We start from the raw sequence: 69,572 nt of genomic DNA, 5'->3' as shown, positions 1-69,572 counted from the left end.
ACAGGAACCCAGAGGAATGGCACACGAGCGAGCCGCTGGGTGGCGAATCGAAGATGTCTTCCGAGAGGACATAAGCTGAGTATTAGAAGACAAGTAGATGTGAATCCAAAAAAGGAAGGGAAATCCAGACAGAGGAAACGGAACGAGGAAAGGCATAGAGGGTTGAAAGGAGAACCAATGAGAGGTGGGTGCCGAGAGATGAAACTGGAGAGGTATTTGGCATCAGTTGGACAGGATTTGTTTGTTTTGGGATTAGAAGGTTGGACTGATCTTTCCTTTCATGAGGGGTAGATATCAAGATTCTGATTTTATAGGCCAGGAAACATCCTCAGAGAGGGTCACTCAGCCTTAGAAAGGAACAGGGATCTTCACCTGCTTGTTTGAGTTACAGAAGAGGAAGCTGAGGCTCAGAGATGGCACGGACTCCCCCAAAGTGCCCAGCAAGGAGAGGTCAGAGCTGGGATTTGAGCCTTGGTCCCCTGCCCCCCTCCTTGTTATTTCCATGCCATCTCATCGACCTCCCCCAACACAATGCCTTCCACCCATTGGGACCCCCAGCCTCCATCTCCCTGTGCTTTCTGCAGAGTCTTCTCTGATTAGTAGATGAGTAGGTTTGCAGAGAACTCCAGCTTTCATGTCCCTGGATGTTGAGATGAAACACATACGCAGAACAAGGTTTAATCGATAGCCTCAGCTCCACCTCTCCCCGACCTGGATCTCTGCCATATTCTAGCAGAAACAAGAAAACTCCTTTCCTGCCAGCATTGGTAGAGGCTGCAGGCCCTCTTCCATCACCTTCACACCTACCCTATTTCTCTGATCTGTAGAGAGAATCCTGGGGAAGCAGAAAGAGGGGTACAGAGAGAGAGTTGGAGGCTGTTACGGGGGCAGCAATAGGGACTTCTTTACTAGAGGCGTTGGAGGAAACATCTGCCTCTGAGCATTTTGAAATAATACCAGCAGTAAGAAGCGTGGAATAATCCAGCAATGGAAATGACATATGTTCTGTTCCTGCCCTGCAGAGTTCAGGAAAACTCCCCCACCGCTCTCTCCTCCCCCTTCAGTGTCTCAGCCACAGGAGCCCAGGCTCACACCAGCAGGACGCTGGGGTCACTTTTGCAAGTGTATTCATTTAAATTCTGGTTTTGTGGTGGAAGGACCTTTGAAGAGGGTGATGAGGATGGAACCAGGTGGGGAGAAAAAGGGAAAAGTCACACAGGCAGCCTCAGGGGTAAAGGGAACATTTTCTACTTCGTTAGTGCTGTGGGAACAGGAAGAGAACAGCCTCTTTCAGGTGTGTGTGTGTGTGTGTGTGTGTGTGTGTGTGTGTATGTATTTCTTTTTCTCTTATTATCCAGATAATAACTACACAATATAGAATATTTGGGAAGAAGCAGAGCAAAAATGTCATGAATAACCTTATCTCCCAGAGGCATCCATTTTATAATTTGACATATTTTTATGAAAAACAATTTTTAAAGAAAATTATCACCCACCCCAACTAAATCCATCAGTTGAATTTTTCCATCTTCCCTTTCAGTCTTTATCTACATGCAAAACACTACCGACAGTGAACAACTTAAGAGTCCTGCCTTTTAACCTTCACGTTTCAGTGTAAACACAAGTCCGTGTTAACTCACAGCCTTCACAGCTGTCATTTTGTGGTTCCACAATGTATACCCAGTGTTAAAATACACAATTAGGGGTGGCTGGTTAGCTCAGTTGATTAGAGCATGGTGCCAATAACACCAACATTGCTGGTTCAATCCCTGCATGGGCCACTGTGAGCTGTGCTCTCCCTAAAAAAAAAAAAAATAAAATAAAAAAAAAAATAAAATTAAACTGAGTAAATTTGAAGATTTAATTGGCTTTATTAAGAGATTCATGAGTCAGGCATTTTTTTTTTTTTAAATTTCCATTCCCTACTCCCTCCCCTTGGCAACCATCAGCTTGTTCTCTATATCTATGGGTCTGTTTCTGTTTTGTTTTGTTTACTCAGTTATTTTGGTTTTTTTAGATTCCACATATAAGTGAGATTATATGGTATTTGACTTTCTCAGTCTGATTTATTTCACTTAGCATAATACTCTCTAGGTCCATCCATGTTGTCGCAAATGGCAAGATTTCATTCTTTTTTATTGCTAAATAATATTCCATTATAGATATCTATATAGGTATATATCACATCTTCTTTGTCCATGCCTCTATTAATGAACATATGGGTTGCTTCCATATCTTGGCTATTACTAGCAATGAACATAGGGGTGTATATGAGGTCTGACACTCACATTCGCGAGCTTGTTGCAACGATGCTGCTAACCATTTTGGATATCAGAGGGATTATTCATTATGAATTTGTACCAACTGTACAAACAGTTAACCAAGTTGACTATTTGGAAGTGCTGAAAAGCCTGCATGAAAAAGTTAGACGACCTGAACTTTTCGCCAACAAATCATGGCTCTTGCATCACAACAATACACAAATTCACATGGCACTGTCTGTAAGGGAGTTTTTAGTCAGTAAATAAATAACTGGAACACCCTCCCTATTCACCTGAACTGACCCCCAGTGACTTCTTTCTTTACCCGAAGATAAAGGAAATATGGAAAGGAAGACATTCTGATGACATTCAGGACATCAAAGTTAATACGATGACAGCTCTGATGGCCATTCCAGAAAAAGAGTTCCAAAATTGCTTTGAAGGATGGACTAGGAGCTGGCATTGATACATAGCTTCCCAAGGGGAGTATTTTGAAGGTACTTTTTCTAGGATGAGTTCACGAACTTCATTGTCTGACCTCATATATCTTTTCAAATTAGTGTTTTTGTTTTCTTCAGATAAAAACCCAAAAGGTGAATTACTTGGTCCTATGGCAGCTCTATGTTTAATGTTTTGAGGAATCTCAATATTGTTTCTATAGTGGCTACACTAATTTACAATCCCACCAGCAGCGCACGGAAGGTTCACTTTTCCCCACATCCTCGCCAGCACTTGTTATTTACTGACTTATGATAGCCATTCTGACAGGAGAGAGATGATACCTCACTGTAGTTTTAATTTGCATTTCCCTGATGGTTAGTGACATTGAGCCTCTTTTCATAAGTCCATTGGCCATCTGTATGTCTTCTTGGGAGAAATGTCTGTTCAGGTTCTCTGCCCATTTTATAATTGGATTTTTTTTTTTCGTGTTCTGTGAGTTCTTTTTATATTTTACATATTAACCCCTTACCAGATGTATTATTTGTGAATATCTTCTCTGAATCAGTAGGATATCTTTTTGTTTTGTTGATATTTTCCTTTGCTGTGCAAAAGTTTTTAGATTGATATAGTCCCATTTGTTTATTTTTTTCTTTTGTTTCCCTTGCCCAAGGAGATATATCCAAAAAGCTATTGCTAAGGGTGATGTCAAAGAGTTTATTGGCATGTTTTAAGAGTTTTGTAATTTAAGTTTTTAATACATTTTGAGTTTAATTTTGTATTAGGCGTAAGAAAGTGGTCCAATTTCATTTTTTGCATGCATCTGTCCAGTTTTGCCAACAGCACTTATTGAAAAGATTCTCTTTACCCCACTGTATGTTCTTGCCTCCTTTGTTGTAGATTAATTGACCATACAAATGAGGATTTATTTCTTTGCTCTCTATTCTATTCTACTGATATATAGAATAGATCAGTATTCTATCTGTATATATATATATACAAAAAGTATGCACATTTTAAGAAAGGAAAAAACTGTATTAAAATTGTAATACTAGGGCTGGCCCGGTGGCTCAGGCCGTTAGAGCTCCATGCTCCTTACTCCGAAGGCTGCCGGTTAGATTCCCACATGGGCCAGTGGGCTCTCAACCACAAGGTTGCCAGTTCAATTCCTCGAGTCCCGCAAGGGATGGTGGGCTCCACCCCCTGCAACTAAAGATTGAACATGGCACCTTGAGCTGAGCTGCTGCTGAGATCCCAGATGGCTCAGTTGGTTGGAACACGTCCTCTCAACCACAAGGTTGCCGGTTTCGACTCCCACAAGGGATGGTGGGCTGCACCCCTGCCACTAGCAACGGCAACTGGACCTGGAGCTGAGCTGCGCCCTCCACAACTAAGACTGAAAGGACAACAACTTGACTTGAAAAAAAGGCCTGGAAGTACACACTGTTCCCCAATAAAGTCCTGTTCCCCTTCCCCAATAAACTCTTTTAAAAAAATCATAATACTATGTACCGATAACAAAAGATGAATACAAGTCATGTTTGAATTCTGAAATTACAAGAGGTGCTCAAAGTGGTTACCATCAGCGTAATTTTTTTTTTTTTGGAAGATTTTATTGGGGAAGGGGAACAGGACTTTATTGGGGAACAGTGTGTACTTCCAGGATTTTTTCTAAGTCAAGTTGTTGTCCTTTCAGTCTAAGTTGTGGAGGGCGCAGCTCAGCTCCTGGTTCAGTTGCCGTTGCTAGTTGCAGGGGGTGCAGCCCACCATCCCTTGCGGGACTCGAGGAATTGAAATGGCAACCCTGTGGTTGAGAGGACAAGCTCCAACCTACTGAGCCATCCGGGAGCTCAGCGGCAGCTCAGCTCAAGGTGCCGTTTTCAATCTTAGTTGCAGGGGGCGGAGCCCACCATTCCTTGTGGGAGTCAAGGAGTCCAACGGGCAATGTTGTGGTTGAGAGCCCACTGGCCCATGTGGGAATCAAACCGGTAGCCTTCGGCATTAGGAGCACAGAGCTCCAACCGCCTGAGCCACTGGGCCGGCCCCCAACTGCGTAATTTTAATAGTTTTCTTTTTCGTTTCTTAAAATGTGCATACATTTTTAGCACCCTATGTGTGTGTGTGTGTGTCTCTGTACACACACATATATACCAGGGATGCCAAAAAACAATGTATACAAGTGGACACTTTGGTCAACGTTGCTCAAGCAGTAGTTTGCCGTAATCAGAAGTGTCTGGACTCCGATAGTAACCACTTTGAGCGCCTCTTCCCATGGTTGTGTTTGCACAATGGTGCCCTCTGCTGTCCCTGCTTTTCAGCTTGGCCTTTTACAGTTTGGAAGTTCTTTTCCCTGTCTGTCCTTCCCCAGAGTTTCTTTTTCAGTTGTGGGGAGAGCACTCATTGACAATAAAATAACATTCAGAGAGTTGAAAAACAATCTTTAGGTCCACCCCATACCCGAAACCCAAAACTTTAGCCCCCTTCCGGAGACTTTCCAATGCTACTGCCACATGCTAACTCATTTAACATCTGAACTACTCTGTCTTAGATATCAGATGGGAAACTGAGAGAGAATGTGTCAGCAAGTTCTCTAAAGACCCTGCCCTAGTTAGTTCCTTCAGGTGTGGCCCTGACTCCCCGATACCCTAGGGAGGGATGCAGGCGTCAAAGCTGCCCATAGAAGCTGAGATTTCACAAGGCTGCATAGATAGCTCACTTCCCATCTCTGATAACAGTCCTGTGGGATGGTTAGCTCAATCTGCCCTTCCTCCTCCCTTATTCTGACAATCGAGAAGGTGGGGGCCAGTGACTCTGCCATAGTAAGTAACCCCAAAGTTAACCCTGATGTGTCGTTAAAGTTTAATGAGAACTCTGTGGATGGCAGCGGCAGGGATGGCTTTGGGATGCAGGACTTGTGTAGTCTCAAGGGGCCGCACTTGGCTTAATGTTCTGCTGGCACTGTCTTGAAATGCAAGGGTCTCTGCATTTTAATTTTGTAGCAGATACAGGGTGGAGGTGGATAGGTGATACGCAGTCTTCTGGCTGGCTGTCTACCCTCCTAGGGCTGCCCCGGAACCAGCTGGGCGATGGTATCCCGGGGAACAACCCATGGACCAGCAGCCCCTTGTGGAGTCCTGGGCTGGCACAGGTTCTGCTTTCTCACAGGAAATGATCCGTACTCACTTGCTTGACAGCCATGACGAGGCACTCCTGTGTCCCTCCTCCCTGTCCTTGGGCTGCTGATGCCCTGTGTACGGTGCACCTAGTCCAGCCCAAGCGCTGTTGCCACCTGGGTCAGCCTGGGCCTGAAGCCTTGTCTAGCAGTGCTGGGCGCTGGCCACTGGATGCTTGCTGCAAGCTTGGCTGGCCTGGAACGTGCTGGGTGGCACCTGCTGGCCCTGCTCTGCAGACTTCTGCCTCTACTATCTGGTGTCCCTCTGGGTCTCACGCTGTGCCCTGGGCTGATGATAAGAAGCAGGAGGCAGCCCTGGGATGAGGCCCTGGAAGACTGCAAGGGCAGAGCAGGAGTCTACGTGCCGCAGGCCCTCCCAGGGCTCGGTGGAGAGCACGAGCGCGGCCTTCCCGCTGTTCAATGGCCGTCTTTTCTGCACTAGTCTCTGCTGCAAGGAGCTCTGTCTGGCTTCTTCATGCTTCCAGGCGTCACCCTCATTATGACCACACTCAGTTCATTGGACGACCTCTTCATCTACCCCCTCGGGGGCAAAAATCTGGACCCAGCGTTGCACTACTCTACATTGGGAATAGCTGGCACCTTACTCCTCGCCAAGACTTGGGAGGCATGGGATGGGGACATCCATGAGCTGGGGGTCACCCAGAGCTGAAGGAGAGCATATTCACTGTGTGAGAGGTGCATGGGAAGAATTCTAGGGATTTTTCTCTCCTGCTTCGTAGGTAGAGTAGGTAGCACTGTCTGCCCAGCTTGGGTGTCACAAGGAGAATCTGAGGGAAACCTTCCCAGTCTCCCTGTACAATTCATAGGACAGGTCTGGAGTGGGCAGGAAGTATGTCCATAATGTATGAGTTCTTACAAGAGCCAGGACAGAGCATGGGATCTGAATTTTGCTCACCTTTCCTGCCCCTGGGTCTGTTCAGGTCACAGACATTCTCTGAGCCTGCTCAGGTAAGCGTAGACCTCCTGAGTGCTTCCAGTTCAAATCAGCAATGGCCTGAAATATTGAGGCCGACCATGATCTATGCGAATTATTGGACCAGTGTGAACACGTCCTGGAGCTCGGCTCAGATCCTGAGTGGAGGCTGTAAGGGGCTTGGGGGGACGCGACTGTTTATTCTCCGAGGACGGAGGTCGAGGGTTAGCTTCAGCACCACGAGATGAACAGCACCTGAGGTGCCTGGGTTGTCCAGAAGGGGCGACGACAGCCCCACTCCCCCACCTCGAGCTTTAACTTGGGGGGCAAGGCGGAGGGGCAGGCGGGGCGGGACTCAAACCCCAGAGGTTGTGTGGGGCTTGGGGGTGGTGTTCAGGGGATCGGGCCCAAGTTTGAGGTCGGGGATGGGGGCGGGGAAGGGAGAGAGCTGTAGCTGAGCTAGTCTGGGGATGCTGGCGTTCCAGCGCAGTGCAGTCGGGGACTGAAGACGGAATCCTGGTCACGCCCCTTGAGCAACCTTCCGGTTCTCTGCGAATTCCTTTATAGACGCCCACTCCAGTGCTCCTTGCGACAAATACTCGGGCACCTGCAAGCCCAGGCTGCAGTCTCCACCTCCCGCCCCAGGTTAAAAGGAGAGATAGGGGCACCTTTGAGGGGAGACTGAGGTGTGGAAGGGCGATTTCAGGGGAGGGAGCAGAGCCGGTGACCTGGTGACAGCGAGGAAAGTTATGGAGTGTGTTTTAGAAACCGCGTAAATGGCCCTATAGGGTTCAGATTACCCACCTCGCAGGAGCGGAGCCACCTCCCAGCCAGGGCCTTCCTGCAACCGCACCAACCCGGGCGCCTCTGGGGGTTGGTCGCGGGGCGTCTCTGTCAGAGTGTAAGGGGGGGGGTGAGTTATGAGGGGCTGAGCGGACAAAGGAGAGGGGGAGCACTTGAGGTAGGCGGCAAATTTGGTCCTTGGGAGGTGGTGTGGGAACCCTGGACAAGTCCCCCCTCCCCGCCCCAGGGCCGGGATGAGGCCCAGGGCTTCCATTAATCATGACTCCATCTGTGCACCACGCCTCACGTCCTGAGCTCATATTCAAGGCCCATCACACCCTCACCTGTCCAGCCCATCTATGGCGTGTCCACTCTAAAGCAGTCCCTGTTGGTTCCACCTCTTGGCTATTTCAGTCTCCTTGAATTTCTGACTCTATCTACCTGGAACTCCCTGCCCAGTCAAACTTACACATCCCCTTGGGCCTGAAATGTCCGTGTCCCACACCTCCAATCAGGCAGTGTCTTCCCTGCTCTGCGCCCTTGTCCTAGGATACCTGCTCTTGGTGGGTCTCTCATCTCAGCCCTAGTCAGTCTCTCCCAACCCTGAGGCTCTGAGCTTCCTCAGGTCAGGACCCGGTTGGCTTCTCCCCCAGTGATACTACACAGTAGGAGCTCCACAAATATTTGTCAGTGAATGAGCCTTGTCTTGCTTTTCTCAGCATGGGTGGTCTGAAGTGAGGAACGGTGAGTTCCTATGGGACAGTGGCTCAGGATAACCCAGGAAGGTTTCTGTGAAATGACTCTCCCAGGACCCAGCCAATCTAGATTTATCCAGTGGAGGATGTATAGGCAGTGTTATGAAATTTACATGATGGGAGAACCTTGGGGCATTCTGAATTTATTTTATAGGTAGGGCTACAGGCCCAGAGATGGGGCTGTAATTGTCCCATGTCACATCACGAGGTAGGGAAGGCTAATGTCGGAGTTCTTCAAAGATGTGAACAGATAAGGAAAATCACGTCCCATCCCCAGAAAACTCTATCTTCTAGAGACCCAGGAGACAGCCAGAAAACGTAGCTTCCAATCTTAGCTCTGGTCTTCCAGTCCTCTGCCAGGTGTTGATCAAGTGCAGACACACTCTACTTCTGAGGTCTTGAGAAGAGCATGATCAATCTATTGGTTATTCCTGTGGGGCAGTGTTGAATTCAGATTGCTCCTGGTATTCCCCATGCTGGGGCCAGCTGCAGGTGAAGGACTCACACCTGCAGAACCTGAACCCGGGAGGACCAGATATGTGTAGCACACTGTCAGCATGATCTATGGGGAAGCACAAATACCACGGGCAGGTCCTCAAAATGTTAATCACTGAGTTACTGTGTGACACAACAATTCCATTCCTAGGTATATACCTGAAGAGATAAACACATGTTCAGGGGGCGGCCAGATGGCTCAGTTGGTTAGAGTGCGACCTCTGAACAACAGTGTTGCTGGGTCGATTCCCATATGAGCCAGTGAGCTGCACCCTTCACAACTAGGTTGAAGGACAATGACTTGGAGCTGATAGGCCCTGGAGAATCATACAGTTCCCCAACATTCCCCAATAAAATTAAAAACAAAAACAAAAAACAAACATGTTCAGGTGAAAACTTGTATGTGAATGTTCATAGCAGAATTTTTCATAATAGCCAGAAAACAGAAACAATCCAAAAGTCCATTAAGTGAAGGATAAGTAAAATAATGCGCTATGTCCATATAATGGAATATTAGTTATAAAAACTTGGGAAATTCTGATACATGCTACAACAAGGATAAAACTTGAAAAGATTTAGCTAAAAAGCAGTCACAAAAGGGCACATATAATTCCATTTATATGTATAAAATATTCAAAATTGCCAAATCCACTGATGCAGAGAGTTGATTAGTGATTGCCCAGGGCCGGTGGTGTTGAGGGGAAATGGAACTGCTAATGGGTATGTAGGAGGACTCACACTCCCTCCCCAAGTTTGATAAGAGAAAGTGCCTCTTCCTGTGGGAGGTGTGGTTGACACCCACATCGGTTCGCTGGCTAGGCCCTTGTGCATAGACTGTACACATACATAGGTTTATTACTTAGCCCCCTTTTCATTCACAATGGCTTGCCCCAAGCCACACCGCGAGGTATGGGTTGGACCAGTGATAGGACCTGAACTGTTCGAGGCCAACCTCCTTCCACGCCAAGGAATCTCAACTTCCCAGCGACCCAAGAGGCAACCACAGAGGAACATCCTCCAACATAGTACGTATGGGTCCCTCTATCCCACCTAGGACCCGCCACCAATCGAGTGCACGACGATCTACTTCTTGGTCTCGGGTGCAAAGCAGGACCAATCGATTGGTTTCCCTGCCATGCGTTGCTGGGCGCTGATTGGCTCTGGGTTAGGAAGTGTGGGAAGAAGGGAAACCCCGGCTGCGGAAAGCGCTTGAAGGGGACGGACTGGGGCCGGAGCGGGAGGTGGTCTACACCAGGTACTAGACGCCGAAAGGCGCTGTCCCGCCTCGGGGTGCTCAGTGAGAGCCGGTGGCCGGGCGGGGCCCGGGGGCGGGAGGGTGTCCTCACTGCCATAGGTTTTAAGTCTTGTCAAGTCCGCCTTTTAAGTCACCCTCCAACCAGGCGTCCTCCCGCCTTCTCTATTGATTCCGTCGTTAAAACTCATTCGTTTTTTTACCGCTCTTTCCGTCTCCGGTTTGAAGCGATCGTTTTCAAACAAATTATTTGCAAGCGGCCCTGCTGTGCTGAAAGCAGGGGTAGAGGGTCTAGGTTCCTGAACACCTCTCTATACCAGGGAACTCTGGGTTCTGCCTCCAAGCACATTCCTGCTTTATCTAGGTTGCCCATAATATACAAACACGGTGGCCTTGGAACCTTTACTCACCTGGTCGCCAATAATTCAGCTAGTAAGGAAGATAAATTAGAGTTCATAAGATTCGGAAAAAAACGAAAACAAATCTCAGCAACAACAAAAATGCGTTACTTAATGCCATGCCATTTGAGAAAACAAGCTGTCAACAAAAATAATACTCAGTTCTCTGGAAGTGAAATTAATTAAAAATGCAGAGGAGATGCCAGAACACTTAGGTAGCAGGTTTAAGGAAGTAGAGGGGCTCTGGAAAATTCCTAGCTGTACTGATATAAATAATCCAAACGTCAAGTGGTGAAGTGCAGGCTTCTGCTGTCCCCAGCAGGGTTAGGACTGCTCTAGTCCCAGCTCCCATCCCCCTCCCCCGTGGGCTCCTAGGCTTTGCTGCCTGCCCTCTAAATGGGGTAAGCGCGCCTGGAGCTGTGATGGGAAACGATGCCATCCTCACAGTCACACACAACCTCCCTGAGGTCATGTCGCACTTGTAGATAATTTAAAATAAAAAAGTTAAAAACCACCTGTAATCTCAGCACCCTGATGCTTTTGCTGTATTTTCCTTCAGAATTTTTTCTTTATATACACAACTACACACCAAATGTAGGATGTACTATAATTTAGTGGTTAACTCTGATATTAGATGTTTGGATTGTTTTTGATTTTTTAGTTTTCATAATAATGCTATGAGGATGATGCTAAATAAATTCTTTGAGAATTTGATTATTTCAGTAGTAGTGGAGTTAGTTCATTCTTAGAAGTAGAATTACTGGAGTCAAAAATATGAAGGTTGGGCCAGCCCGGTGGCTCAGGCGGTTAGAGCTCCGTGCTCCTAACTCTGAAGGCTGCCGGTTTGATTCCTCGAGTCCCACAAGGGATGGTGGACTCCACGCCCTGCAACTAAAATTGAACACGGCACCTTGAGCTGAGCTGCTGCTGAGCTCCCAGATGGCTCAGTTGGTTGGAACACGTCCTCTCAACCACAAGGTTGCCTGTTTGACTCCCGCAAGGGATGGTGGGCTGCGCCCCCTGCAACTAACAATGGCAACTGGACCTGGAGCTGAGCTGCGCCCTCCACAACTAAGACTGAAAGGACAACAACTTGACTTGGAAAAAAGGCCTGGAAGTACACACTGTTCCCCAATAAAGTCCTGTTCCCCTTCCCCAATAAAATAAATAAATAAATAAATAAAAATATGAAGGTTAAGTTTCTTGGTACATACTGCACATAGGACCAATAAGATATATATATCATATATATGTGCATATACATAATACACATATATATGATATATATAGTGCCAAAAAATGTATATACATTTTAAGAAAAGAAAAACTATTAAAATTATAATACTCAATATATACCGATAACAAAAGATGAATACAAGTCACGTTGACTTCTGCAATGACAAGAGGTGCTCAAAGTGGTTACCATCAACGTCCAGACACTTCTGATTACAGCGAACTACTGCTTGAGCAACGTTGACCAAAGTGTCCACTTGTATACATTTTTTTGGCACCCCCGGTCTATATCTCCCAGTCAAGTTGACATATAAAATTAGCCATCATGGGAGTGAATTACTGATACATGCTGTAACACATAGGAAGCTTGAAAACATTATGCTAAGTGAAAGAAGACAATCAGAAAGGACCACATATTGTATGAGTCCATTTATGTGAAATGTCCAGAAGAGGCAAATCTATAGAGACAGAAAGTAGATTAGTGGTTGCCTCGGGTAGGAGGCTGGGAAGACTTGGAGGTGATTGAGGGATGCAGGGTTTCTTTTTGGGGCAATGGAAATGTTATAAATTTGCCCTGGTGGTGGTTGCACAACTCTGTGAATATAATCAAAGCCATTGAATTGTACACTTCAAATGGATGAATTGTATGGTAAATGAATTATATCTTGATAGAGCTACTAAAAAAAATAGCAGTCACTCATTTTAGCCAAAGAGGGGATGTGTTTGGTATTTTATGGGGTAGCAGCACAGTGACCCTGTTTTTGTCTGTGCTTAGACGTAACTATGAAGTGCCTATTTTGTCTCATTTTGTCACGGCCTCAACAACTTCATCTGTGGTCGGTATTCTGTGATTGTCAATGTACATCAGGAGAAGAAAATGACGGGCAGTCAGGGTCAGACCAGTTTGTAGCAACACTGAGGTCTGTGAACCTCAAATCAGTTCTGGATGTCGGGGTCTGCTTCTCTTCTTCTTCCTCCGCGGACCCTGGGAACCTCAGCAGCCTCCTTGGGGGGCCCATACCTGGAGAGTCCACAGAAGCTCCTGCTGATGTGATACTGGGCTCCTGTGCCTGGCATACCCACCCCAAGCACCAAGTCTTTAGTGCCCTTTTTAAAAACTGGCCCCTGAGCAGGTGTAGAAGCCAGTGCATGGAAAGCATTTGTTGCCAGGCCTGTGCTCAGGGCACCCCAGGAGTTAAATGGGTGACTTGTGAGAAAGGGTTTACTGGGGTAACCTGCCTGCCCCTCATTGGCATCCAGTCATATCTGTCCCCACAGGGGCAGGGCCAGTGCTCAAGACTGGCAGGGGGACGACAGAGGCCACCCAGGATGGGGCCTCTGGGGGGCAGTACCGTAGCTGGGACAAGGTACAGGTTACGCAAGCCGTGTGGCGAGTGGCGAACTGGTCAGAGGGGACCCGCGACCAGGGCCTCACTCATGACCTACCACTTTGATTTTTATAAGCCCTCTGCCCATGAACCCAGGCTGCCAACACACATGCAGAAGAGAGTTGAGCTTGCAGCGTGCTGGCCCTGGGCCAGGCACTGGGGGTGGGAGGGCGGGGTGGTGGCGATGAACAGTGCACCTTCAGGCTTTCGGGGGCTGTTGGTTCTCTGAAAGAGACAGTCAAGGACACAGATGAGGACAGCGTGGGGAGAAGTGCCGTGACTGAGGGCAGTGCTAGCGGTGGTGGGGACAGTGAGGTGGGGGGTGCCACACACCGGTAAGAGGAGAGGGCACCAGCTTCTGCGCCAAGCCTGGCTGCCCAGAATGCAGAGCAGCTGGGCAGTGCCCACTGGGATTACCTCCCAGGATTGCTCACCACACCCGTGCTGGACGTGGCCTGCAGCCCACACAGCTCATCTCAGTGGCCCTCTGGTGTGGTTTGAAACTTACGGTGCAATTTATTTGTGTCTATGTAATACAGGTAGGTGACGGAAAAGAAAAAGAATGCTGGAAGACTTAGGACAAAAACAGCGTCCTTGTCCCATGTGTCCCACGCCCTCCTTCCAGGGTCAGCTGCTTTCAAATTGTGCTGCAGTTTGGGGAGTATTTATGTCCATATCTTTCAGTCATATGCTACTATTATTACGTATCAAGTTTTTAATTTTAGACATTGTTCATTTCCTATTTTAATGAGGATTTCACCTTTACTTCCCCTACACTCTCCATATTATTTTATTACGATTCCTAATTAAGTTAATATGCAATGTCTCCATTATTATGACCATGTAAATATTGTTCACAGCAGAACCTATTTTGTGAAATACTTTGTTTTTCCTGTAGTTAATAGTTCATACATTTGATGTCATATGTAAGACTCTTTCCCAAACCCTTTGTCACTCCCATGTTTTTCTTCTAGAATTTTATAGTTTTACCTCTTTACATTTAGGTCCATGATCCATTTTGAATTAATGTTTCTACATAGTGTAAAGTTATGGTTGAAGTTCTTTTGGGGGGCACAATTGTTGAAAATCAATTGACCATAGAGTGTAGATCTCTCTTCTGTTTCTGGGTACCTACTCTTAATTCTTTCCTGACCTGACCACCAGAGCTGGAAAACACCCTGTGGTCATGCCTGCAATCACCTCTGGCCCCTTTTCTCCTACAGACATCCTGGGGTTCTCTGACCTCCTGTTTGTACTGGCAGCTGCCTAGTGCTGCTGCCATGTAACTCACCCAAGAGCATCTCTGCCCCCTCATTTGGGGATCCCCCCAACTCTCTCCTATGACAGATCCCCTTTTTCTGTGACCCACAACTTCCTCAGTCTAAGCTCATTTTCTTGTGTCTGTTGTGGAGCACGTTTGCTGGCAGTTTCCTGGAAGGTGAATTTCTGAGGCCTCAAACATCTCATGATATCTTCTTTCTACCCTCATAATTGATTTTTTCCATGGATATGTAATTCTGTTGGAGATCATATTCCCTCCAAAGTTTGGAGTTGTCCTCTTTTGTATTCTTCCAGTGTGCTGTAGCAATTCCTAGTCCCTAGTGTGTGACTATTTTTTTTTTTTTTTTGCAGAAAGTTTTAGGTGTTGTTAAAATTGCCAGTGCTGTGCCTTCTGTGGAATTTCTCATCCATTGTGTGGATATGTGGTATGAGTTCCTTCAACCTGTCAATTAAAACTCTTTCATTATGGGGGTTAAAAAAATAGTTCTAATAATTTCCTCCCCATCCTTTTCTCTTCCTAGAACTACTAACATGAAGTTAATCATCTAAGTTTCTTATATTTAAAAAAAAAATCTGTTTTGTAACTCTCCTTTCTTTCACCTTCTAAGAGAGTTTTTGCAGCCTTAGCCGCCAATTCTGCCCGTTCTAGGCTCCCAGGGGGCAGAAGTGGGGACAGAGATCACCCTGGGTGAGTGTATGGGGTGGGGGTTGTTATTGCTTTGTACAGGGCTCAGTGCGATGTTCCCAACCTCACCCCAGTTAATCCAGGTTGTGGAATTCTTCCAGTTCATGTGGATGGCTAATCATTCAATGTAGCAGGAGCCTTGCCAAACTGGGCTTTAGGGAAAATCTCTCCTGGTGGCCCCCGCAGTGGCCCCTCAGATGCCCTCATTCTGCCAGGTCTGCTGGACGTGTTTGGCTTCACATTCTTCCCAACGACAGCTTGGCACAGCTACTGCTCATCTACTGCAATGAGAAGCTAAAGCACTTCTGGCTCACTGCCCGAGGGGCCTGCCGCGTTTCCTTGAGGCCCCCCACATTTCCCCAGGATCTGCCCAGCAGCTTCCTTTCTTCTTTGGATGCTGTTCATGTCCTACCTGTCACTGTGGTGCCAGCCAGGGGGTATCATGTTGACCCTTAGGCCACAAGATTTCTCCTCCTGTCCCCCTAGTATTATGTTGTTGAGAACCTGAAGGGGGAGTTTGTTAATTACTAATAATAGTAACAATTGTAATTGTTAATTGCTAATAATCGTAAACAGAACTCTTTGGATCTGACAGAAGGGACCTCCATTAGCACCAGCTCCTTTATGGATGAAGTGGAGCACAGGGAACAGGAAGGAGGTTGTTGGAGTGAGCTGAACACTGGAAGTTGGTCTTTGAACTTTCTCTGGGGCTTCAGTGACTGTCCTAAGCTTTCTCTGCCCCTCTGTCTTCCTATCTGTCTGTTTACTAATATTCAGTTTGTCTGCCTCTTGGGATCACTACCGTGGTTCCCCTGAAATAAAACCAGGTTTGATATTAATTTTTGCTCCAAAAGACGCGTTAGGGCTTATGTTCAGGCATGTCATCCTGAAAAATCATGCTAGGGCTTGTTTTCTGGTTAGGTCAGGGAAACACGGCATGACACTAGTCGTTAATCTATTGCCATGGCGGCTACAGCATGGGGCTCGTGCGTGGGGGTGGGGTGGGTTTAACCTTGTCATCTCGTGGAGAACTGCCCATTCCTGTCCCACAACGCTGTGTCCCTTCAAGGGGCCGAGCAGCATTGCCTATGTTCAGACATTCATCCAGGGTGCACCAGCAGCCACCCTGGATAAGGACAAGGGGCAGGCTTCGAGAGTCCAGCCGCGTGATTCACTGTGCACCCCTTTGGCTCGGCTGGTACCTCATCTCTCTGCCCCCCGAACTGAGGCTTGGCTGATGTTAAGGAGGCATGACTGGGTCCTGTGCTGCCATGATGGTCATCTGTGAGATTCTGGGACGAGGCAGAGCATGGTGGGTCCAGGGTGGGCTTGGTGCTGGGCACCAGTGCAGCCCCCTGGCTCCTCTTTCTGGTGCCCTCCCAGCCCCTCTTCACTGGACAAGTTTGTGCCCCAGGAGCTACACCCAGCTTCTTCATGCTGCCCATCATGATTATGCTCAACTTGCTGTTCAGATAGCAGGGACTGCTGGGTTTGGATGCAGGTGAGAAGTTACATTCCTGGAAAGTAAGTGGACCCTCCCCAGTTCCCCACACAACTCATAGGACAGGTCAGAAGGGGGCAGTGGAGATGCCCATAGTGTGTGAATGGTGACTGGTCCCAGAATGAAGCACAGGAATTCCTGTGTGCTGTTCACTGTCCTGGGCCACGTGGACCCTGGACAAACATTGGCCCACCTTGGGCCTCCTCAGGGAAGCTCAGATATCCGAGGCAATTCCAGTTTAAACCTGCTGAGGCAGACAAGCACCCTTGAGAATTATTAGGCCAGTCTGGACTATTCCCAGGTTGGGAATGGCAGCCGCAAGGTGGGACTGCGCTGTGTTCTCCGGCGGCAGGGCCCAGGACGCTTCAGCACCACGGGCTGGACAGCGCCTTGGGGTTGGCGGGAGGTGCCATATAGGGATAACTGTCCTCACCTCACAGCCAGAACTTCTCAAGGGGGTGTGGGTTCCGGGGTGGGCCTTGAGCCTGCGGGGGTCCTGGTACCCTTGTCCTAGTGCGGCCAGGAGGTTGACCCGACAAAGGAGGGGAGGCATTTAGAGACTGCAATTTGTGGCTCTGGGAGGGCGAGCGCGTGAGCGCACGTAGGAGGAAGAATACTTCACAGATTGGGATCCCTTCTGGGGGCCGGGATGAGGCTATAGGTAACGCCCCATCTCCTGAGTCTGACTGCTCAAGGCCGGTCACAACCCGCCTGTCGGGACTTATCTCTGACCAGTCCACGTCCCAAGACTCCAGGACTCAGAACCTCCTGGGTTGGGTCTGCCCAGCTCGGGGGAGCGGGGACGCTCATTGTGGGCCCCACTTCCTTGGTGTGGAGGTCACTGGGCAGGTCACTGCACTGGTCTGTGCCCTGCTCGGTTTCCCTACCTCCACCCCAAGGAAAGGCACCAGATGGGCTTCCCCCCACGGCCCCAGCACCCACTCAAGTGCCGGGAACCCAGTAAAAGCAGCTCCATAATTATATGTGGGGATCAGTTTCTTCTTTCTTTCCTCAGCGAGGGTAGCCTGGGCTGGAAAGCAGGGCGGGAGCGCAGGTCCCTGAGCTGGGCAAGGCCGGTGGCGCTGCGAGGCATGTGTCACATGACCCAGCCGCCCGCGCCAATCTGCATTAGGCTGACATTGGCTGGGTGCCGGCCACGGAAGCCGCGCTTTCTTGCCTCGCGTACACTATAGCGATGGGCTGCAGGCCCAGAGGGGGACTGCGAATCGCCCTAAGCCACACAGCAAGGCAGGGGCTCGGGGAAGTGTGGGGATGTGGTCGTCTGTGGTGCTTCTCTGCTCCCAGCTGGAGCTGTGAGAAGGGATGGACACCGTCAACTAAGGGCTCTGAAAGTAAAGTGAAATAAAGGAGAAATGAGTGGGGGAGGAGGGAGAGACAGAGACAGAAATAATCTCAAAAGGTGCAGGCAAACCAGACTTCCTTCAGTTGCCTGAGCCGGTGTCCTGGACTGAAAAGGAAGGCCCATCTGCTGGGCGCTGATCAAACAGCGTAGGTGTTTCTCCAGGCCATAGGTTGTTTGAGGGATGTTTTTTAAAGTAATTTCTGACTTTTGTGCTGGCTTTAGAACTTAACCTTGATGAGGAAGAATAAAGTGTATTCAAACCTTTACAGTAATGCTGACACCACTGCAGGGGCAGGTTGCTAATAGCACTAGTAATAACACCTTTATTTTTCTCCTTTTTCTGTTTGAAGCTGAAATGATTAACAGCTGGTTCCTGGTCAACTCGGAAGCACACCCTGAGGCTGCACACGGCTGCCCTCGCCACCAAGCATGGCAGAGTGGAGAGTATCTGACTGTCTGGCAAGGAGGGTAAAGGAGGGTGACTTGGCTGAATTTTCTTTCTTTATAGAAATAAAAGTTCTCTGGGCTGAGGACCGTATACCTGAAATGTACAAATGCCATAAAAAGGCAGGACTGGTAGCGGTAAAATAATAGTAGTATTTGTGCAGTGCTTAATAGTTTACAACAATGTCCGTACTCCTCACTGTATTTCTCAAACTGAAGCACTGCCGCGCAGCTCCAGCCTCAGTCTATGAGGAATCACTGCAGGTGCTTTCATCCTGTTTCCATGTGGAATGAAAATAATGCTCACCTTTATACGAGCTACCTCAGAACTGTCATGAAGATGAAATGAGCTACACAACGGTTGAACACTGTTACTATCTATTTTCCCCCTGAAAAATCAAATCCACTGACCACAAATGTCAGTTAGTGACATGACTGAGGTGAGCACTGGAGACCCACTCAGTCCTCCAAGTCACCAGCCCTGTGGAGGGCCAGTAGGCGAGGTGCTCTGTAAACACCTGCTCACGTGAATCCCCAGTGCTTTCAGCGTGGGCAGGAATTGCCAGCACTGCCGGAACCCGCATGGAAGTTTCTGAAGGGCAGAAGTGGGCCATGCCCTTGCTATGAATGTTCAAGACCTCTTTCGTGTCACTGTGAGGGGCTGGTTTCAGAGCCTGGTGGGAAAAGAGTGAGGATAGAAAATACACCACGGAAACACTTTTAACAAAGCTGCTAAATTATTGACATTATGAAGGCTGAGGCATGAGGAAAACATTCCTTTTCTTAACTAGCCTGGGAACTAAACTTTTGAACTTTCCAGTCCTATGTCAATGCCTGGGCATTTATTTACCTGTGGATAACTCTCTGATTACCCCCAAAGGACTCGGGACATGCCCGTCCTTCAAACCACCTGGCATCTATCATCCAGATCACCTAATATCTGACTAATGACCATCCTGGACCAATCTGAGGGCTCAGAATGCAGGACTGATTATTCTCAAGGATGTGATTTTTACTATAAGAACTCACCTTTTTTTTTTTCTTTTTGGGAACACTTCTGGGTTTTTGCTTAACTGTGTTTCCAGTTTGCCAACTCCAAGACCCTTCATCATTTATTTCTAGCAAAGTCTCCAGACTCTTTAAATTCATTTGACACTGGCAAGGTGCATGACACCCAGCAGATATTAAAGAGAGCCTGGCTGGGTGGCTGGGGTGACAGCCCATTACTAACGTGAGCTGGGAGGAGCCCCCAGCAGCAGCAAGGTGACCCAGGCCAAAGGCAGCCTCTCACCGAGGCCCAGCTCAGGGGAACGGACAGCTCTGGCCAGGCCCAGGGAGAGACCCAGAGCCATGACTGGAGAAGGCTCCTGCCAGCAGGGTGCACCCCTCACCCCCTAAACCACCCTCTGCCTCCCACCCCTATTTTTCTTGTCCTGAATGACGCCTTCAGGCTGCTCTATACTATCACGCCTGAGGACATGTGATCCCACGTCTGGTGCTCAGGCCTAAGGAAGCTGCTGCTCCCTCATGAAGCCTTGGTTCTTGACTCCCTGTCCCAGCCCAAGTCCCCTCTCCTCTTTCCTTTCAACTTATTCTATTTGAAACCCGTTTCTAGGTTGGTTTGTTTGAAGTCAATCAACCCACCTTTGTTTTCCATCGGCTTTTTAGTTTTTGCAGTAACAGCTGATCTTATTTTTTTCTCCACAGGATGGGTTTCGGGATTGCACTGCTCTGAAAGAAACACAAAGTTCAGGAGCACATCACCTCCATTTTAGTGACAAGGCTGCACCTCCCCTCTGAGCCCGCATCTAGGTGGGAGCACATGCAGGAGTAAAGGGATGTGGAGATGGATGTGGAAGAATATCAACGATCAAAATCCAGGCCACTATAAGGGAAAGCATAAGATCAAACTGAGACCGGCAGAAGACAGGTCAAAGGAGGCAGAGCTGCGGTCTTCCCAAAGGGAAAGGAAGGGTCACAGGTCCCAACTCCAAAGCCTACTAGGGTAGACGACGTTAACACTTAAGGCTTGAGAAGAATCCTCTTTGGCTTAAACCCTGCCCTTTAGACCCACTGTCCGCAGTGTTATCTCCTTCATGGCTCTTCTGGGCGGATTCTCTGCTTTCCAGGCCCACGTGGGTGGTAATATCATCCCTATGGTTCACTTGAGAGTGGCTCTCTGCTTGGGCCCTGTGACTGTGCTGGGTCTGTGGCTGTGTGTGTGTGTGTGTGTGAGGTGGGGGCACCCCTGAGGCATGAGTGGGGGAATTCTGGCCCACTGAACCGGAGAGGCAGCCATGCCCTTTGAAACTGTTGTGTCCTGAGGGCCCTTGTACTCGGGGCTGTGGTGGGAGTGGCAGCCCTAAGGACCTCTGAATAGCTGTCAGGGTCACTCTTCCATCATCTAGAAGAATAGTGCCTGGCTTCTGCTGAGACGGCTGACCCACACTAAGCTGATCAAGCTGATCAAGCTGACTAAGCTGACCCACACTAAGCTTGGCCACACCGTTAGTGTTCTCAGTTTTTGCAGTGTGGTTAGGCTGAGAGTCCTTTACGTCCTGCTTCCTTTTTGCTTAGCAGTTTTAGTTTCTGCTTCCCTTTTAACAATTCTGTCTTTAAGTCATTTCTCTGTTCTTGCATTTCAGTATAAGCCGTCACAAGGAGCCAAGCCACACCTTCAACACTTTGCTTAGCAATCTCTTCAGCTGAACGGCCAGTTTCATCACTTGCAAGATCTGCCTTCCACAAAACACTGGAGCACAAACACAAGTCAGCTAAGATCTTTGCCACTATACAACAAGGATCGCCTTTGTGGACATGAGAACATCCAAACCTGAATTGTTATAAGAGTTTATCTGAGCTAAACTGACAACATGCCGGGAAGCAAGATCTCAATGCTCAGGAGAAAGACAGTTTTGCAGTTCCTTTTGTATATTTAGAATTAAGGAGGGAACATAAGAAAGACGACGTGGAGGTGGGAGAAAGCAAGGTAAGGATAGTTAACAAGATTATGTGCTCCCTTGAGGGTGGTTACCCCTCTGTGGAGTCTGAAAAAAGAGAATTTCTTCTGGCATTACAAAGGTATGTTAACCTAGATGCACAAAAACAACGGACAGGGCTGGCTAAAGGCAAAGAGAAACCTTTTTATAGGGGTGTCACTGCCCAGCATGACCTGCCCAGTTAGGAATTTTATGATCAGATCACCCTGTGAGGTTACTTTCAGTCACTGAGCTTGTACATACCCCCTTTCTCCAGTTTCCAGTAATGTGTTCCTCATTTCCATTTGAGACCTCATCAGAATGGCCTTTACCATCCATATTTCTACCTACTTTCTGTTCAGGATTACCCATGTATTCTCTAAGACAATCGAGGCTTTCTCCATAGCTCTCCTCTCCTGAGCTCTCCCCAGAATCACTTTGTAAGGTCTATTTTTCTAGCATGTATCTCAAAATTCTTCTGGCCTCTCCCCATTACCCAGTTCCAAAGCCTCTTTCACATTTTTAGCCATTTCTTACAGCAGCGCCTCACTGCTGGTATCAGTTTCTTTCTTAGTCCACTTGGGCTACTATAACAAAAATCCATCGAATGGGTGGCTTACACAACAAACATTTATGTCTCACAGCCCTGGAGGGTGGGAAGTCCAAGATCAAGGAGCTGGCAGATTCAGTGTCTGGTCAGAGTCTGCCCCCACTGCATAGCTGGCTGCTTTCTCACTGTGTCCTCACAGGGAAGGCGGGTAGGGGAGTGCCCTTGGGGGTCTCTTTAATAAGGGCTCCACCCTTCTGACCTAATCACTTCCCAAAGGCTCCTCCTCTTAATACAGTCACATTGGGAATTAGGATTTCCACAGATGAATTTGGGGGCAGGGGCACAAACATCCAGTCCATAGCAGCACCCCCCCAGCACTTGGTATTGCCAGTGTTTTTAATTTTAGCCATTCTAGTATATGTGTGTTAGGTAGAAGTTATACAATGGAGGAGGAGAAGGGGTGAGAGGGGGTCCCATAGTGCCTACAGAAACAGCCCATAACTAGCTTTGATTAACTGCCTCCAGTTACGTATCTGTTTTTACAACAACAGATGCCAAGAGGTGATCTGGAGCAAGATAAGGATCTGAGTCAATAGACCTCCACCCATCTTAGGAGGTCCTGCCCTCCCGTGGAAGAGCATGCATCACTTTTCCCACCAAATCAGTAAGTAACTCCCTCACCCCACCCAGCAAATTATAAATCCTCAGGGACACGGGCTCTCTCTCTCTCTGGCCCTCGAGCTCTCTGGCCTTCCAGCACTCTTGCCCTCACTCTCTCCTTTCTCTCTCCTTCTCCCTCTGCCCCTCTGCCCCACTCTCATGCCTCAGCTAGGCCTGTTCTCTTCCCTGGGAATGTATCACTAATACCGGGGACCTAGGCTTCTCTTTCTCTCTCTCTCTTCCCCCCTCTCCCCAACCTTGGCTAGGCCCATTCTTTTCCCTGAGAATGTTATCACTAATACTGGGAGTCTGTGCCTCTTTCTCTCACCTTGGCTAGGCCTGTTCTCTTCCCTAAGAATGTATCACTAATAAACTGTGCTTGCATATTAGTCAGCTTGCTGACCTTTGATTCTTCACTGTGTTGGCAAAAAGACCCGAGACTCCCGTAACATGTGTAGTGGTATCATATTGTGATTTTAATTTCCATCTGGAATCATTTTCCTTTTGCCTGAATAACTTTCTTGGGAAGATCTGCTGGTGAAGAATTCTTATGGTTTCTGTTTGTCTCAAAGGTCTTTATTTTGTCTTTAGTTTTAAAAGACGGGGAAGGAAACTTGGGGTCCCTGAGCAGAGTTCCTATGCATCTCTGCCATGTGGGAGCTGGAGATGAGTTAAGAGGTTTGTCCAAAGCCTTGGCTCCACTCCTACTCCACGTGGGACCCTTAGAGGCCTCTTGGAGAATCTGGTTCCTGATTCCTTTGATCTCTGTCCTATGTGGATTTGCAAGTGGGAGAAGGTATGAGAAAAGAAAAGTGTGGGGTTGTGGGTGGTAGGGTGAATCTATTCATGAAACAATGGTGACCTTTACTGTCTACTCTCCCAATAGTTGTGGGATGGTGGATAATGCAATTATTCTCTGTCCCTTTTGTTTGGAAGTTCTCTTTGAAGTCTAACTGTAGGTCAAACTGTGATTGTCTAGAGCTGGAGAAAATGTCATTTCACGACTATAAAATAGCATGTGGAGAGTTGGAAACCAATTACTTGAGTCCACTCCACCAGAACCTCAGGCCTCCTTTATTTGACTCCCACCAGCAACCTCATGCATCTGAACATCTGAACTACCAGAGGAGAAATGGAAGAGAGCAGATGAGAACATAGCAATAGGTCCCCTAAACCCCATCGTAGACACTAGTGCTGCTGGCCCTGGGTCCCCCGTGGCCTGGGGACGGATGGAGGTGTTAGAGTTGTAGCTATAAGGTGAGATTTGGCAAGGCAGCACTGAGAGCCCAATGTCGTCAACCCCCAGCCTCTGACAGCTCAACATGTAACCTATGTGGGTTGATTAGATTGATTGTCTGCGCCGTTGTTGCATCGGGGGAAGGTGCAGGGCAGCGGTGCATGCCCTGGTTAGTAACCCAAAAGCTCCCAAAGTGTGGTTAAACTTTCATCAGGCTAATGTGGGTGGCCAGCTTCTAGCTGGATCTCCACTCCTTGGGGCTGCCAGGAAGAGTGGGGCAATGGGCACTAGGGAACTGCCCCTAGCCAGCCAATTGCATTTGGAGCACTTGCTGTGTGGGCCTTGCTTTCGAGGAGGCCTATGGTCACCTGCTTCTGCACAGCGCTCTTTCCCACTGCTTGGCCATGTTCACAGGGAGGGCCAGCGCCTGGACTTACTCATGCCTGCGCGGGGAGACAGCCTTGTCTCCCAAGCCAGGTCTGTAGGAGTGTGGCTACACTAAGGCCAAGCTCAACCTGAAGCGCCCTCTGGCGGTGCTGGGCACCGGGCCCGGGCGTCCCCGCGCATCTCCAGGCTTTGGAGTTGGCCCCAGGCTCCGCTCACCGGAATGCGCTGGACAGCGCCTGCCAGGTGTCAGAGCTCTGATAACCATTCCGCCTCTATCATTGTCTCGCCTCTCTCCAGGTCTGGCTCTGTGCCTCAGGCTGACGCTAAGGAGACATGAGGCAACCTTAGACAACTGCTAGGACGGGCACAGTGGGGGTCCAGGGAGAGCCAGGGGGCCGCCATGAGCGGCTGCATCAGTGTGGACCTCTAGTTGCAAAGCCCATCACAGTTCACCTATCTAGTTGCTGGGCCTGGAGTCATACCTGTCTTCCTTCTCGGAACTAGCCACTGACCAGAGGAGTCGGACTGGGCTTGCCTAGCTTCTTAGAGTTCCCCAACCTCATCGTCATCACAGCTGAGCCACCTCCTTTCCTGGAAATTGGAGCAGCAGGGGTGTGGCTATCCATGGAAGCTGGGGGTCTCCCAGAGCAGAGGGAGGGCTATGTTTACTGCATGGAATATGTATGGGGGAGAAATTCCAAGAATTTTTTCTTTTTTCTGGAGTCACCATCTCTGGACCTGAAGGTAGGGGTGTCAGCGTGGTTTGGATGTGGTTGAGCCCAGAAAATTGTGGAGACTCTCCGTGGCCTCAGCCTCCAAACACAAGTCACAAGAAAAGTCTGCAGCAGGCACTGGTGATATCCATAGTGGGCAATTTCTACTGGTGCCAGACAGGGCATGGGATTCAAGAATGGCCCGACAAGTCACTGACCTTCTCTGGCCTATCCACATAAGCATGGACCTTCTGGGATGCTTCTGGTTCAAACCAGCATTGTCACAACTGTTGAGGAAAACAAGGAACGCTGTAGATTATTGGGTCAGTGTGGATGCATCTTGGATTTCGGCCTGGGTCCCGGTTGGAGGTTGGAGGCAGGGGCAGCTGCATGCCAGGGCAGGTAGGCAGCCAAAGGAGCCAATGCTGCTTCAGCACGGAGGACTAGAGAGTGTCCTCTGGACAGTCTGGTAAAGCTAGAGGAGGGATGGCTAGTTGCCTGATGCCCAACCCCACCCAGCACAGCTCACAGAGGCTGACAGCAGAATCCTTTCAGAGAATCCTGAGCTCCCCCGTACCCTGGCTTTGAGGGACTTGAAGCCTATGACCTGTGCTCATGGGATTGGGACCAGAGCTCCAGGAGAGTTACAGAAATGTTGAGATATCATGTAAATAACTTTTCGTAGCACTTTATACATGGTCTCCTCTCTGCCTCATAACAGCTCAGGAAAGTAGGCCTAAATGTCCACTCTAATAGATGAGGGAACTCAGAGAGGGTAACCAATCTCTCCAAGTCACACAGCCAGGGAGAGGTTTGAGCTAAGACTCAAATGGCAGCCTTGGTTGTAGCAGATTCCTCCCACAGATGACAGTCTGGAGGCCCCTTAGAGTGGTGGGATCCTGAGGGTTGATCCAAAGGGAGAGGCGCTTAGTGTGAGGGACTGATAGCCCAAAGAGGGCACTGCTCATGTAGGGTGGGAGCCCTGATTAGGCTGGCCCATGCTCAGGGATTCAAGGAAGAGCAGAGCTCCCAATAAAACGTGACTTTGTCTATTCCTAAAGCCTGAGTTGGCATTCAAGGCCCATCACAGTTCACCTATCTGGATTCATTAGGCCAGGATCCCCACCTTTGGACCAGAAGTCTCTTCCATGGGTAATCTATCCCACTCAGGGCTGGGATTAGGGTGAGGCAAGTGAGGAACCTAGGGTGCAAAATGTAAGAAGGCAGCTCACTCTCGGGGTCGTGCAAGTGCAGGCTAGCACCACACTACCTTAAGACTGAGTCTCTTCCCTCTTACCTCTCCCTCTGCCTTCACTCTAAGCCTTAAGCTTCCAGGGGGGCAGAGACAGCCTCTGCTAATCTCCAGGTGTCCCCAACCCAGTATCTGGGCACTGGAGGGCTCACAGTTGGAGCTAAATGAACGTTTGTCAGTGGCCAAAACTCATCTTTCTCTTCTGTGAGAAAAATGGCCTAAGCTGGGAAGGGCACGTGTGTTTCACGTGATCTAACCCATTCTACTTCGGCCAGTGTTTGGACTTCTCATTTGCTAGAGGTAAACAAACGAGATGTGTGGGGAGAACCCAATGTGGGTCCAAGATTCATAAAGTCCAAGCCAGAAGGTAAATGACATTTACATGCGGGACAACAGAACTGAAAAGCAATGATGACTTGCTTGAAGTCACATGGCCACGTAGGGACAGGGACAGGGATAGGGCTCCACGACAAGTTCTGGTGACCTAATTTGATGCAGCTACTGGATGCACATCGAGTGTATCGACTTTCTCCTTATCAGGCCTGGAACAATGAGCAGGATCAATCAATTGCTTTTGACTGCAAGTTAGTGCTGCGCGCTGATTGGTCCTGGTTAAGGAAGCGGAAGAAAAAGCGCGCAATGAGGGGAGTGGAAGGAAGGCCGGTGAGAGATCATGGCGTCTCTCAATTGTAGCACCGTGGTCTGCGTGATATGCTTGGAAAAGCCCAATTACCGCTGCCCCACCTGCCGCGTGCCCTAGTGAGTGCCAGGATCATGGGAGGCGAGGGCAACAGGAGGGCAGGGGTTGAGGGAGGGTCCTCGCGGCTTTCGGGACTGACGCAGCCTGTGGGTTCTGTTGTTACAGCTGCTCCGTGACCTGTTTCCGGAACCACAAAGGTAAGGTCCCCGCGTCCCAGCCTCCGCCCCGGGCCCTCTCCTCGTGCGGCGCAGCCCACATGTCCCGCGGCGATCTCGGGGACGTGGATCCCTCAGGCCGCGCTCCCTCCCGGCCTTGCGCCCGAACCTGTCAGATCCCCTGGGGAGACCTCTGACTGTGAATGCTTCTTCGGATTTTGAACGATCAAAAACCTTTCTTCTGCTCTGCCTTCTACGTACCGTCCCTTTTGTCTTCTTTAAAAATAGTCGACCGATATTCCCAGAAAAGTCTACCCCAGCTGTTTCTTCATCTTAGTGTTTCGACGCAGCCCCTCACCATTTGGCAGAAGGTTAACAAAACCATTTTTTTTAAAAAAATGTCCTGTTAGAAACAATGAGGTAGATCTGTTTACAATAAGGAGCAATGCGCTTGGCTGTTAATGTTGTCAAGTGTACATTTTATTTTATTTTATTTTATTTTATTTTATTTTATTTTATTAGGGAACGGTGTTTCTCCAGGGCCCATCAGCTCCAAGTCGTTGTCTTTCAATCTAGTTGGGGAGGGCGCAGCTCAGCTCCAAGTCCAGTCGCCGTTTTCAATCTTAGTTGCAGGGGGCGCAGCCCACCATCCCATGCAAGGAATTGAACCCACAACCTTGTTCAGAGCTCACACTCTATAACCAACTGAGCCATCCGGCTGCCCCTCAAGTGTACATTTTATTAATAACTCTCCAATCTGGTGCCTCTTCTCAACCCTCAGAGCCCTTTCCCACAACCTCTTGATTGGTTGACTCTTAAAGTTCCTTGCTTGTTGTTTGCCTCTTGTTCCATCCCCTCCAGTCTCTGGTTCACAGCACCTCCAACCCCACGCGCTTTTTTTCTAACATCTCTGGAGCATTTCAGAAAGAAACCTTTCAACTAAAGATAGGAAAGAGCTAGAACTGGGAATCGGGTTGAGGAGCTGGGTACGAAACACTTCCTCTTATCCTGCAGCCCAATGAGGGCCCTCTCCGCACCCCTAGGGTAATCGCACCCCTAGGGTAATCGCCAGTGAGCTCTTGGCTGTATGGCCCTGCTTCTGCCACGGTGAATTGTCTGAAATGTAAATTTGAGCAATTCACTCCCTTGTTGAAAACTCCAGTCTCCCTGGCAAAGGAGGTCAGTGGTTCTTAACTGGGATATTGCTCTCCCTAGGGAGATAGGCTTTCACAATGTTTTTGTTACAGTAGCTGAGGAGGGGTCCGTGGTACTTCTGGTTATTGGTATTTTAATATCCTGCGGTGTGAGACTGTCTTACACCATTCAAGACTTTTCCACCCTGAACATAGTAGTACCCTTGCTGAGAGATACCTGTCTTGGGAGGAAAGGTGAACCTGCTATGTATGGATGGCATTGTTTTGTTCCTGCTTTCTCCACTTGGGCCCCAGCCGCCTGCCAGCCCTGCCCTGCCAATCAGCCGGCAGTTGCTCATCCCCATCTCCTTGCACCCAACCCTGTTTCAAGGGTCCTGTCCAGCCATAGACCTTTCTCTCTGCCAGGGATGCTCTTTCTGCTTGGCAATGCTTCCCCCTCCAGGACTCTTCTTGGGCGTGTCTCCAGGCCCTCTCGGGTGACTTAGATCAGCAAATCCTTCACATCCATCTCTCTCGCTGTCATCCATACGACTAAACCCCTTTGAAGTGGGACTGATGACTTTCATCTGTGTATTCCCAGGGAGCATGGGGTACATGCACGTTTGGTATCTGAAACTGCTGAGAAAATAGTTTGGTGCTAATTGAAGTCATTGTGCCACTTAATCGTTAATGAAAGCCCTGTGAGATAAGGCAGAGCAAGGAAGGATAGGGACAGGTCCTAGGGGCCCATGAGGCCTTTTGCCAGGTTCAACGTTGCTTTTGTTTGTTATACTGCCCCTTGATTTGATCTCTCACTTCCTCTACAGCCAGTTCCACCCCCACCCACATCCCTTACTCCTGCGTATGCTCCCACCTAGATGCGGGCTCAGAGGGGAGGTGCAGCCTTGTCACTAAGACGGAGGTGATGTGCTCCTGAACTTTGTGTTTCTTTCAGAGCAGTGCAATCCCGAAACTCATCCTGTGGAGAAAAAAATGAGATCAGCTGTTACTGCAAAAACTAAAAAGCCGATGGAAAACAAAGGTGGGTTGGTTGACTTCAAACAAACCAAACTAGAAACGGGTTTCAAATAGAATAAGTTGAAAGGAAAGAGGAGAGGGGACTTGGGCTGGGGCAGGGAGTCAAGAACCAAGGCTTCATGAGGGAGCAGCAGCTTCCTTAGGCCTGAGCACCAGACGTGGGATCACATGTCCTCAGGGGTGACAGTATAGAGCAGCCTGAAGGCATCATTCAGGACAAGAAAAATAGGGGCGGGAGGCAGAGGGTGGTTTAGGGGGTGAGGGGTGCACCCTGCTGGCAGGAGCCTTCTCCAGTCATGGCTCTGGGTCTCTCCCTGGGCCTGGCCAGAGCTGTCCGTTCCCCTGAGCTGGGCCTCGGTGGGAGGCTGCCTTTGGCCTGGGTCACCTTGCTGCTGCTGGGGGCTCCTCCCAGCTCATGTTAGTAGTGGGCTGTCACCCCAGCCACCCAGCCAGCCTTTAATACCTCCTGGGGGTCATGCACCTTGCCAGGCTCTGAAAGCAGCTCCTCCTGGTGCCACCAAACAGGTCTTACACACTCCTAGTAAGGGGATAGCCCCTTTCTGCTCTTTGAGAAACTTTGTTGGGTTCAGACACTGCCAGCAATTTCTGTCTGTACTGAAAGCATAAGGAGTTCATGTTAGCAGGTTTTTGTAGAGCACACCTAGTGTATTGGCCCATCAAAGAGCTGGAGCCATGGTGAGGGAGGTGGGGCGATAAGAATTGGCAAAATCAGCCTCCAAGCCCAAAAACCACAGGGCAACATACAGAGTAAGCGTGTGAACACTAGGGTGCATGTGTTAATGTAATCTGTGTTGTTCTTTCACTTCCCTTTCCTGAAAGAGGAATGTTGGTATAGTCACAAATTCCAGAGAAGAGGTTATTTTTGTTTATTTTATCTATACCTACTTGCATACCTGTTGCTGTCACCTGTGTGCATTTTATCTGTTGGAGTAGTTAATCTGGCACCTGGGCTCGCTTTATAGTCATAAGCAGTTGATTGCATTATATACTCCTCAGATGATGACGACGACTCGATAGCTGATTTTCTCAATAGTGATGAGGAAGAGGACAGAGTTTCTTTGCAGAATTTGAAGAATTTAGGTAAGTCCGTGCTGTGCTTATTCTTTGTCAGCCATTGAGAGACATTTAATCTTTTGTATAGAATGTGATTTTTTTTTTAAGTTTATTGGGGTGACAGTTGTTAGTAAAGTTACATAGCTTTCAGGTGTACAATTCTGTATCACATCATCTATAAACCCCATTGTGTGTTCACCACCCAGAGTCAGTTTTCCTTCCATCACCATATATTTGATCCCCTTTACCCTCATCTCCCACCCCTCACCCCCCTTACCCTCTGGTAACCACTAAACTATTGTCTGTGTCTATGAGATTTTGTTTCTCATTTGTTTGTCTTGTTCTTTTGTTGTTTTTGGTTTATATACCACATATCAGTGAAATCATATGGTTCCCTGCTTTTCCTGTCTGACTTATTTCGCTTAGCATTATACTCTCAAGATCCAGCCATGTTGTCACAAATGTTCCTATATCATCTTTTCTTACCGCCGAATAGTATTCCATTGTGTATATATACCACAACTTCTTTATCCATTCATCTGTCGAAGGACATTGTGGTTGTTTCCATGTCTTGGCCACCGTAAACAAAGCTGCAATGAACATTGGAGCACACGTGTCTTTATGGATAAATGTTTTCAGATTGTTTGGGTGGATACCCAGGAGAGGGATTGCCGGGTCATACGGTAATTCTGTTCGTCATTGTTTGAGGAGCCTCCACACGGCCTTCTATAGCGGTTGCGCCAGTCTGCACTCCTACCAGCAGTGGATGAGGGAGAATGTGATTTTTAAAGTCATCCAGTACTTGAATACGGCGTGTGGAGCCCTTCCTCTGGCCACGTGGTTTCATAAACACCTCAGCCCGCCTACAGGGCCGTTCTCTTGGCCTGGAATCATACTGGCTTTGTGGGTTGGCAAAATTCTCCTTTGAGGCTTGGTTTGAGTTTCCGTTCCTCATTTAAACTTTTGACCTTTTGACTCTGTAAGTACACCCTTTTCCAGCTTCCCGTGGTGCCTTGTAATATACCACTCACCAGATTTTATGGTAATTTGTATCCCTCACCAATTTGTAGGGGAGGGAGCTGCATTTATTCCCACGTTTCTAGTGCTCAGTTCATGGTCCAGCCATGAATACAGACTGGGTAATCCCTGGATATAGTTTTGGAGGGATTCAGGTGTTAATAATACCTAGCATTTTTGTAGGACTGCTCAGTCAGGCCCAATAGCAGTTCTGTTACCTATATAATTAATGGGCCAGGGTAGTTCCTAAAGGGGGGCATTATTTTCATTCTCATTTCACAGTCAGCATGACAGGTGGTGCTTTGCATCCAGTCCCATGGCAATGATTAGATAGAGGTTGGAGCTGAGCTGGGACTGGTGTGAACAATTCTGTAAACTGGAAAGTATCACATGGATGTGAGTGTCAGGTGACTGCCGCCTGTCCTGCTCTGTGCTGGAGCATCATTTAGAGTATGTGGTATAACTGTCCTCACTACTGAGAACCTACACATCTGTAAAGAAAGAAAACATGCCAACAGGCTAATGCTGTTCTCTGTATTTGTGCTAGTAAAATACTTTTTCTTAGCTGAAATGGCATAAAGTTAAAATATTTACAAAGACACCAAGAACAGGAGTGTGATAGCATTTAACTTGGAAATCATTGGATATGCTGATCTCACCCTGCTTATGTGAAGCATTGGGGTTAATTTGTGGGTTTAAAGGTTAAGTGGATGCAGCATCCTTCATACTGGTTGTATTTGAAATATTTAGCTTTCAACCATCTCCATGTCTTCGCATTTGAACTCAGATTGCCTTTCTTTCTTTGTTAATGTTTAAGGGGAGTCTGCAGCTTTAAGAAGCTTACTGCTTAATCCACACCTCAGACAGCTGATGGTCAGCCTGGATCAGGGGGACAACAAGGCCAAGCTCATGAGAGCCTGCATGCAGGAGCCCCTGTTTGTGGAGTTTGCTGACTGCTGTTTAAAGATCGTGGAACCACCCCAGAATGAGGAGTTTTAAGATGGATTATGTTGCTACTTGATCAGGCATGTGTTTGACTCTCAGAACCTGCCTGCCCTTCTCCAGGAGACCAGCTGGTTGGGGCCCTAAGCAAGGGCGGTGATTTCCAGGACGCAGACCAGCTGCTGGAGGGTAGGTCACGCAAGGCTTCACCTCCATCGCCGGGGGGCTCAGTGTTAGGCAGACGGGGGTACTCAAAGTAGCAAATGTTTTATGGAGAGAAACTTGACATTCAAATGGTTGTTTTTAAGTTATTTATTTTTGGTAGTTAAGGTAGATAGCATAAATGATAACTTATCAAGTTTCACACCCATTGGAGTTAAAACTTGTGCAGTGTTACTAGTTACTAAATAAAACCAAGATACGGTGGTTCTGTGGTACGTTGTATTGTTCATCATCCTTTGTTCAATATCTAATTGTTTGAAATTAAATAAATCAACATATTAAATAGTAAAGTTTTGTTCCTTTTTAAGGAACTAAATGCAAAATTTCCCCCAGCCAAAATCTTAGAGCTGATTTCAGGTTGACTTCCCATTCCCTTTGTGGGGAAATGGTGGGGGTCGCCCCACTGTAGTCCTTAATCCTGTTTGATTAGAGTTGGATCAGTGAAGGTAGTTAAAATGTGCACTTCTTGGTGGCCCTGATGTTTCTTAACCCTGGTTTGATAACAACTAACCCTGACACCTGTGAGTGCTTGAGATGAGATTGGAGCCCCGGGCCCACTGGTGGATTCGCGGCTGCAGCCCTGGTTTTCAGGCAGGCGGGAGCCATTGCTCTCTCACACCGACCTGGAGTCTTGGAGTCGCTGTGGGAATAGTTTGGCAGCTGTGTGTTGATTAAATGTCATTGGCAAGGTAGCTGGCAGGAAAAGGCCTTGTAGAAACAAAGGCGCCATGGATCACCCAGCCAGGGTAAGGATGGAAGGTGAGAAGAGATCACACGTGGCCCAGTCTGTGTCTTTCCAGCAGAATCTGATTAAAGCCAGTAACACTGTAGGACGAAGGTTCAGGGCAGATGTCAGCATAGCGCAGTGGAGACTTTCTGCAGTGAAATTTTATCGAGCCCTAGGGAGAGAGAGAGGCAGTTAAGCCGAGTTCCCAGGAGAGCCACGGCCTAAGGTTACCTCCCAGAGCGAATGCTGGGAATATAGGGAGGTGGGGCCAGGTGAGGACTGGCAGGAGCGTCACGGCAGTAGCAGGATTGAATTAATCAACATTTTTTTCTCCTTATTCTAAAACATTGGCAAAGTCCAAAGTAGTATTAAAATATAAAAGTTCACATCCATTCTGTGTGAGACAGACGAGGAAATACCCCACTTCGGAGTGTCACCTATCACAGTCTTGTGACTGCTGAAAGCTGGCAGGTCAAACTTTTACATTTCTGTTTATACTCGGGCTGGCCTGCCTGTGGTCAGGGCAGATTTTACCCAGATCATGGCCTATATAGTAATCCCTCTGGTATGGAAATTCATATTTACTTCTACCTTGTCCAGTCACTCAATCCTTGAGTATTAGCCTGTTTTATATGTGGGCCGACTTTCTCCCTGGCGCCCATAACATTAAAACAGAGCACCAGGACTACTGACTCCCCTGCTTGTCATTTCCACAGCTGGAAAGGAGATAAACCAAGTGACACAATTTGAGGAAAACATGGTGTCAAATCCAGTGCCATTGGAGGGGATAAGCGATCACCATAACCCAAATTGTTTTAAAGTAGGACTAATTAAAAGGAGATGCTAGAACATTTAGAAGCAGTTTTTAAAAAGTGAGAAAGGGCTCTGGAAAATTCTTATTTGTAATCATGGCACTAATCCAAGCCTGCAGCCAGGTGGGAAGCTCAGGCTTCTGGTTTCCCCAGCAGGGAGGGTTAGGACTGCTCTTCTCCTCCTGCTGTGGACTCGGGCTTTGCCTCCTGCCTTCCACAGTGGGATATGGGGGACCCAGCGCTGTTGTGGGTGGGACCGCCATCCATCCCATCACACAGCTTACCTGAGGCAGCGCCCGGATGGACGTGACTCCAGCTTGTTCTTGTGCTGTCTGGACGGGGTAACTACTGGGGCCGCTGCTGGGGAGCTGGAGGCAGGCCCAGACCACCAGTTTCCTCTGAAAGCCACGTACCCCCACGGCCGCGTTGGCCAGGACCAGTCCCAGGGGCCAGAGGCGGATGATTGCCCCCAGCAGCTGGGTGTATGCCTGTGGCAGTGGGAGGGCACTTGGGGAATGGGGAGCTTGAGACAAGTGTTTTTCTTCCACACCATCCAGTTCATTAGAAGCAAGAAAGGCCATTCTGATCTTAAAAAGAAAACACCACTTTATAGCTTTCGATTTACTAGCTTTCTCAATGGAAACCAAAACTCTAAATTTAAAGTCAGCTTGACAAGGTGAACCGCCGGGCACCTGGCCGCGAACAGCCGGATGCCTTAGCTAGACTGGCTGTGCGGTAGCACCCAAGGCAGCTGTGCTTAGGCCGTCCGTGTGCTACGTTACAGAGGTAGTAGCCTTCCTGAGACCTAACTGACACAGTGTCAAGTTCACTCCTTTAACATGTACAGTTCCACGGTTTTTACTGTGTTCCCAGAGTTGCTTGGGTCACTGCAGTGTGGTGTCATGCCCTTTCCATACATGAGGAACACGAGGCCACCCATTTTGCAGAGGCAGGGCCAGCATCCCAACCTGGTCCGTCTGGTACCAAAACCTCCCCTGCCAACCCTGACATAAGTCAGATACTCACTCTCCACTTGTGCCACGCGCGCTTGATGACGGTGGCAGCTGTGTGCAGCCTCTGGATGTGTTTCCGAGTTAACCAGGAACGAATGGCTAAGGGGTTTGCCCCAAACAGCAGAGAGAGTAAAATGTCGTTAGAGCTCTTGGTGCCCTGGCGCCGCAGCAACAGCAGAGCTGCTGTAAAAGTTTGAAACAGTCCTTTTTCCGTGAATGGCGACCTTGTGCCCCTCCGTACTAAAGTCAACACACAAAGCAGAACTGGCTCTGAAAACCCCCCCGACGGTCCACAGACTTGGAGGTACCTAGACATTGAAGGACAGCTGGGAGCAGGGTCACCTCCCACCTCAGGCTCAGTCTGGGACAACACCCAGGGAACGAGAGGGGTCCGAATTGTCTGCATCTTCTTAAATTACTTCTAGTTTTTGGGCAATCCTTGCTTATGAATCCCTGAATGACACCACCATACACCGCCATGCTGCTAAAGGTAATAACTCCTCGATGGTGGACTGATCATGTGACAGTTTGAAATTTCAGCATTTTCTGATTCTTTTTAGTACAATCATACTCAGAAAAAGGGCTGTTCCATTAAATACGAATCTATTTGTGTGGGGACAGAGTCCCAGAGAGCAGTTTCCAGGCTCTCGGCCTCATGTGGACACGTGCTGCCTCGGGTAGTAGATGGCCATCAGCTGTGCCTAGTTGGCCGTCAGCTGTTGCCGGTCAGCCATTAGCCACGGGTAGCACTGCCGTGGCTGCGCCGGCAAGCGCGGACGCGGACTGCAGTCAGTAAGGGGTGGGTTGGCAGAGAAGCGGGCGGCGGATTGCGCATCGTGTGGCTCCTGCTTCCTGTGTCTCGCCCGGGCGCCAGCGAGAATATAGTGGTATGACTCCCTGTCTATAGCTGTGTGGGTGTTCCCTTTTGGCCTCACCATGTCCTGTGTTCTTATGTGGGGAGCGGGAGCAGAAACCCCGCCTGACACCCTGCACGACAATTTGGATTCTAGAAAACGCAAAAGTGTAAAAACATATAAAAGTCACCTATTACCTCACCAACTCAGATAGTTCTACGGTATTTCCTTACACAATTTTTTCATGCTTACAAACAAGCACGCCTTATGCAGGTGGCATCACCCTCGATGTGTAGTTTAAAATACTCTTTTGAAGAGTGTTAAGATACTCTTCAAAAAGACTTGCTAGCTACGTCGTAAGGATGGTCCACACTACAGCCATGACTCCACCACTGTTAGATATTTGGGTGGTTTGTAGTATTTGTATTTTTAAAAATGAGACCGCTGTGGACATGGTTCATATATCTCTTCCTTTGATGAATCAAATCTTCTCGGTTTTTACCTTAAACTCATTACAAGCCCTTGAGCCCAGCAGGTAATGATTTGAGTTGTTATAAAGGGCAGGAAAGGTGGTACAAACAGCTATCAAGGTCTGGGAAAGGGGAATTAAAGGCAAATGTTGACCCTCCACTACCTACAGAGCGCCCTTATTAGTGGTGTGACCTGGTTTCCACTGGACTGGAGAGAACTCGGGGTGAGGTGGACAGGGGGTTTGAATCCCAGCCCACCATAGGGACATGCCACCAATGTCTTGAGGCTGGGACACTGTCAGCTTTGGTATACCGGGACTCAAGGAACAGTGTTTCAGAGGAAACAGGTATTACGTGGGGTCTGTAGTCGTTGACAGTCAGCCTGGAATGAGGGCTGTGTAGCTCAGAGACCCGCTCCTACCTGCCTGGATGAGCACAGCAGCCTGCCTCTGCCTCTCCTGCTTGCGCTGCCGGTGTCGCCTCCAGCCGCCCTGGATGCAGCGGGCACACTGGTCCAGCACCTGGGCGCGCCCGTGTTCCAGAAGCTCCAGCTGGGAGAAGGGGTGTCCACTGAGGTCCTCAGCCTCTCCTCCCCCTGCCCTGAGCACAGCTGGCTTCTGTCATCTCTGCTTTCATCCCAGCCCAGCTTACCGTGGAGTCAGTCATGAACACCTTGGTCCTGCCGCAGTGCACCGAGGCTGGCGTGGCCTCAGCTGGGCCACCAGGTGTGGCTGCTGCCCGAGTTAGAGCTGGCAGAGAGTGGAAGATGTCCTGGAGTAGAGGTTGCAGTGTGGGCGCCTCGGCACGTGGAGACCATTCTAGGGGATGGGAGACAGGTCCCGTCAGTGCTTCGTCATCTACACACTTCTGTGGCCTTAAGAAACTAGTTCTGGGCTCCCCAACATTCCACAGGCTTCTTTCCTATTCTTGCCTCTAACCATTCTGACCTTGCATTTTTTGCGGGAGGAGACCAGAGGCAGCCCCCCTATTGTCCATCAGGCGCCTGACTATTCTGAGGAGTCTTGGCAGTGTCACTGTGGCTGTACCCTGGACTGGCCTGCAGCCTCCATTCTGTGGGTCCCTTGGGCAGGGTGAGGGTGGCAAAGGGCACCTCGTGCCCGGACTCCAACCTGGACTCCCACACTGCTCAGCCAGCATTTGTTTCCAAGGCCCCAAACAGGGCGGCCGGATCACCCCCTCCACCCGACCCTTTACTCCCCAACACAGATGGGAAGAGGGAAAACAAATGCCAGGTCCATGGGGGCCCCGTGGGTCCCCCTGCTGGCCCTCCTGCATCTCACAGGGCTGATTGCTGTAGAAGGAGCATTTACCTGAGGGCTCTGAGCACCTTTAGCTGCCCAGGGCCCCTCTGGAGACAGGCTGCCAAAGACGCCGCAGACGAGAAACAGCAGCAGAATCAACCAGGGCCCGGGGACTTGGGCAAGAGACACAGAGCAGGAGAGCAGACCATGGAGGGAGCAGGAGAAAGAAGTGGGGAGAGAGGATGAACGGAAAGTGACAGAAGTGCCCAAGAGAGGAGAAAAACAAAGCAGAATTGTCCCAGCTGGGTCTGGTGGGCCCCCAGGGTAAGGATACGTGGATGGGGCGGGGAGCAGCTGCAGCTGGGCTGGGGGGTGCTTGGCACCCCATCCTTGGCTGCTTTTCCCTCCATCTGTACTGGGGGCTTGTCACTCACTGCCACACCCTCGGTAATAGACACATGCCCACAACCCCCAAATCAGGGCTGTAGGCCAGACCTTTCCTTTGAGATCAAAGCTTGCCAAGTGCCCTGGCAGAGTTCAGCAGCTTCCCAGACCTCTTTTTCCCACTGGCCAAGCACATTATTTATTTAAATAATTGTTTAAATTAATTTCCTCCTTTCCTCTACCTCTACATCTAATCAGATGCTTGCCTGACCTAACCAATTTGTTCCCAGTATTTCCTATGCCCGTATCTTCTAGCTTCTATCTACTCCAGCCAACTTAACAGCCCTGGCCTACCACATGGTCCCCAGTGGTCTCCAGAAAGCATGAGGCTGACATCACTTCCTTCTTCCCTGGAAGTTCCTACCATCTACTCAGAGAAAAAAGTCAGCTTCCGTGACTGGGCCCCACTTGTCACCCCAGCCTCACCTCCCTCCGTTCTCTGCCCTGATGAGCCGGCAACAGTGAATGGCCTAGAGTTCTCTCACACAGTGCTGTCTCCTGCCTGCAGGCCTCTTCAGATTACTTCTGTCACGTGGAGTGCACTTCACCTGGCTAATCCCATCTGTCCTCAGACACCACCTCCTCTAGGAAGCCTTCCCTGATTTATATCCCCAACACCACCCACAGCACCCTGTTCCTATCTGCCTCTGCCTTTCCACTTTCCCCACGTCTTTTTTGAGTCTGTTTCCCTATCCAACAAGAACCATGGGCTGTGTTTTACTTACATCTGAATCCCCAGCCTCTAGCCCTGAGATAACCCAGGGTAGGTGCTCAGTAGATTGTGGCTGAACAAATGACTAACAAGGGGTCCCCACTCACCTGAGCACCCTTTATCAGATGGGATGTGAGGGGCTGGGGATATGCGAGGACGGAGCCTTCTCAGTAATTCATATCGTTCCACAAAGTTCTGGTGAGAGACGCTGGAAGCCAAAGTAGGTGGAAGAAGAGAATGAAGTGACTTCATTCGTGAGCCAGGCACAATGGTTGGGGTGCAACAGGGTTTCTGTATTTAATCTCAACTACCCAGCGAGGTGCTATCCTGACTGCCCACTGAGTGGACGCGGCACTAGTTCTGGAGAGATTGCTAGGGTCACTCAACAGGAAGCCCAGGAGACCATTTTAAACAGGTCTGCCCTTCCTCAGCCTTGGTCTACCAAAACAAAACGTCTCGCCCTTTTAGTAGGGGATTTGCACGCTGCCTCCTCCAGAGGGGCATGCAGGCCTCCCGCCTGGACAACGGGTCACTCCTACCTCGCACTCATGCTCGCCTGCGTCTCTGCCTGTCCTCTCTGACCCCGCAGCCTCCTCAACTTCCTCCTGATTTCTTTGCTCCCCTTCACGGCAACACTTCTCTAAACAGCTGGTGACATTTGATACCTATACTTTCTCCTGAGTCTGGCTTCTGTCCCCAACACTGCATCAGTGTGGCTCTCGTCATAGCCATCAGCAAACACCATGCCCCCAAACCCTGAGGTCAGGGCTCTGACCGGCGTCTGGGTAGCAGGTGCCCAGCTGACCCCTCTCCCTTGCAGAGTTCTCTCTCAGCCTCCGGGACACCATGATCCTGGCTTCTTCCAAGTGATCGTTGCTGGTTTCTCATCACCCCCCCACCCTCCTGCCTCAAAATGTGAGCATTCCTCAGGATGGCCCAACCCCTTTACTCCCCGCTGGGATTTTTCTCCTTGTTCGTGGTGTTAGACCCTCCAGTTCTCAGATCTGCTGAGCACCAGGCCTGTCTCATAGCTGTTTTCAAACCCAACCCTCCCACCCTCCCACCTGGGCCTTCCCTGACCATCCCATCTCAAGGAACTGTTCCCTGATTCATCCATTTGCCTCCGACAGAAGCCTGGAAGTTGCTTCTGCCGTCTGGAAGTTGATTGCTCCCCTGCCCTGTATCCCATGGTCAATCAATCTCTTTCTGTCACAAGCCATACTCTAATTTACCCACTTCTCTCCATTTTTCACTGCTGTCACCCTCGTCTGGGACACCATCTTGCCTGTACACCTGCAACAGCCTTCTCACTCATCTCCCTTTTCTCCTGACCCTACGTCCCACTTTTACAAGGCAGCTATGAATATGAATGAGAGCACAGCACTCCCGGTCTGTAACATCCGGTGGCTCTCCCGGCGCTCAGGACAGGCTGCAAAGTCCTCGCCTGGCCCTCCCCTCTTTCCCTTCCTCCCACTTCTCTGTGCTCCAGTCACTTTAGCACCTCACAGTTCCTAACCTGGGAACTCTGGTTGCTGTTCCCTTGGTCTGGAATGCTCTCCTGCCCTCACCCCCAAATCTTCCCAAGCTGGCTGCTTCCGTCCCACAGGCCCAAGCTGCTCAGAGGGCCCCTCCCTGACCAGCCCAAGGATCCCCTTCACTGTTAGTCTACGTAAGAGCATATTTTGTTTCTTCCCTAGCACTGATTATACTTCTTGTTTCCACTGGAATGTATGCCCCAACAGGGCAGAGACCCACTGTCCTTATTCACTGATATATACCAGAAACAGTGCCTAGTACAAAATAGTGCACAGAAAGTCAATGGATAAATGGAAAACAGCCTCTTGAGTTGCAGGTGGACATCTGCAGACCTGCCTCTTTTTCGTCTCTAAATCCTGCTCTTGTTGGGCCTGAGTCCCGAGCTCCACCCTGGCTCTGCCCCCTGCGGTGACGGGCCCACTCACCGGATGGGGAAGCCGGCAGCACTGATGTGGATGGTCTCCACGAGGCCACAGGCCTCTAGCTGGCTCAGGACCTGCCAGGGTGGGGAAACAGGGTGGGGACAAGCAGCATGGGGCCAGCAGGCCAGAAATGCTACTTCTTCTGTGGCCCTTCCAGCGTGGACCTGTAGGCTCTCCTGAGGCTCAGCAGATGGAGGTATATGCTCCGGGGCAGTGAGAAATCAAGGGACCGCGAGAAATAGCTCCCTGCTAGAAAGAGTCCCGGTGCCCCAGGTCCCCTGACCGATGCTTCAGGTGCAGCTGAGGCAGGGTCCTGGCTCTGTCTCGCCACTCCCAGAAGCGCAGAGGCTCTCTGCTTCATAATGCAGCCCAACCCAATTTCTCTTTTATTTTTTGCAGGCAATCAAGTGAGTCACAGCTGAGAGGCAGAGGAGGTTATACTGTGAAGATTCTTCTGGGACCGGAACCAAGGTCTTTACCACAGAGCAGAGTAATCCTGGCTATAAACCCTGAGACCACATCTACCTGCTGACTATGGGACACTCTCCAGAATCGTTCAGCACTCACAGCTCATCCCATCCCTCAGAGCCTGGTACCCTGAGCTAAGACCAGCTGCTGGCCAGAGTGCTTTTGTGCAAATTAAAAAATATCTATACACCTTAAGTCAGAAACAGCCGCACTGTGCATGGACTGTAAGGTGCCACCGACTTTCAGCTAATCACAAAAGACACCCATTCCTGTGGGCAGCTTCAGATTCTCATCAGGGCACATGGCTTGGTGAGCAGACAGCAAGATGCACTGGAGCCCCTCCTTGCCTCCTTGGCTAGGTCTCTGTGCAGTGCACAGACCACCCAACCGTCCATGACTGTCCTGCCAGAGCTGGGGAGACAATGTCAGGCCCAGCTACGAGACTCGCTCCATTTGGAGCAGCCATCCTGCCCGTCACCCCGTCCGGGCCGTGGCCAGGTGGGGCTCTCTGCAAAGCAGCATTGGCCCTGTGTGAATTACCTCTTCCCGGAGGAAGGTCTGTGCCCGGCCCTGGCCGTTGGGCTTGATGCAGCGAATGTAGTGGGGCGTCGTGCCGTGCAGGACCTGCAGAAGCTGCTCCAGGGAGGCCTGCAGGGGTGAGTATGGGGTCAGGCAGGCAGTGGAGCTGCCTGGGGGCACCTGCGGGGCCCTGGTTAGAGACTGTCAAACACCTCACGCAGCCCTCCCAGCCCCGAGACCAGCATCCACTAGGAGTGCCCAAAGCACACTCCTGTGCCCTCCCACGGCTCCTCACCTCTGCCTCCTGGAGCCTTTCCTGACCTGTGACCCTCCACCTGCTTAAGTCTGCCTGCATCTGGTCTCAGCATCCCCGCCCCTCACCTACCCTCCTCACCAGAGCCGTCTTCCTAGAAGAGCACAGTCTCAGAATCCCGTGCCATTCAGTCAGGTAACAGCTAAGTAACAGTTCATTAAGCCCGTCCTGTGTGCAGGAAGCTGTGACACGTGCAGGTGGCTGCTGTCTCATAGTTGACGGTCTAACAAGCCACACAGACATTGGACGGGCACCACACGTCGTGTGTCTGAGGCTGGGCAGGAAAGTGCTAATCCAACCTGGGCTCCCCTGGATGCCTCCTCAAGGAGGTGATGAGAGCGCAGAGGTTTGAAGGACTAAACTAAGAAGAGGGAGTGAGGGTGGAGCTGAAGGGGCCGTGGGGAGGAGCAGAATGTACACGGCTGAGACAGCAGACAGCTCAAGGTGCTGGAGGACATAATCAATCTGCTCTAGCCGAGGACAGAGCTGAAGCAGGAAGCTGGAGAACTGGGAATAGGCCAGGTCACAGAGTTCATGTAACAACTGCTCTTCCACAGTCCCGCTCTCAGCAGTGGGTGACAGACCCCACTGTGCCAGCCACAGGCCCCTAGGCTTCCCGTTGTGGCAATTACACTGACAGTCCTTTTCCTATCTCTGCCTCTCCCACAGGACTATCAACTCCATGTGGGCCCAGATCACATCTACTTAATGCCATCAATGCTCCCCAGTAAACAGCACCAATCCTGGGAGGTGGCAGGTAAGCATTTGAGATCGATGCATAAACCAAGCACCTCACATCATGTCAGCACCACCAAACCCACCTTGAACTTGGACACCACAGTCAACACAGGGACCCTGCTCTGGCCAGAGGGCTCCTCCTGGGACGTCTCTTCAGGGTCAGCAGGAAACAGTACCTTGAGCAGAGGGTCCTGGGATTGCTGCAGGAGCCTGGTCAGCTCAGGGGGGACAGGGTCCTATTGGGAAAAGCAAGGGGCAGCAGGTGAGGGCAGGTGGAGTGCTACCCAGGGCTGTCCACAGGCTTGCCCGCCTCCTCATCCAGGCCCCAGATGGAGGGCTTTTAGGGGAGGGTGGGGTCCAAGTCTGAGAGACAAGCGGGTCCACTGGACACTTAGAAACCAGGAGACCCAGTGTGACATGGGTCACTTCTGGGCAGGTCATGCCTGATGAGCAGAGACCCATGAGGTGATCCAGGATTCTGGGAGAATGTTCAGGAGGGAGGACGCATAGCAGGAAGCTCCCATGTACAGGGAGCAATGGCTCAGCGTCTCCTGTACCGCGAGCCCCCAGGAGCCACGGCCCAGCCTCACCTTGTTCTTCTCCACCAGGCCTGCGGTGTGGTACCGCACAGGCCCCGCATAATGCACCACAATGAAGCTGGGTTCCCGGCTGAGCTTGTTGTGGCCCAGGCAGGGGCTGCCTGCCAGAGCACTCTCAATGCGTGTCTGGAGCTGGGCTGCGCTGCTGGGCCGGTTAAGGCGGCATTCCTGTGTGGGACGGGATGGGCAATCGCCCACAAAAGTGAGAGGGGCTCACCACGGTCCCCACCCCATGGCCCCCATGGCAGCAGAGTTGTCACACAGGCATGACAGTGACCCTGAGAGGGAAGGAGTATAGGGATTAGCAAACCCATTTGGCAGATGGAGTAACAGAGGCAAAGGATAGTCTTCAAGGCCCCAGAAAAGCCCAAAGCCCAACTCTGGTGTTCAGCACACTGGTGGACCCTCCCCACCTCATTTATAAGGGAGCAGATGCTGACGGGGCTCCCCTCGATGAGATCCAGACAGGTCTGGTTGTCCTGGTAGTTGACAAATGACCACTCCAGGCCCTCAACTGCGTATTCCTCCTAGGGGGCAAAGTGGGGGTGGGGGCAGGAGAAGGCAGCTATGAGCTATGGTCTGAGGCCCAGAAGGGCCATCCCATGGCCTGCCTGCACCACAGCAGATTCCAGAACAGCATCAGAGGAGGGACTAACAGCTCCTGGCCAGGTCCTGGGGGGCTAGGAAGGAACAGAGGACGCAGGGGAGCTGGCCCACCCGCCACACCCTCACCTGCTGCGCCCTGAGGTAATGAGCCACGAAGTGCTGCTGCAGCTTCTCGTTGGCATAGTTGATGCACAACTGTTCCAGGCTGTTGTCGGGAAAGGACTCAAATCCGTACACATCCAGCAGGCCTGCAAGGATGAGGGAGAGGCCGTGGGGCCACTGCAGGGAGCAGGAAGGGGTCGGGGGGGCCCAGGGTGAAGAAGCCTCATCCTTGGCAGCCTGGGGATGTGGCTGAGTGAGCATGATGCCCACAGCAGGCGGTGCACCCCACTTCACCCCAGGGAGCCCATCTCTACCTCACACCCCCTCAGAACTCAGCAGGAAGAAAGGCCGACTAAGGTGCAAGGGGCGGCCCAGGGCACCAGGTCCCTATGAGTCTGAGTCCTCTGGCCCCAGTGGGCCCCTCCTGTGAGGGAACCCAGGTCCCAGGGAACATTTTTGTGTCCCAGTTGGGAAGACCTGGGTCTTCCCAGCCTAGTTGGTGTCTAGAATTCTACCATTCTGTGGGCAAACTTCACTGGTGTCTGTGAGCTTCACTTCCTCCCCTACCCGACTGTCCCACCCAGGTGCCAACGATGTTGTCATGTCCCTCACGTCCCTCCTAATCTAGCTCTTTGACCCATCCCCACTACTCTCCTGAGACTGGAGCTGGGTCTCTGTGGAGACAAGGGGTGTCATCTCAGTCTGCCAGGCGAGCTACGGGTGGGTCAGATGTGGGCACTGGGGAGCAGAGATGTCCTCACCCGAACGGTGACGGGCGAATGAGGAGATGGGGGAGCACAGAAGGGAAAAGAGCTGCCCCGAGTCACCCAGTGGACCCAGGGCTCCCCGTTCTTTTCCTGAAGGCGTGCCCCCGGCAGGGAGAGACCCTGCTACCTATGAAAGTGGTCCAGGAGTTGGGGTCTGCGCAGATGCTGCTGTTGATCACCGATACCAGCCAGTCAAATAGCCTGTTGGGTGGGGGAAGAGTGGACTCTAGTGAGAGGGGGTCAGGCTGAGCTGAGGGGTGGCAACCTGGCTCCTCCAGCCAGGGCTCCACACCCTGGAGGGCCTGCCCAGTCAAGGCCTCTGGTTTCCCACCTACGACAAATGCAGGCTGTGGTCGTGCATGATCTCAGGTACACATAGAGCTGTCCCGCCCAGCAGGACTGAGCACAGGGCCAGCTAGACTCGGGGGCTAGACAGGGAGTGGTCTGCCTGTCACAGGCCCCAGCAGCCAGCTGGTGTCTTGACCAGAAGGGGCTGGGCGGGCCTGGATGGGATTTGTAAAGAACTGAGTTCACTAGACTCCACGGCAAAACCCGACCTGTGGAGCCCAGCATTCGAGGCTCTCCCCCCCCAGCCCCCCACTCAGTCCCATAGAAATGGGTCCTGTCACCTGGGGCCAACAATGGCTTCCTGCACTCTGGAACCATCCCCACCTCAAGATGAGGTAGTAACTGTACAACATGGAGACACTATTAAGGGGTTCCAACTTCCTTACAATTTATCTTAAAGTAATTGCTTCGCAAGTTTTCTCAGTTCAGTAAATGATTTCTGTTTTCACAACAGGGGCTTCAAATACCCATTTGAGGTACTAAAGATGAGTGACCTGGTGATGTAACGACCTGATGTTCACTGTGTATAAAATGTTCTATGATTAGAGGCTCACTCTGTGATCGTTACACTTTATCTGCTCATTTTGAAATCACTCGATACAAAGGCTTTAAAAATCTCTGGCCGGAAATTCTGAGCTGAAATTAGCTTTGAGGCAGTGGGAACTGACTCTCCTGCTGAACTGAGTTCAGTCTGAGCCCAGCTGCCCTGGGCCATTTTCAACTCGGAGGATCTTATTCCCTCAGCAGTGCTCCTCAGGCTCCTGACCCTGTGGGAAGTTCAGGGGGACCCTCTCCCCAGATGCCCCAGTTCCCATAAGCACATGCACACACACATACACACATGTTCTGTCCCATAATTTCAAAGGAGTCTGGGCCCCTTGACTCCCTTACAGGGCACCCTCAAGGTTCTCAGAACCCAGGGGATGGAGATGCCCATATAACCTGCCAGGAAAAGGCCAGGACCCCCACCTTCACCCTGTTCTGGGCTCCCACTTGCTGCAGCACGCTGTGTTGCTCGAGACTCTGGATTGAGCTTTTGGCTCTGCCATCTATCACATTCCCCAGAGGTGACTACAAAGAGCCTGAGTACAAGGAGACAGAGGAGCCCATTCATCCATGGGTCTGAACCTGGAACTGTGAGGGCCCCAGCCTGCCGTTGGGGCCTGCCTTGTGGAGAGCCAGGCAGGTTTTCCTCACTTACTGCCAAGGTCAAGGCAGGCTCCTGTACTTTAATAATGAGCTGAATCTAGGCCAGGCTGTGGCAACTTCCCCATGCAGAGTACTCCGGAATTAAGGCCAAGGGCCTTGCTCGGGAAAACCCCAGGGGCCAATCCCTGCTGTCCTCAAAGGGGAGCAAGGAGAGAAACCCGTCTGCTTTATCTGGTAGCCCTCAGCCTGGGCCTATTATTGCACGATGGTGTCTGGTTCAACAAACCAGTCAGAGGATTTAGAATTTGTCCCCCTCGTGGCAGTGTGAACTGGGACACAGAAGTTGGGAGGAAGACTTTGGGAGGAGGGCAGGGCCCAGCTTGCTCACCGTGCGTAGACCAGTTTGGCCAGACAGTCTCTGCGCGTGTCACACTCAGCTTGGGAGCAGGGCTTCCGGAACACCTGCTGCTGCCTGCCTGCCCTGATGGTTCTGATCTGCAGTGTCTCCAGCAGTGGGTCTTCTGGGAGCCACAGAAGCGAGGCTGATGTCCTGAAAGAACCTGGGAGGGACAAAGCACCTTCCATCCAAATAGCCCTCTTCACAAGGCGCTGGCAAGTCATTGCAGTGGAACCATGACCCACCCAAATGGACAGAGGAAACCTCGGTTTTGGTGGGCGAAGTGACTTGCCAAAGGCAGAGGCAGGATTTGAACCCAGGACTTCTGTGTCCCAATCCACACTGCCACATGTGGGACAAATTATAAATCCTCTGACTTGTTTGTTCATCTGTAAAATGGGGACGATGCTGCCTGCTCACCGGAGATGGGGTGAGGAGTAACTTATCCAGGGCAGGGCCCTACAGCTGATGGGTTAATCAAGGGCATCAATTCCAAATCTCACCCTCTGGCCTCCCATTCAATCCCACCAATGCTGGCTATTTTCTGGGCAGGGCCTGCCCTGCGCCCTGGGTATGTGACCTCAGGTGCAGCCACCCCACTCCCGCCCTCACACTTGGCATCGTCCATCAGTTGGCAGGGCTGGGCTTCGTCCCCGGAGTCAGCAAACCGGATGTTGCCGAGGTGCAGCAGCCCAGCTAGGACCTAAGGGGGCGGGAGAAAGGAGGACACACAAAGTGGGCACCGTCTCAAGGGCCGGAGCCTAGCCTGGGATGGGCTTCTCTCTTGCTGAATCTAATCATATCGGGATAAATAAGAGCAGCTCCCAATTACTGCCCACTTAGTACGAGACTCGGCCAGACACGGTTCTATACACGTTACATGCGTCATTTTGTTTGCCCTTTTCAAAATCAGTGAGGCATGTGCCGTGATGATGCCCATGACAGAGATGAGAAAGGAGAGGTTAAATGAGAACCCAGTCAGTCTGACTTCTGATGCCTCCCAGGGGGACCCGCTCCTGTTACTTGTGGAGCAGGCTTACTTCTGTGACTGGTGGGGCTTGGCTTGGGGTTCCCTTTGGTGCTTTCTCAGCATTCTTGGGCTTCTGATGGCCCAGCCTGGGGGTGGATCTGTGACCTTGGTCTCTGTACAGTGGGGGCCTCCAGGGGCTGTAGAAAGAAGCCTGCTGTGCCCAATGGGCAGCGTGGCTGGGGAAGAGGATCGTGTCACCGCCAAGCCGCACTCCTGTCCAGACGCCTAGTGCTGCCCACTTGTGCCGTCCGTCTGGCCAAGCGCTTGCCTGCTGGTGCCCATACTGGCCATGATCCCCTCCCTGCCTGAGCAGCTTCCAGCTGGAGGTGGAGGTCACTTTCCACTGCACTGCCATCTTCCTGCAGGGGCTTCCCTGTCTCTGCTGCCAGCCTATCCCTATTTACGGGTGGGGAGGTGACGGGGCAGGGAATAGTCAGCCCCGTCAGCAAAGGCAGATGGGAGAAGGAAGGCCACTACTGGGGGTGCGAGGGGCCCAGCTGACCTGGGTCAGCTGTGTCCTGAGAGGAGGGGAAAGAAGGTGGGAGGTCGGAATTGCTGTATGGTACAAACTCTATCTGTATCACTTAGGCTGTCTGACCTTGGGCAGGTCACTTTACCTCTAGTTTTCTCAAGTGTAAAATGGAAATAATCTCCAAACAGGACTAATGAAAAAAACCAAGTAATCTAATGCTGCAACTCGTGGCCGCATTATTCCTCTGTGCTGATGAGTGCAGCACTAGCTGACGAGGCACCTTGCCCTCTGAGCTGTCAATCACTGCTCTATGTTCTGTACGCCAGCACTCTGTGCTCCATGCTCTGGCACCCTGACGCCCTGGGTCCGGCTCAGCAGCACAGAGGGGCGGCCGACCTTTTGGAGTCTGCACAGTGGGGCCCACGGTCCTAGGTCCTCAGAAAACGACCTATAAGTTCAGAGAAGGGCCCTACGAAAAGGGCTGCCTGTCACCTCTCCTAAGACAAGTGCACAGCTTTTCTCCTGACCTTAAAGATGTTGTTCTGGGTGGGGGCACTGATGCCCAAATGAAGCATGGCCTCTCTGGTCACCTCGAAACAATCCTCTGAAAAGGAATGTGAGTCACTGCCCAGTGTTAGGACCAGAGGTCAGCAGGGACAGTGAGGGGTGAGGGAGGCAGGCCCTGGGCAGAGGGTGGGGGTGCTGCTGGGCCAGCCCAGGGTGCTGGGTAAGGTCCCCCTACCTTCCAAGGTCCTCTCTGGGTTGGGCAGCCAGGAGAAGGCGGCGCCCTCCGGGAGGTGCCATTGGAGCCTCTCATCTGCGTTGGCTCCTTTGCAGATCTGTGAGGGGGGACAGGTGGCTGAACTGGGGGTGCAAGGGAAGCCCAGGCCTGCATAGGCCTGGCGTTGGGATGAGAGGCGTGAGAAATGGCAGTGGCATCACAAGGCTGACAGGTTCCTGTAACCAGGCAGGCACGAGGTCAAAAGCAGCGGTGCACAGCTCTGGGTGTCTCCAACCTGATGTAAAGCACCCCACTGAGGCGGCTGGTGGTCTGATGAGGAAAGCACAACTCCTGTCTGGGGTACCCCCAGGCCCAATCTGAGAGCAGGGAGACATACTGTCCATGCATGGGGGACCCCCCAGTCTGATGGAAGGAGCACAGCCCTGGGGAAGTCTTCATTCTGTTGGAGGAGACAGTTGGCATCCGAAGGAGAGCCCTCAGTAACTTCTGGGCTGATAGAAGAGGTAAAACACATGCCCAGGCCAAAACCATCCCAGGAGCCAAGGTCCAGGGTGACGCAGTGTGGCTCCACGTTTGCAGGAACAAGTGGGAGCATCACTGAAGGCCAGGTGAAGATGCAGGCATGAGGCATGGGTTGGGGCAGGAGAGTTTGGAGGTACTGCCCATCTCCGCCCAGCATCTGGGCAGCTGTGGGCCCCACCTGGCACAGACCTGGTAGAAGATGTGGAAGTTCCTCTCACTGGAGGCCTGGTAGGCCACTCGAGTTTTCTCTAGGAGGTAGGTCTGGACTGCAGCTCCAGTCATCTGCTGGGTCCTGGGTACAAGCAGGCCAGAGTCCATTCATCCCGTAGGCGTTTAGTGTGTGCCAGACTGCAACCTTGCACCTCCCCACCCCCCGCAAGCTCTTTCACTCAGCCAGTGGGGGTCATGAGGTCTAGGTCCTTGGGTGGTCTGGTCCTTCCCCTGCAACCAGCTCAGGTGGCCCGGGCCAAGGCCTCTCTGTATCTCATTTCATCCCATCCCAAGGCAGAAGCAGAAGCCCCGGCTTCAAGGTTAGGGGTGTGGCCCAGAGAGGTGGCTGTTTAACTAGAAATCCCTAAGCAAGGGTAGAAGCCAGGAGGACTGCACACACTATGACAAGCACACTGCCGCAGGGTCCCTAAGGCTGGAGTAGCCACGGTTCTCTAGAGGTCACCTTCAGGGTTCACTGGTCCCGGTGAATCCCATCACAGGCATGCCAGGACAGGGCTCTGCCCACAGGGGGCACCCAGGCTGGAGACCACCTCAACCACGTGCAATCTCCCTGTCCTCCCACCAGCAGGGTGGCAGGCAGCAGCGATTACCTGTTCAGTTGAAGCTGGATGAACTTTCCAAAGCGACTGCTGTTGTTATTCCTCAGGGTGCACGCGTTCCCTACAGATCACACCTCTGTTTATACCACTCCCCTATGTTTGCAGTCCTCAGAAGGCAAGGTGGCTGCAGGTCTGCTGGGGCCGTCTATCCTCAAGTCACCTAAAGGCCCCTTTGTTAGTTTCCATGTCCCGGGGGACAGGACTAGGGAAAGGGCACTCAGGCTTCCGAAAGTGTGATTCAGGCGAGTTCGAACTTCCTGGCAATAAACTGAAATGAGCAAGCCTAGGCAGCCAGGGACTGCCTTCTTTGAATGGAAAGGGTCAAAAACAAGCTGTCACTGCCGAGTTAGGCAGTAAGGCACAACATCTGGAGTCTCAACATGGACACTAATTGTTGTACATCCCTAGCCAAGTCCCCTTCTTCTCTGAGCCATCAGGAAAGTGTACAGAAGGCCAGGATTTGGATTAGGTCCCTTCCAGCACCACTGTGAAATCTGCCGAGGCTAGAGGGAGGCGATGACCAAGTGATAGTCCCGCTACTGCAAAGAGGCTAAGGGTACCTGGGAGGAGGTTGCGGGTCCAAGGCAGTGAAGAATACACTCATCCTCCAGCCCCCAAAGACAGAGTCTCACTGCTCCTTCCCTTAAAAGGTGACAAATCCCAGAGGAAAGGGACTGAGGTACTGTGCAGAGGACATCGAGCTCACCAAAAGCTTCCATGACAGGGTTGGAGTTCAAGATTCGTTGCTCGATCCTCTCTGCAATCCTGTGGCTCTCCCAGGATGTGGGTGAGGCAGCCACCACAGCGTAGAACTTCATCAGGCAGCGGGATGTCCATGTCTGTGGCAGAAACAGCCCTGTGGGAGCTGTGTCCAAATTCCCTCCCACTTCTGAGCCTGCCTGAGGGAACAGTGCCCGCTAGCAAGCACCCTCTTCTCCGCCATGCTTCTCCGTGGTGCTGACCAAATGGATGAATGCTGAATTCAACTGTGTCCTTGGGTGAGGCATTTCCCCCCTATGTGAAATGGGGGTACTCACCTCTGCTTCTCCTAGCTCCAGAGGATATATTTAAGAAACAAGGGGGACTGGGGCAGAAAAGGGACAACAGACCTGACCTGAGCAGGCTACTCAGTGTCTGAGGGCTCACAGCTAATGTGGATTACTCTAAGCTAAGGAGACTGTATATTTTCTTACCAATCCTATAGGTGCAGGGGCAATTATACCAGTTTTCAAAATGATGAAACTGAGCCATAGGAAAATTTTAAGTTTTATTGAAGATCTTATACCTTGTAAATTATAGATCTCTGATTTATACCCGGGGAATCTAAAATTTTTACTGTATTTTTTTTAAACAGCTGAAATGAGATACATTTTCATTTTAATTTCCAATTGTTTGTTGCTAGGACATAGAAATACAGTTGATTTTTTTTATATATTAACTGTGTCTGTCACTTTGCTAAACTCTCTATAAATCACTACAACTTTTTAGTTGTAGTAATAGCTTTTTTGTAAGTTCTTTTCTTTTTTTACAGTGAAAAATTTTCATATTTAGAATTAGCCAGCTGGACTAGATGGTCCCCTTTTGTTGGCAACAGCCAAAGCATCACAGTCAGGAGCCAGTGGAACATACGCCTTGTTCTGTCCATCAGGCCTGACCAGGGTGCTGACCTTGGCCGTGTCAATGTCACAGAGCTTCTTCACAGCCTGTTTGCTCTGGTGCTTGTTGGCCTTGACATCCACAATGAACACACGTGTATTGTTGTCTTCTACCTTCTTCATGGCCGACTCCGTAGTTAGAGGGAGTGTGATGATGGCAAAGTGGTCAAGCACGTTTCTCCTGGGGACGCTCTCCTGAGGATATTTGGGCTGCCTTCAGAGCCGCAGTGTCTTGGGCCTTCGGAAGGTGGGCGACGTGCGGATCTCCTTTTATGTTGTGGCTGTGGGCGTCTTTCAGCACTGCCTTCTTTGCCTCCAAAGCCGTGGCTTTGGCTTCAGCTTTGGGGTTGGGGCAGGGGCTTCCTTCTTTGCTTCTGGCACAATCTTCGTTAAAACGTTGTAAATTTTTTAGGTCTACGAGGTGGCAGATGGTTTCTCTCTGCTATTTTCTCAAAGAATTGTGTAGAATTATTAACATTACTTCCTTAAATACTTGAAAGAATTCACAAGTGAAGCCACTGGGCCTGGAGCTTTCTTTGTGGAAAGTTTTTAAGCTATGACTTCAATTTTTTCATAAATACAGACTATTCAAGTTATATATTCTTTCTTGTGTGAGCTTCAGTAGTTTGTGCATTTCAAAATATCTCTCCATCTAAATTATAGAATTTATTGGAATAAAGTTGTTCATAATAATTTTTTATCAATCTTTCGGATCTTTATCTATGGACTGGTACTATGATGTCTATTTTATTTCTAACTGGTAATTTGTATATTTTTCTGTCTTTAAATTTGACTAGAGGGTTATTGATTTTATTAATCTTCTCAAAACATAGTCTTTGATTTCATTTGTTTTCTTTATTATTTTTTTGTCTTCTATTTTATTGATTTTTCACTTTATTTCCTCTGTCTGCTTATTTTGGGTTTACCTTATTCTTCTCCCCCGCCCCTAGTTTCTTAAGGTAGAAGCTCAGATCATTGATTTGAGTTCTTTATTCTTTTCTAATATAAAGATTTAATGCTTCAAATTTCCCTCTGGCATTACTTTTCTTTAAAGCATAAATTTTGATAGTTGTGCTTTCATTCTCATTCAGTTCAAATGATTTTCTATTATCTCTTGTGATTTCATCTTTGACCCCATAGGACATTTAGAAGGATATTGTTGAATTGAATTTGGGATTTTCCAGGTGACTTTGTTATTTATTTCTAGTTCCATTCTGCTCGGGGTAGAGAATATAGATTGTATGATTTTATGCTTTTCAAATTGAGATTTGTTTTGTGGCTCGGAATATGCTCTATACTGGTAAATACTCTATGAAAAGAATGCTCAAATCTCAAACTGTAATTTTGATTTCATTTATTTCTCCTTTCAATTTTATCAGTTTTTACTTCATGTATTTTGAAACTATTATTAGGTATATACACATTTAGTATTATTTTCTCTTCTTGATGAATTCACCAATTTATCAATATGAAATGTCTTGTCTTATCCTTAGTAGCAGTCCTTGTTCTAAAACCTACTTTGTTCTATATTAATATAACTACTTCAGTTTTCCTTTGATTAGTGTTGGAATGGAATATCTTTTCCCATTCTTTTACTTTGAATCTATCTATGTCTTTATGATTATATTGGGTTTCTTAAAGATATTATATAATTTAAAAAAAAAATCCAATCTGACATTCTTTGTCTTTTAATTGGAGTGTTTAGTCCATTTACATTTAATCTAATAATTACTATGGTTGGGTTTAATCTACCACCTTATTTTTGATTTGTTCTATGTGATCTTTGTTACTTTTTTCTTTCATTGCTTACAGTTGAATTTATTACTTTTATGATTCCATTGTATCGCCACAATAAACTGTTACTATTTTTGTCTTAGAGTGAACTATCTTTTAAATAGACAAAAATAAGATTTTATATTTCCACTGCTCTTTTATTCCTTTGTATCAATCCAAATATTCACCTGGTTTCATATTCCTTTGGCCTAAAGAACTTCCTTTAATATTTCTTATAGTAAAGATCTGCTGGCAATAGATTCCATCAACTTTTATGTGTCTGAAAAAGTCTTTATTTCCCTTTCATTTTTGAAAGTTAGTTTTGCTGGTAATAGATAGATATTTTCTTTCAGCATTTTAAAGATGTCACTATTATCTTTGGGCTTGCAGTTTTTGACAAGATGCCGATTGTCATTGTTATCTTTGTTTCTCTTTAGGTAATGTTTGTATTCCTGGCTTTCTTTAAGGTTTTTTCCTTATGTTTGGTTTGCAGCAATTTGACTATAATGTGTCTAAGTGTGTTTTCTTCCTTTCATCCTGTTTAGTGTTTCCTGAAATTCTAGGATCTGTGCTTACCATCATTTGTTAATTTTGTAAGATATTACTTCTGACTCGCATTCTCTCTTTCTCCTAGGACAGCAATTACAAGTCTGGTAAACCATTTGATACCATACACAGCTCTTGGATGTACTTTTTTGTTTTTCAATTTGGATTATTTCTACTGACCTACAGTCAAGTTCACTGATATATTCTTCTGCATGTCTAGACTGATAAGCATGAAGGAAATGTTTATCATGTTTTAAATTTTTATCATTTTCATTTAACTCTTTGTAGTCTTCTATCTCTCTGATAAAGAGATTGGAAAAGTCTTTTATGGAGACACTGACAAACTCAAGAGAAAAATTATAAACATTCATGGTCCCACACATTTAGAAAGCTACCTATAGTGAGGCCTCCTGTCCATAAATAGTTGCTTAATGTCTTATGGAGTATGAACAAAAACTCAAGGATCATTAACTATTTGATAAACTTCTTTTGCATACAATTGTTTTACATTCATGACAAGTATAACCACAAGTGGAGGAAAAGGAACGAGAAGGAAACAGAGTAATGCGAGAAGCAGAATACAAGTAAAAATCATGAAATATCTTCAAAGACAAGAGAATATATTGAATCTATGAAATAAGAACAATATGCTGGGAAGGGGGGGCACAAATAATAGGGAACAAGAAAGAATTCTTAGAATTAAAATTGTTAGTAAAAATTCAAAAGAACTGAAAGGTATTTTAAAAAGGCAAAAAAAAAGAAAAAAGAATTGAAAGGTAGAGAATATCTCCCAGAAGACAGAACAAATTGCTAAGAGATGGAAGAATAGCTGAGAAAAATAAGAATATTAGACAATTAATCAAACTTCCTACTAGGAGCTCCAGAAAAACAGAAGGGTGTAAATTATTAAATTATTAGATATAATTAAAAAAAACATTTCCCCAAACAAAAGCATGAGTTTCCAAGATAAAGAGACCCCCACATAGGTTCAAAACTGAAAACTAAAAAACGAACAATATAAGCATGTCATTTAGAAATATAATGCAAACATTCAAATAAACTGCTAAAAGATGTGAAAGTAGCCAGAGAGGGAATAGGGTTGAGAGATACGGGGCAGGATTGCTGGTTTTCTTTGTAAGCCTTGTAATATTGCTCGATTTTTCATATATGTAACTATGCTGCTATTTGTTAAAAATGTATTTTAAAGACATACTACCAGGCCCAGCTCACAACCACAATGGTCGCTTAATAATGGGTTACTGAGTTCTTGTTGCATGGGTCGTTAGCAGGTCTAGCCTCAGCTCCCCAGAGCAACTGTGGGAGACATTGGGCTTCGTCCAGGAGCTGGGCATCTGCCATTGCACCTTGATATAGCTCTCGAAGCTCCCCTCTTCACCCAGTCCAAGCCCTCATCTCTGCAGCTTACTGTCTTCATCTGGTTCCTTGTCTGTCTTTCCCAGTGTAGTCAGAGTCCCCTGAAAGCTGGATGTTGCATTTTTCATCTCTGTTCCTCCCCCTGCCATTCCTCAGTGACTAGCCCAGGGCCTAGAACCAGGCAGGTACTCAGTGCTCAGCAATTCTCTCTATGTTAGTGTAGGCAGAGGGGGTTAATGGTCTACCGACTCCCTTGCGAAGGTAAAAGTCTTGTGGAAAGGGCAGGGTGGCTGGGTGAGGCTTGGAAAAAACGTGGTGAGACCTGGGCCAGTAGCCTCCTCTGACCAGCTGTGCAACATCTCATCCATCCCGTGCAACCCTCGGTCTCACCTGCTGTGGTTCTGCCACCCAGGGAGCCACATGACACCAGGAGCTTCTGGCCCAAAGCACTACCCTTGCCAGCATGGGCAACACAGAGGGGACAGGTGGGTTACTCTAATAAACCCTTTCCCACAAGTAACCCCAGCTACCTTTAAAGTAGTATTGCTGTGTGCCAAGCCTATGTGCACTGGTTCATTGAACTCTCATAGAAGTCCCACGAGTTGGTTCTCCCCTCCTTGCTGATTTACAGGTAAAAGAACTGAGGTTTGCTGAAGCTAAGTATCTTTCTGATTGTTCTTAACCACTAGGCTGGAATCCCCAATAGCTGACTTTTGTTTCCAATGGAGTCAGTGCTGGGAGAGACCTCTGATGAGAAAATGAAGGTTTGGGGAGCAAAGTGTCTCACCCAGAGTTACATGAGAGCTGGTGGAAGAGCCTGGACTGGAATCTGTCTCTTGACTTCCTTTCCAGCTTGCCCACCACTGCACACCGACTCCCTACTTGAGCCAGCCAGGGAATGACCAGGTAGTAAATGACTCCATGATGAAAGACACCCCTGCCTCTCTGCCCACCCAGCCAGTCGCGAAGTTGACAGCATAGGAAAGGGGCCCTCCTACCTTTCCAGCACCACTCTCTCCACTGACAACGATAGACTGGTTGACTGGCTCGATCAGGCTCTTGACATTCCTGTAGGTCTGTTCACCCACACCGAAGATGTGGGGCTTCAGTTTCTGAAACATCAAGGGGGTGAAAGGTCACCTGAGGGAATGCCTATGTTCAAGGAGTAGTTGGTCCAATGCTGGCTGAGAGTGGAAGGCTGCAATAGCAGTGCCAGGAGGCTTCCTCTAGAAAAATTTCCTGGATGTAACAAGGTTAGGTCCAACTGTGGGACCCCCACGGTGCCTTTACCCACTCATCTTCTCTCAGTCTGGAAGCAGTGCTGGCCTTGAACACTTTATCCTCCCATCTTATCTTACCTGAATAGTCTCATTCTGCTCTTTATTATTTTATGTTATTGTACTTTGCAGTTGGCAAAGAACTTTCTTTCAAGTTACTGCCTAAAAAGTCTGTGCATTAGCTGGATAGCTAACCCTATATTATAGACAAGACATCTGAGGTTCAGAGGGGTTAAATAACCTTGCCAAGGCTACTCAGCAAGAAAGTGCAACCATGTGATTTGAACCCCACGGCTACTGTTCTTTCCATCACCAAATACTAGGTTCTCCTCAATGTGCCGGGCACCAAGCTGGGCACTGGGGAAGCAGAGAGGACCGTGACATGGTTTTTGCCTTTTGGGAGCCATACAGTCAGAGAGATACGGGCTCTCAGGACAGCATTCACATGGTCTCCACTTGGACATTAAAACATGCGTGCGTTTCTGGAGCGCCAGGCCATCTGCGCAGTGCCGAGCCAGCCTAGCACTGCCCACCCAGCAGTGATCACTCACCTACCCCAGCTTCCTGTGGGAGAAGGCGCAGTTCGGGATGCTGTCAGAGCTGTCCCTCTTTCCATCTGCTCTTGCTTCCAGTAACCTCTCACCTAGACTGTTACAAGGCCTCCAGCTGCTCTCCCTGCCCCGTCTCATCTTCCAGAACACAACTCCCCCCGCTTCCAGAGTATCCCCACAGTGCGCTCTGTTCAGTCCCACCCCCACTCCTGGTGAAGAAGCTTTGTAGACGCTCTCTGCCTGCTGCAGTGCTTCTGAGCCCTCACCACCAGCCTCAGCTCTCTCTTCCCGCCTCATCGGCCTCCTACCGCCTTTCTCCCAACGGCCCCCTCCCACCAGCAAGTCTGATTTTGCCTCTCCCTGAACACACCATGCACTTTAATACCAACCGGTCTATTTCCTGGCTGCAATCCCCCCCACCCCCCAATTTATTCCTCTCAGTAGAGAGGAACATGTGCTACATTTTCTAGGGCGATCCTTATTACATGTAATTTTATTCTTTTCTAAAAAAATGGTTTTTTAAATACACAAATACACCTTTTAAATCCTTTCCTATTAATAAATTCACAAATAAGGAAAAAAAAATACTTTGTCCTCTGTCCCTATTTTAGGTTCCAAACTCAAGTTAAACAATTACTGATTTATTTATCTCCCATTTTGCATCACTGTCCTCTGTTCAAAATTCCTTGAGCTCCTGGTGGGCAGGACTGTGGCACCAGCTTTTAAACGACTGCACGGCTGGTGAATAGATGGATAAAGACAGGGAAGCTGCGAGGAGGCCTCGGGGAAGGCAGGAGAGCCCTGGGGCCCGGGAAGTGGCTGAGTCTTACCTGGGGCTGAGGAGCAGCATGGTACTGTCTCATCAGCTCTGGCGAGTAGAGCTGAGGGACAGGCTTGAAGGGGTTCAGAGCCACCAGGGTGCAGCCAGCATTGGTGTAGAATGTGTCTGCCATGTACCGGGCCTGCAAACACCTCAGGACTGAGGCAGAGGCGCCTTTAGCAAATTCTGGCACAAACGTAGACACAGCACACATAGACATCCGCCTAACATTGCTCCCCCCTGCAATTAGCCAAGAGCCATTACATCCCAGCAGCTCCCCGATGAATAGGTACAAGATCTAATTAAGATGAGCACCAAATCTGGAGCAAAATCTGTGCTGGGGAGCCCCGGTGCAGCTGCCAGGCAGGTTTGGAGCAGCTCCCCTGGCTCCAGGTCAGGAGTCCTGCCTTGGTCTGGCCAGGGGAAGCTGTGCTGAATACCCACACAGCACCTCCACCCTCTTGGAGACGGCACTCTTGAGGAGAGAGAGGCCCATACCTGTCTCCAGCGTCACAGGATTCACCTTGGTGAGGTCATCCAGCAAGAGCAGTGGGGCATCCTGGCCCAGGAACTCCTGCAGGTCTTCTCTGAGGGGTTTCCTGCCATGGGCATCAGGGTTTGAACTGTGGCCATTCACCTGGGAGGGAATAATAGAGCTAGGAGAGCTGGGACTCAGATCAGCTGGCAGCTAGGTAGGGGTGGAGGCCTGTACAGTAGAAAGAGAACAGGCCTCCAGTATCATAGTCTGGTTGGGTTCAAATTTCAGTTCTGCCACTTACTAGACCTGTGAGCCTGGGTAAGGTACTTAACCTCTCTGAGCCACGGTTTATTTGTGAATAAAGGAAAATAAAACCAGTTCACAGGGCTTTTGGGAAGAGATGTACAAAGCACTTAGTCCATGACTGGCACACATTATGTACTCAATAAATCAATAAATGCTATCCCCTTCTATGCTATGAGCTCCAGCTTCCAGGCTGGCCAGCTGCTAGTCTTACTGGGCCTGGCAGGGGTAGTGGGCCCCAGAGTGGGGGGCTGCTATAAGAGTTATCACAAAGGAAAAGAACCATAGTTGGGCCTTTTTTGAAAGAAACTATTCAACTCAAGATGAAAAAGTAGTCCCATGCTTCATCACCTGCCTCTTGGGGCTAAATTTAGGCTGGCTAATTACAGTTAGTTTCCTCTGCCCTGGGTCTACTTGAGAGGAAGCCTGGCTCAGAAGTCAGATGAGGTCAAGAATGGCATCAAGGGGAAACTTCTCCCTTGCCCATGCTGGATGCCAACGCTTTCCACGTTTCCTCCCCACATTTCTCCTGTTGTCTCCCTGGGGGCTGTAGAGAAGTTGAAGTGAGGAGTAGAAGACAGTAACCTGGCTGAAATCTGCTTTTGGAGGAAGGGATCTGTGATATAACCTGTGGGTTTCCAATGAGACTAATGAACCCTACAAGTTATAACAACTCAAGCCATATAGCAAGTGTCATCTGAGAGGCCCAGTAACAAGTTTCTTTCCAAAGATGTTGCCTTTTTTCTGAACTTGAGCCCACCATAATGCAAAAGGCAGGCTCTCGGCCTCCAGAATAAGTGCTGAGGTCAGAGCATAGCTGGATCCACACAAATCCCTCTGCTTTGGGGTGTGTGTCGGGGAATCACTCACAAACCCGGCCGTAATTGATGAACAACTCTGATCCAACCAGAGAGGCAGCTGAGTATTATGGTCAAGAGCCTGGACTTGAAAGCTAGTTTGCCTGGGTTTGAATCCTGATTCCACCACTTACTAGTTGTATAATCTTATGTAAGCTTCTTAATCTTTTGGCCTCAATTTTCCTCATCTGTAAAATGGAAATGGTGGTAGCACCTCATACTAATAAGCACATAAAGCATTTTAAAAAGGCCCCTGGCATATGCCCCCAAAAGTTAGTTATTATTCTTTTAAAAACAGCTGTTTATGTATTTATTTATTTTAATTATTTAAGTGTGTTTTTCCAGGACCCATCAGCTCCAAGTCAAGTAGCTGTTTCAATCAAGTTGTGGAGGGCACAGTTCGCAGTGGCCCATGTGGGGATTGAACCAGCAACCTTGTTAAGAACACCGTGCTCTAACCAACTGAGCTAACTGGCCGCCCCAAAGCAGCTGTTTTAATTAGGCAACATATATCAAGGGCCTTAAAACTACCTATGTTCCTTAAGCCTGCCATTCTGCTTCTAGAAAATGGTCCTATGTAAAGGCCATAAGAATGTTCAGTGTATACAGAGCCATTTATACTTACAAAAAATTGAAAACCCAAATTTCCAAACAGTAGGTAGCTTACAGTGCATCCTTACAATGGAATAAAACAGGTTACAAAAAGTATGATACCTTTAAAAATATGTATTTAGATAAGAAAAATCTAGGATATTCTCTAAAATGTTGGTTATCTCAGGATAGTACAATTATGGGTAATTTTAGTGTTCTTTTTGCTTATCTGTATTTTCTACATTGCTTGCAATAAATGTGACCTTGAATAAGTCACTTAACACCTCCGAACCTGATATCCAAAATGGGGACATAATAGCATTGTATGTATAATACCGTATCTCTCTCAAGGACTAAACAAAATTATATGTGTAAAATGCCTACTACACAGCAAGAGCTCCACATAGCGTAGCTGCTATGGTTATGAACGTTACTGCTTTTTAAATAAGAAACAAACAACTTAAAAACGAACAACAAAAAGTCCAAAGCAGACATTTATCCTCCCTGCTTCTCTCTAGCCCTCAAGCCTGGTTCATGAGCCAAAAGGCTGGAAGAAGGTCCAGCTGCAGTGTCACCATGGCTCCCTTGAGGCTGGCTGGCCTCACACTCAGTCATCCCGCTGAATCTCAGGCACTTACCTGCCTAGGACTCCACTAGACCATGAGCTCCTTGAGAATAGCTAGTATCTTAAACATCTGCCTCAGCCCAGTGCCTGGCAACACTTAGTAAATACAAACTCAGCAATTATCTATTGCCATTCTTTCTGGACCAAGGGCTGCGTGTGAAGGATGATATGGGTATGAGATAAGGCTGCACAGTGAAGGGTGACTTGGAATCCTGCAGGTCTGGGGCCCCAGTAGCCTTTACAGAGAGGCAAAGATGTGGAGTAAGGGCAGGTTTCATGTCCCAATAGCAACCCCTGAGGCACCGTATCATCCATTCATCGGAACCCTTCTATTCTTCTACATAGGTCATCTTCTCCCATGTTTTTGCAGAGGCTGACCTCTTTTTCTGGACTGCTTATTTTTCTTCTTTATTTGGCTAATTCCTATTTATTCTTTAAGGCTCAGCTTCAAGGAACACCTCCTTTTGGAAGCCCCAGGTTTCCACTGTGCCTTAAAAATTCAGGATGGCAGGAACAGCACTCAGGACTGCCTCAGTGGTTCAGGCTTGTGAGGTCACCAAAGTGTCCTCAGGATTCCCTTATCCATCCCAGGGAGAAGAGCTAACAAACCACAACAGGAGAGAATCAGCTAAGGTATCGGGAAGAGCGTCCTGACAACAAGTGAAAGGCATTGGAATAACTATCTGAAGAGAGAAAAGAAAGACCTTTAAGGCGTCTTTCCCCTTGTTCCAGGTCGGGGCAGTGAAACTTCACTCAGAAGCGAAAGAACGGAAGGTGTCTCAGGTGCTTTGGGACCTGGGTTACCTAAGGGTGAGGTTTTACCTGCTGGAGCATCCTGCTTCAGGGTGGTCAGTCAGGGTTCTGGGTCACAGGCACGAGGAGTGTTATCCACCTGGTCTTGGGCGCACAGGCTGGGGCATGGGTCCAGCAAAGGGCTCAGTTCTGGAGGGATCTGAGACAAGTCACTCCAGAGCCTGTGGCATGGAAGAGAAGACAAGGGCCAAAACAGGTGAGGGCGTCAAGCAGGAGGAACCAAAATGAGAAGCAGAGTAAGCCTGGGCAGAGAGGGAGAGTCTTTCCTGTCCCCTGCCAGTTGGGGAACAGGGGAAACTTTTACGAGAGGTTCTGGAGGCTCCCTGGGCTCCTCCAGGGCTAGTTTTATAGTGGGGTTTTTGGTGGGGCTACAAAGCTTCTGGGTCAATGTGAGATGAAGGATGAAGACACTGGAAGACAGAAGCCTCGTGCTCTCTCCTCGCCACTAGACAGAAATGTCCTATTTCAGTATAGCCAATGGTTGGTGGGGAGGGAGGCTGGAGTCAACGCGATGTTCCAGGAAAGCTGTTGTGTGCGAGGGACATCACAGCTCAGTCATTCACTGTAAGTCACATCACCTTCCTGGCCCACTTTGATTCCTCATCTGGAAAATGCAGATAATCTATCTCACAAGCAGTGGCTGTGAAGATCAATGAGGTCACGGATTGAAAGCCCAATGAGGTCACCCCACAGACTACAAATCTGAATATTCACTCAGAGGAGAATATTATTAGTACAACAAACAATATTCGGGGAGCACTAATGAGGTAAAACTCTCCAGTGTCAAATTTAAGAAGGTGAGGATTTCAGAGGAGGGGAATCTGTCTGAAGAGAGAGGGTGCTACGAGGCTGGACCTAGGCCAATCTCTGAAAAACTGTTAAGTGACCCTCAGACTCAGAATTTCCCAGGCCTCACGCTGTCCCAGCAAAGAGGGATGAGAATGAGGTGTCTGTAATGGGTTAATCCTGGTGGAGACTTTCTTAAGGCTCTGAATACATCTAGCTTTTGAAAGAACTCAGGGATAGGCACGTCTAGGGATACTGGACAATGGATAACTCAGGCAGAGAAGAGCATAGGACATTCACCCTGGGCACTGACTGTATCCCGTCCAAGGGCTCTGGAAACTCAAGGAGAACAAAACTCCCTCAACTGGAAGCTCATCTTAGAGAGGACCAGAGCCGGAGCATGATAAATGGGGTTAGAATCCGAAGCCCATATCCCCTCAGACTCAGATCAGGAGAGCTCACTTTATTTCCTTTTTTGCAAAACGGAATACTAATATCCAGACCTCACAATGCAGAGTTCAGGATCAAATGGGCTAGGACCTGTAAATGTTGTTATTACATGCAACGTCAGCTCCCAGCTAGAGTCAAGTCAGATTAGAGCGGTTTTCTCCAGTCCTCCCACCTCTTGCTTCCAGTCGGCTCCGCGGTTACCAGCCAAGAAGTTCTGGAAAGGGTGTGACCACTGTGGGCTGGAGGGAGACGGTAATGAACAGATGAAACACCAAGTCAAGACAAGCAGCAACCTGATCACCAGCTCCTCCTCCTCCCCAGCCTCAGGTTCTTTCTCGGCTCAGTGGAGAGTGGGAGGGCAGAAGAGAAGAGCCGGGTAAGGGTCCTGAGAGCCCAGCAGGCCCCGCCCCGAGGTTCCCAGAGGGAAACGGGGACTCCCGGTCCTGACGAGGCGTCCGCTGGGCCAAGGGCTTAGGATGCCGCTCCTGAAGCACCTGGCACAGGGAGAGTGTGTCCTTCCCGGGAAGGTGGATGTGACCCCAGCCAAGGGCACGGCTGCCCTGACGTCTCCGGGGCCAGCCTCCCTCTTCCCGGTCCCTAGGTAGGGCTAGGAGAGGAGCAGGAGCGGGGACCCAACCTGCCAGCTGGGATCTGCCAGCCGGGACCCCCACCACGAGCCTCCAGCAAGGTGGAGAGGTGGAGGATGACTAGGTCCTTGTTCTGAGCAAGGACCAGGAGCTGGGCTATCTCCTCCTGGAATACGAGAGGGTCAAAAAGGAAAGGGAAAGGGCAGGGAAAAGGCGCTTTGGAAAGGGGAGGGGAAGATGCCCCTTTCTTCCTCAGCGCTCCGGGGACAAACTGGCCCCTCCTGCCCCTTCTGAGCCGCAAAGGGCTTCAGACCGGGACTGGGGGTGGCACTCACCGGTCTCACGGCCTGAGATGCCCAGGGTGCGGACCCGCCCGGCCCGACTGGAGAAGAGGACAGACCGGGTGAGGCGGCGGGAAGAGCCCAGGAAGGGAAGAGGAGGGGCGCGAGCGAGCCAAGGAGAGAAAACCCAGACTGCGGACTCACACCCGGCCGCTGCCGCTCTGGCTAAGTGGCCGGGAGCCGGTCGGCTCCTCCCCGGGGGCGGGGCGCGCACAGGCGGCGCGGGGTGCACGTGGCCCGCCGGGGACGCCGGGATCCGGAGTTGGGGGCTTGACATGGGACAAAATGTTTCGTGAGCCTGGGATCAGATGGGGGTGAAAGGGAGTCCTCCGGTGTTCTGGCGGGAGAAGCACGGCAGGTAGGGTTTCCTGGGCCTCCGGAAACCTCACTGGGCTATGGGGTCTTTCTCGGGACGCCGTGGCTGAATGCTGCGCCCGGCCCTCTGACCCCACCACAATGACAGGCCGCGCCCCGGGGTCTGAGCCGTGGTGAGGCGCGGCTCCGGGCCTTTTCTGCTCCGGGCTCCTCTGACGGGCCGTTCTGCGGCCAGTACGGGAGAGGACTTAGGATGGGCTAGCCATGAAAGAGAAGGCGTGGGGAGCCGGCGGGACGTGGGAAACCAGCACCACCCCGGGCCAGGGGCGCGCAGAGTCGGCCGGCCCGGAAGCGCGGGCCCCGCGTCGGCCGGAAGCGCGACTAGGGAGGCGGAAGCTGCGGCTCCCGCGCTGTGCCGCGGCTGCGGTGGGAACTCGGCGGCCCAGCCAACGTCCACGGCCCTCTGCCAGCCGGCGCCGGGACGGGCTGGAGCGCGGCAGGTAGAAGGACCCGGCGCGGCCGTGGGAAAGGACTCATTTAAAGGCCAGCCTTTTCTGATCGGTTTGTTATCGTGAGGTATTGTTGCTGGGCCCAGACAGGCCATCACGTATGCATTCATCTGTTCAATATGGTTTTTGTTTGGCCAACAAATGTTTTTCCTGTGTGCCACTTTTCAGACATCGATACGTGACCGAGAGGCGTTTTATATCCTTTTAAAACAACACTACTAGTATGTGCTATACACCACCCCCACTCCCCTCCATGATTGGTATACTTTCTGCCTACCTACACCTAACAATGAAATTTGGCTGTCTGTAAATGTAAGGGGAAGCCTGGGGTACAGGAGATTACTGGAAGACCCAAATTTTGTACTAGAGGCCGTAGATTTAGAGAGGCTGAACAGAAATCGAGGCCTCCAGCTCCAATGCGTACTTAATCCTACATGTACTTAAATAACTTTTCTGTTCTTGTCCCTCTCCCCACTTAGATTTGACTTAAGTCATTAGTTATGTGTATTCAATTTTCATTACATAATCTTCTTAACATATACTGTGTTCTCTAATAGGAATTTCTATTCGACTGTATACTGTGTTCTCTAATAGGAATTTCTATTCGACTGTGATTCCGTTCTCAGGGTTTATATCCCAAATGCAGTTTCTTTGTGAGTCTGCCTTATACTGAAAATAGCTAAAGCTTTTTAACCAATAGTTGCATACTATTAGTGTAACATTCTTATGTATTAGTATTAGACATCTTTCCACAATCCTTGGAATGGGGATCCCAAGTCCTAGGTTCTGCTCTGAAACCTAAGAGTAACATCAAGTCAGATATATGTATGTATGTATTTATGTATACACACACACACACACACACACACACACACACACAAATTCCACAAGAATGTTGCTTTCCACAGATCCATTCCTTTGCTCTTGTTATCACAGGAAGAAGAAAAAATGTCGCAAAAGCAGATGAAGGAAGCTTTTGTCAGTAACCACAATGGAACCAGCGTGCTGGAAATTACCCAGGGCTTGTGCTTACCTGCATTCTGTATCCTGTGCAGAGGGCTGCTGATTGTTCTCTCACAGCACTTGTGTTTTTTTCCACATACCTGGAGATCTGGATTCTTCATTGACTTTGTTTTCCTAATAGTTCCCCTGGTGACCACTTTGACCATTTTGTCTTCATTTATCTTACTTGAGCACCTCGCTGTAATTATCTTTGGGGCAGGGCTATTGTATCAAATATACTGCAGGAGAACTTGCTTTGCTAGAATGCCTGTCCAAAAAATCCTTGAAAAATTCTTAAAAACCAGTGTAGAATCAGAATACATTCCAGCCATCTCCTGTTTCCGTGTAATTAACAGTGCATTTACTGCTGTTGCTATTTTGGCTGTGGACTTCCCACTTTTTCCCAGAAAATATGCCAAAACCGAGCTCTACGGGACAGGAGCAATGGATTTTGGAGTAGGAGGCTTTGTTTTTGGGGCTGCAATGGTTAGTCCAGAGATTAGGAGAAAATGTATGGAAGGGTCCAGATTTTACTATCTTACCAAGTCATTATACTCTGTTTGGCCATTAGTCTTCCTAGGAATGGGACGATTAGTCATTATAAAATCCATAGGCTATCAAGAACATTTAACTGAGTATGGAGTTCACTGGAACTTTTTCTTTACATTAGTAGTTGTGAAATTGATAACATCACTGCTTTTGATTTTTTCCCCCCTAAATAAATCCTGGCTTGTGGCCATGAGTATTACTGTCTTGTACCAGCTAGCCCTTGACTTAACCCCATTGAAAAGGTTGATTTTGTATGGCACTGATGGCAGTGGCACGAGGATTGGTTTATTAAATGCCAACCGAGAAGGGATATTCTCTACCTTGGGGTATGTGGCAATACACATGGCTGGTGTGCAGACAGGATCATATGTGCTTAAAAAAAGATCACATATCAAAGACGTGATAAAAGTAGCATATTGTATTCTACTGACAGCTGTTAGCCTCTTTATATCTCTTTATGTGGTTCAGGTAAATGTAGAAGCAGTATCTCGAAGAATGGCCAATTTAGCCTTTTGTATTTGGATAGTTGCTTCTAGCCTGATCCTTCTTAGCAGTTTATTACTGGGTGATATAATTTTGAGTTTTGCCAAGTTTGTAATTCAAGGGGCTGTAGTACCATGTTCTTGGCAACTGATCCAGTCGCCTGCTACAAATAAAAAGCATTCAGAATCTGTAGTTTCTGAAGCTGAAAGAAAGGAACCCAGTTTTTGTCTAATCACAGCTATGAACAGAAATCAGTTGATTTTTTTCTTGCTGTCAAATGTAACAACTGGCCTGATCAACCTGTTGGTAGATACATTGCACAGCAGTACCTTGTGGGCCTTATTTGTGCTCAATCTCTATATGTTTACCAACTGTTTAATTGTATATATGCTACACTTGCAAGATAAGACTGTAAAATTTTGGTGATCAATAGGGGTAGGATGTACCTGTGTTTGAGCAATATTAATGAGGAAGAATAATAAATGTGAAGAAAATGGGCTTTTGGCAATCCAGTGTTAACTATATTTTATTATAAAATTAAGTTTCAATCCTTCTCTATAAGCGTAGTGATGCTTAATATTTTAATGTATCTCAACACTGTAAAACCAATGGAGAAGAAACAAAGTCCCTGACTTGTTAGAAATTCTATTTATTAAATTTCAGTATTTTAAAGATACTTGTTTATAGTTGGGACACTGGAAGATTGGAGCATGGGAAGGAAGGTTTTTACTTTCCATCTTATACCATTCTGTATTTTTTATTGTATGTATTTTAATATTTACATGAAAACATCTCTGTGAATTGTGGAATTGTCAACACTTCTTTACTGCTCAATTTTAATCTTTTATAAAAACCTAAATATGAGAAAACAAGTGTTTAAATTTATGGCATGTGGTCTGACTGATCTGCTGCTGCTTCTCAGTGACGCTCCTTCATCCTTTTCGAGGTCATAAATGTCAGTGAGTTTATGTCTCAACAGTTAGACATTGAATCATGACTTAAAAGGACAAAAATGTTTTTCCACCTCATATTATGACAGTCATATAAGAGAAAGCTAATGAAATATTCATAAAAACAAGAATTAGTAAAAAAGACCATTCTGACTTAATTCTACTTTACAGAAGAAAGAAAGAGACCTTTGTTGAATCAAAGATTTATTGAGCTCCAATGTACCAGGCACAGGTGCTGGAGAAACAACAGAAAATAAGACGAAGTCCCTGCCTTAAGGGGATTACATTTTAACTTGTGAACATTTTTTTCCCTTTAAAAAAATGTTAGCGGGGAAAGTGTCTTTTTTTTTTTTTCAATTTTATTGGGAATATTGGGGGACAGTGTGTTTCTCCAGGGCCCATCAGCTCCAAGTAGTTGTCCTTCAATCTAATTGTGGAGGGCACAGCTCAACTCCAAGTCCAGTCGCCGTTTTTCAGTCTTTAATTGCAGGGGGTGCAGCCCACCATCCCATGCGGGAATTGAACTGGCAACCTTGTTGAGAGCTCGCACTCTAACCAACTGAGCCATCCGGCCCCCCAAAAATGTCTATTTTTGACATTGTAACCACACATGAACTTTATTTCTTTAGCATGCATTCTGCTTTCACCCAAGCTAACTTTGTTTAGCAAGATAGAACTATAACTCACTTGCATTCTTTTCCCCAGATGCTTCTATCTGTACATATACTGTATGTCTGCTCCTTTTAACCATTAAGCCCTTAGGACATTAGGTCTGGGTCAGAGTCAAACTCCAGAGTAAAGCTTCAGGTCTATCATCCATGACCAAGATACAACAACCAAACCTCAAACTAGAATAAAATTTTAGTCAAACAAAGATAACATCTTGGCCTTAGTTATGTTTCAGCTCCAGATTCATGAAAGCAGAACGGCCCCACGGACTACACCCCTGGGAACTGGACCGAACAATGCTATGGCTGACACCAGGACCTGAAAGCCATGATCAATTGCTCCCTGCTTTAGACCCGACCAATCAGTAGAGCCCGTGACCCCAACTCCCATTGTAACCATGATTCATGATTTTTCCCTTACACGAGTGTAACCTAACTGCTAGGGGCCATCAGGAAGCCAGGTTGTTGAAAGCATGAGCTCACTTTTGTCTCTGGGTTTGGCGCCACCTCCTTAAACCTTTACTTTCTTTGCCTCAAACGCCTGCTCCAGTCTTTTTTGGCTCGGATGCGCACAGGCAAGTGGACCCTTTGAGCCTATGGTAACAACAGATAAAACAGAACTTCCCACTGTCAGCCCAATTTACAGACTTGGACAACTGTGGTAATTTAAATACAGTAACAGCTGTTGATTTTATTACCACATAAAACAAAGTGGTTAATATAGTGAAAATTCTGTTAACTCATCAACTATCAATATTTGAGGATAGAAAAGGAAAAAGGAATACCGTGTTTCCCCGAAAATAAGACCAGGTCTTTTATTAATTTTTCCTCCAAAAGACGCATTAGGACTTAATGTTTAGGGGATGTCATCCTGAAAAATCATGCTAGGGCTTATTTTCCAGTTAGGTCTTATTTTCTGGGAAACACGGTATAATCTGCTAAGACTTATCCAATCTATGACCTTCAGAAAGTGA

The 69,572-nt window shown here is 49.0% G+C and overlaps 3 protein-coding genes across 12 annotated transcripts; 2 read left to right on the top strand and 1 right to left on the bottom strand.

The window, feature by feature from the left end:
* Positions 1-26,761: 26,761 nt before the first annotated feature.
* On the top strand, positions 26,762-32,645 carry ZNHIT3 (zinc finger HIT-type containing 3). The gene is made up of 5 exons (XM_033089621.1): positions 26,762-26,919; positions 27,026-27,057; positions 29,104-29,190; positions 30,204-30,287; positions 32,095-32,645. The coding sequence occupies exons 1-5, from the start codon at positions 26,834-26,836 to the stop codon at positions 32,274-32,276; spliced, it is 471 nt and encodes a 156-aa protein (XP_032945512.1). The 5' UTR covers positions 26,762-26,833; the 3' UTR covers positions 32,277-32,645.
* A 209-nt stretch (positions 32,646-32,854) lies between these two features.
* Positions 32,855-64,262, bottom strand: MYO19 (myosin XIX). 6 transcript variants are annotated; one of them, XM_033089612.1, is made up of 26 exons: positions 64,117-64,260; positions 63,285-63,433; positions 61,968-62,119; positions 58,790-58,928; positions 58,302-58,450; positions 56,642-56,755; positions 51,002-51,134; positions 50,287-50,356; positions 49,655-49,757; positions 48,944-49,040; positions 48,729-48,805; positions 47,312-47,402; positions 46,691-46,862; positions 44,933-45,006; positions 44,063-44,184; positions 43,744-43,857; positions 43,322-43,498; positions 42,815-42,967; positions 41,702-41,809; positions 40,697-40,767; positions 38,843-38,943; positions 36,969-37,135; positions 36,739-36,868; positions 35,007-35,176; positions 34,265-34,567; positions 32,855-33,340 (listed from the first exon to the last, which is right to left on the bottom strand). In XM_033089612.1, exons 3-26 carry the CDS (start codon positions 61,977-61,979, stop codon positions 33,212-33,214), a joined length of 2,976 nt encoding a protein of 991 aa, XP_032945503.1. In that variant the 5' UTR covers positions 61,980-62,119; positions 63,285-63,433; positions 64,117-64,260; the 3' UTR covers positions 32,855-33,211. The 6 variants fall into 6 exon arrangements, 5 of the variants coding, with proteins under 5 accessions (XP_032945503.1, XP_032945502.1, XP_032945500.1 ...); XM_033089611.1 differs by having other exon boundaries at positions 63,304-63,433; XM_033089609.1 differs by having other exon boundaries at positions 63,367-63,433.
* On the top strand, positions 64,224-68,275 carry PIGW (phosphatidylinositol glycan anchor biosynthesis class W). Of its 5 annotated transcripts, none has more exons than XM_033089615.1 (2): positions 64,224-64,480; positions 65,883-68,274. In XM_033089615.1, the coding sequence occupies exon 2, from the start codon at positions 65,895-65,897 to the stop codon at positions 67,404-67,406; it is 1,512 nt and encodes a 503-aa protein (XP_032945506.1). In that variant the 5' UTR covers positions 64,224-64,480; positions 65,883-65,894; the 3' UTR covers positions 67,407-68,274. The 5 variants fall into 5 exon arrangements, with proteins under 5 accessions (XP_032945506.1, XP_032945509.1, XP_032945508.1 ...); XM_033089618.1 differs by lacking the exon at positions 64,224-64,480 and adding an exon at positions 64,537-64,937 and having other exon boundaries at positions 65,883-68,275; XM_033089617.1 differs by lacking the exon at positions 64,224-64,480 and adding an exon at positions 64,537-64,998 and having other exon boundaries at positions 65,883-68,275.
* The last annotated feature ends 1,297 nt before the right edge of the window (positions 68,276-69,572 follow it).

This window comes from Rhinolophus ferrumequinum, chromosome 21 (assembly GCF_004115265.2).
Source record: "Rhinolophus ferrumequinum isolate MPI-CBG mRhiFer1 chromosome 21, mRhiFer1_v1.p, whole genome shotgun sequence".
NCBI classification, from domain to species: domain Eukaryota; kingdom Metazoa; phylum Chordata; class Mammalia; order Chiroptera; family Rhinolophidae; genus Rhinolophus; species Rhinolophus ferrumequinum.
Note: the sequence above shows the minus strand (reverse complement) of the source record. Positions and strands in the feature narration are given on the sequence as shown.

Coding starts and splice junctions, on each gene's coding strand:
- ZNHIT3 (XM_033089621.1), top strand. CDS start 26,834: ATGGCGTCTCTCAATTGTAGCACCGTGGTCTGCGTGATATGCTTGGAA. Junction 29,191..30,203: donor AAAGCCGATGGAAAACAAAG/GTGGGTTGGTTG, acceptor TATACTCCTCAG/ATGATGACGACGACTCGATA. Junction 30,288..32,094: donor GCAGAATTTGAAGAATTTAG/GTAAGTCCGTGC, acceptor TTAATGTTTAAG/GGGAGTCTGCAGCTTTAAGA.
- MYO19 (XM_033089612.1), bottom strand. Junction 44,185..44,932: donor CTCCTGGACCACTTTCATAG/GTAGCAGGGTCT, acceptor TCATCCTTGCAG/GCCTGCTGGATGTGTACGGA. Junction 42,968..43,321: donor GCCTGGTGGAGAAGAACAAG/GTGAGGCTGGGC, acceptor TTTTCCCAATAG/GACCCTGTCCCCCCTGAGCT.
- PIGW (XM_033089618.1), top strand. CDS start 65,895: ATGTCGCAAAAGCAGATGAAGGAAGCTTTTGTCAGTAACCACAATGGA.